The 72089-nt window shown below is 33.9% G+C and overlaps 1 protein-coding gene and 3 pseudogenes across 1 annotated transcript; all 4 read right to left on the bottom strand.

Annotated features, from left to right (window-relative positions):
• Positions 1-5089: 5089 nt before the first annotated feature.
• Positions 5090-5855, bottom strand: LOC131180823 (disease resistance protein RPV1-like). Its single transcript, XM_058148570.1, has one exon. The coding sequence runs from the start codon at positions 5793-5795 to the stop codon at positions 5292-5294; it is 504 nt and encodes a 167-aa protein (XP_058004553.1). The 5' UTR covers positions 5796-5855; the 3' UTR covers positions 5090-5291.
• Positions 5856-7645: 1790 nt separating this feature from the next.
• Positions 7646-11157, bottom strand: LOC131180653 (disease resistance protein RUN1-like; annotated as a pseudogene).
• A 17419-nt stretch (positions 11158-28576) lies between these two features.
• On the bottom strand, positions 28577-39344 carry LOC110642411 (disease resistance protein RUN1-like; annotated as a pseudogene).
• A 15268-nt stretch (positions 39345-54612) lies between these two features.
• Positions 54613-65375, bottom strand: LOC131169080 (disease resistance protein RUN1-like; annotated as a pseudogene).
• Between the last annotated feature and the right edge of the window lie 6714 nt (positions 65376-72089).

Genomic DNA, 72089 nt, shown 5'->3' with positions numbered 1-72089 from the left:
GCTCTTCATCATCCTGAAAAGAGTTGCAAGCAACAGCCATTTGAATGTTAATTCTCCTCCTTCGCCATTTATCCAGAGGTGAATTACAAATATTGAAATCTCCCATTAGCATCCATGGCCTCCCATCTTTGAATTCAGCTTCTTTAATGCATTGATAAACGCAATCCGATTAATGATCAGAAGATTGTCGTTGGCTTTTTTTTTTTTTTTTTCATTTTAGAATTTTAAATTTTATTTACTTCTTAAAAATTTACCTTAGGTCATTATTGACCACAAGAATTTCATCAATAAATTGCTTTTATATTTTAATTTTAATTTTTCTTTTTACTTCTTAAAATTTACCATCAAAATCCTTATGGTAGGTAATTACCGACCACAAGAATTGCATCAATATATTTTTTTTTTTTTGTATTTTGTAATTTTAATTTTTGTTTACTTCTTAAAAATTTATAGACGAAATTCTTGTAGTCAAAATTACCAATCACAAAATTGTCGTGGATAAATTTTATTTTTTTATTTTATAATTTTTATTTTTATTTACTTGTTAAAAATTTATCAACGAAATTCTTGTGGTTGGTGAAGATTCTGTCGATAATTTATCCATATTGTCGTTAGTAAAAGTTATTTCACATTTTAAATCTCGTATCCTTTTTTATCAGTAATACATCAAAAATTACCGATAAAATATATGTGCTCGGTAATTGTTCCAAGTGATTAAGAATAGTTTTTTTCTTCTCCATGCAACTTAATAGAAATTAAATATAAAATATTTTCTGCATATTTTAAATTTTTATATATTATTTAAAAAATTAAAAATAAAGTTATATAAATAAATTAAATTTAAACTTTTTTATATGTATTAATTCAAAATATATAACTGACTCTAATTTATATTTTTTATTTTTTTAATAAAATTAATTTATTAAAATATATATATATTTTTTATAAAGTTGAATGCGTAAATTGACCAACTCAACTAAATGTGGCTCCAGTAATGTCCATTCCATGCTATTTAGAGGAATCAAATGGATGGAGGAAGTTAATTGAGTTTGGATTTTTTTAATTATTTGAATTATTTATTGGGTAATTATATGAAAAATTTTTGGATTAAATTTCATTCAATTTATTGATTGTGTCGTGTTTGAGTTAAATATATTAATTTTTTGATAAAAAAAAATTAATTTTGTAAATTTTATGTTTTTATTTTAAATATGAGTTAATTGAGTGAACTCAAATGATTTAGTATCAAATTATATCATATATATTGTCAATGAGTTGACCATCAATTTTATAGAATATGACTCAATAAATGTGTTTATATAATAACAAAAGATAAAAATGATAAAGTTTAAATAAGTTTATATTATTTCACCTAATCTTATTGTATCATTAAATGTTAAGATAATGTTTACTTTAATTTAATTTAAAATATGCTTTAAAATCACAATCCACTTGACAAGTCAATTTATAAACAATTTCAAGATTATTATTAAATGAATAAATATAGTATTTGAAAAAAAAAAAATTTAAGGGTATTGACACCTTGAGGGTACCGTAGAATCCACAGTCAAGGTGTTCATATCTCCTTATTTATTTTATTTGAATACAAGTAACCGTGCCTAATACATCTTTTGAAATAAATTATTTATAAAATAAAAAAAACAATTAAATTCTTACATTATTATAAGACATGTTTAGCATTAATGCTAGAACTGTTATTGAGAAAATTATTTTTTAAATATACCAGTTAAAGAGTATTAAAAAATAATTTAAAATTAAATTGGATAAATTTTAATTATAAAAATATTAAAATAAAAAAATAATTTTTTTCAAACTGTTTTTTTAATAGCATCTTAAATAGTACTTTTATTCAGAAAAGTAATTTCATCTTCTAAATGCAATGCGAAATAGGTACATACATAATTTTTATTTCTTGTAAAATAAAATTTTCTTATTTTAAAAAAAATTCAATTTTTTTATTCTAAGAAATTACAAAAAAGAAATCAATAAAAGTGCAAAATTGGATTAAATCATTTTGGGTAAGAATTATGCATTAAATTTATATAAATAAAAGATTTCATACTGAATTCAAATCGTTTTATAAGTTATGGATCATTACAAATAAAAATATAAATTTTTAAATTTTAAATTAAATTTCATTCATTTAATTTTTAAATCAAATTTGAATTAAATCCAAATATTTTATTTTTGGATCAAGTTATTGAGTTAATTCCTAACTTTGTAATTATAAGCGACTTTGAATGAGTTGTATTCGTGTGCACGAAGGCCATGGCAGAGGGTTATATTCACAAATCAAAGTCTATGGGTTGCTATCTGAATCCAAGCTTCAAAGAAGGTTTCAATTTTATTTACCGTTGAATATAATATTTGAAAGTATCACTTTCAAGAGGGTATACGAAAATATGAAATAGCAGTCCAACTTCTATCAACATAAGCATAGCTGTGAAAACAAAGACAAGAATTTTAATGACTTCTGCACTTTATTCTATTTTTCTTTGTCCATTTTTCTGAGGTAAAAGGCAATTACGTACTTGACAATCATTCATACATTTTTGTAAATGGACCCCAAACATTCATTTAATTTTTTTCAATCAATTCATTTTGTCTCTTCTTAATCCATTGAAGACTTACTATATATTCCTCATACATTTTTCTAAATGGTCCCAAGCATTTGAGAGCTAGATAGAGTACAAATTAAGTTGGAAAATCACAAGATCACATAGGACGTAAATTTGAATTTCATAAAATTTTATTAGAGTAAGTGTTTGTTTGGCATTATTATTTAAAGATTAAAAAAAAACTTTTAGAAAAAATATCATTATTTCAAATGTTTTTTTAAAGAAAAAGATTAGAAAAATTATTGCGTTATTATTGATGCTCCTATTTCTAAAACTTATTAAATTTAATTTTAAATTAATTTTTAATACTTTCTAATTAATATATTTTAAAAAAAAAAATTTTAAAAACAAATCCAACGGCAATATCAAGTAAACTCAACTCTCCACATAATTTCCCAAAAAAATTGAAGGGAAATGCCTTATTGTAGGAGGTCTGAATTTGATAGTGCCAATTCAACCTTATTATAATTAGTGGTAGTATTATTTTGGAACATCTATGTAAATACATTAAAAGAGAATCTGTGTTACTGTTCAAAATGAACAATACCCAATTGAAATCAGAATTTTTTATATATTTTAATTAATAATTTACATAAAAATTTAATTTTATTTATATTTTATATTTTTAAATTTAATAATTTCATAAAATATTTAATTTTATTTATTTAAAATAAAAATGTAAAATTTATAAATATTATAAAAAAACATATATCTTTTATTTAATTAAGTATGTATATAAATAGATTTGAATAATGGATACCTAATATATAATACCTAAATTCACGTTATAAGTATTATTTTTCAAACTCAAATTCAATTATCCAATTATGTACTATTCTAATTTATTCTATTAGGGTTCGGTCGAATCGGATACTAGTAAAAATCTAACCAGTTGCGATCCGGCGAATTTAGCCCAAAGTTGAAAAATTATATCTTTTCAACCAACCCCAAAATATATTACATTGAAAGGAACAAAACAGTCTCAAAGAGGGGCAATTGACAAAAAAAGTGTAATAAAAAATGTAAAATACCAAAAAAGGGTGAGTTTGAAACTAATTATCAAAAATGGGTAAATTTTGCTGAGGTGGAGGAAGTGAGTGCGGGACGCTAATTATAATAGCGTTTTTAAGGTCTGGACGCTATTCAAAATAGCGTCCGGGTGAAAAAGTTGAAAAGAGAGCTGGACGCTATTTTGAATAGCGTCCAGCTCTCAGTTTAAAGGTTGGACGCTACTTATAGTAGCGTCCAACCTTTTTTTTTTAATTTTTAATAATTTTATTTTATATTTTAAATAAAATATAAAAATTATTTTAATAAATAAAATTATAATATGTAATATTATATATTATAATATTTTTATTATGAATATTATTTTTTAATTTAAAATTAAATTAAAATTTAAATAAATAAAAATTTAAAATTAAAAAATAAATAATTAAAAAAATTTAAGAAAAGTTGGACGCTACTATAAGTAGCGTCTAACTTTTCTTTAAATTTTTAATTATTTTATTTTATATTTTAAATAAATTAAAAATATTTTTTTAATAAATAAAATTATAATAATTAATATTATATATTCTATAATATTTTTAATTATTTTATTTTATATTTTAAATAAATTAAAAAAAATAAAAAATTATAATAAAAATATAAAATAAAATAATTAAAAAAATTAAACTATAAGTTGCGTCTAATTTTTTTTAAACCTTTTTAATTATTTATTTTTTTAATTTTAATTTTATATTTTATTAAATTTTAATTTAAATTTAAATTAAAAAAATAATATTGATAATAAAAATATTATAATATATAATATTATAATTTTATTTATTAAAATAATATTTATATTTTATTTAAAATATAAAATAAAATTATTAAAAATTTAAAAAAAAGTTGGACGCTACTTATAGTAGCGTCCAACTTTTCTTAAATTTTTTTAATTATTTATTTTTTTAATTTTAATTTTATATTTATTTAAATTTTAATTTAAATTTAAATTAAAAAAATAATATTGATAATAAAAATATTATAATATATAATATTATAATTTTATTTATTAAAATAATATTTATATTTTATTTAAAATATAAAATAAAATTATTAAAAATTTAAAGAAAAGTTAGACGCTATAGCGTCCAACTTTTCTTAAATTTTTTTAATTATTTATTTTTTAATTTTAATTTTTTATTTATTTAAATTTTAATTTAATTTTAAATTAAAAAATAATATTCATAATAAAAATATTATAATATATAATATTACATATTATAATTTTATTTATTAAAATAATATTTATATTTTATTTAAAATATAAAATAAAATTATTAAAAATAAAAAAAAAGGTTGGACGCTACTTTTAAACTGAGAGCTGGAAGCTATTTTGAATAGCGTTCACGCTATTTTGAATAGCGTCCGGATCTTAAAAACGCTATTATAATTAGCGTCCCGCACTCATTTCCTCCACCTCAGCAAAATTTACCCCTTTTTAGTAATTAATTTCAAACTCACCCTTTTTTTAGTATTTTGTATTTTTTATTACACTTTTTTTGTCAATTGCCCCTCAAAGAGACTGGTTGCTGATCAACCCTAAGCAAATAGAAGCCTAAATTTACAACTTCATCTACAGTCAAATATTATCCAAATAAAAGAAATTTAAATTATGCAAGAAAAAGAGTTGTATGTATACCTGTCCTGTAAATCCCAACCAGAGAGATTGGCCAATGCAGTCATTGCAGTTCTCCATTGTTGAACATTGTGCAAGTTGTTGAAACGTTGTTCATGGTGAGCAAATGATTTTCCATATTCTCCTGTTTGTTTTCTCACTTCAGTTGGATTCACATGGTAGAAAACAGGCATAACCATTTGTCCCTGGGTTTTCATGCACTCGAAAATCTGTACAAGCTCATCCAAGCACCAAGAGGAAGAAGCGTAGCTTCTTGAAAAAATAACGATTGAAATTTTAGAATCTTGAATTGCTTTAAGGAGTTCTTGGGAAATGGTTTTTCCTCTCTCAAGTTCTTGATCATCCTTGAAGGTGATAATCCCTTTCTGACATAAACCAGCATAGAGATGGCTAGTAAAATTTTTTCGGGTATCTTCCCCTCTGAAACTGAGGAAGACATCATATTTGCAGGAAGAGGCAGCAATGGAAGCCATAAATGATCAAGAGAAGAGCAGATAAGGGCTATCAGGATTTTTAATTTCTTACACTTTGTAAGACAGACATTTGATTACTGAAATACTACGATGATAAAGGAAATGAACAAAGCAAAGCAAGTGAAGCAGTAGTACTATATTGGAGATATCCTGCCAAACGCGTCAATCAAGGAATGTAATGGGTACGCGGAAAAAAGTACAATGCATTTGGTCTTTGATGAACAGTCGTGTCCTCGTCCAAGTCTCATTTCACAAGGACATCCATTTTAGCGTCGGTCTCTCTCTTGGACTTAAAAATAACCGAGAATATTTGAATTTTTCAAAATATCTTTTATTATTTTTATTATTTATATTATTTATAAAAATATTAAAAATAATAATTTATCATCAACAATATATATTAATAAAAAATATTATCATTCGTTAAATTACATTCCTAATAACTTTTGGTGACAAAATCAATGTGGCAGGTACTTTTAACAATAAAAAATTAGTCCATATGATATCATTGCCATTAATAACATTTAGCGAAGGAATATTCATAATTAAATCTTTTAATAAATTTAATTTATAATATTATAATAATTAATATAAATTAAAATTTTAATATTATTTTAATAATAATTTTATTGGGCACAGGTATCAATTTAAAACAGAAAATTAATTTATACAAATCAATTAAAATTAATAAAAAATTTCAAATAGTAAATAATAAATAATAATGCAATTTCAATAATTTTTTTTTTCAATAATTTCATTGAGTTAATAAGATCAAATTAATATCAAATAAATTCAGTGTAACACATCAGTAAATTTTATAGTCAGATATCAATCAATATAAAAATACTAAAGGCCTATTTCTGGAATTCTAATGGTTCTAATGCAGATAATTGACAAAATCAATTATTTAATCAAAATCGGAATAAAATTTAATAATAAAAAAAACTCTAGAAAATCACATGTAAAATAATTATTAAAATATTGATTTAAAATTTCATTTAATAATAAATTTTAAAATAGACTAAAACAGTATCATGTACTATAATTACTACTTACCTGAAATCTTCAAGATAATAGTTATATTCAATAAAAGAGATAATTTCAACTGAAAGAATGAATATTTAAATCTCCTACATATCCAAAATATAGTAAAAACTTGATTAATTAAATTAATATGATAGACCCATTGAATATAAAATTTTATTTTAAAGCCAAAGTTAATAATAATAATAATAATAATAATAATAATAATGAAATCAACAAAAATACGTTTTTAGGAAACTGTAAAAGTAAAGTAAGAAAAAAAATTTATAATAATAATAACTTTAACAACCCAAAGAAACAAGAAAAATAAATAAATAAATAATTAAAAAAAACAAGGAAATCATAGGATTCGATGCTGTAGGTAGAGGGAAACAAAAAAAAAAGTAATAATAATAATAATAATAATTCAAGTCAAGACAAGTCTTTCCCCTTAAAAATAAATAAATAATTATATTGATTGGATTATGCATTAAATTTATATAAATAAAAGATTTCATATTAAATTCAAATCGTTTTATAAGTTATGGATCGTCACAAATAAAAATATGAATTTTTAAATTTTGAATTAAATTTCATTCATTTAATTTTTTTAATCAAATTTGAATTAATTAATTTAAATCCAAATTTTTTATTTTTGGATCAAGTTATTGAGTTAATTCCTAACTTTGTAATTATGAGCGACTTTGAATGAGTTGTATTCGTATGCATGAACGCCATGGCAGGGGGTTATATTCACAAATCAAAGTCTATGAGTTGCTATCTGAATCCAAGCTTCAAAGAAGATTTCAATTTTATTTACCGTTGAATATAATATTTGAAAGTATCACTTTCAAGAGGGTATACGAAAATACGAAATCGCAGTCCAACTTCTATCAACATAAGCATAGCTGTGAAAACAAAGACAAGAATTTTAATGACTTCTGCACTTTATAGACACACACACCGTGTCTATATGCATTTGCCTCCATATTTCGCTAGTTTCATCTCAGGACTCAGGATCCACAGGCATTTTCGGTCTCTTGGAAGCGAGATTGCCAACTTCATTGAGTTCTCCTCCACTGCCACAACTATAATCGTCATGGCTTCTCTTACTCTTCTCAACATAATCATTACAGGAGAGTCCCAAATTCTGAAAAGGATTGCTGCAGGCTACTAATTCATCAACATCTCGACTATATATTGCGCGAAACCCACAGTACTTCACCATCACTTGGTCTGAGGAAAACAAAACCTTGAGATGATTACATGATTCCCACAAATCCAGACAAGTTAAAGAGATTCGTGGCATGTAATTGAACCAAAGTTGATCTGATGTAACAATCATATCCTTAGGTATTTCTACGGTTGAATGACCCAAAAACAAATCTTGATTTGGAGCAATGCATGCGTGCAAATCACAGAAAATGTTAGAAGAATCTGGCAGAGGCTCATGGAATCCAAACTCTATACAAAATGCAAATCCCATCCACTTGCTAGCCCACCAATATGGAGGCAAATGCATTTCTAATGAAGAACCTGGGGACTGATAGTTGAACCAACCTGGAATTTCACTTCCAGCTAAACACATGGATAAGTGAGTGCTTGGATTATAGAGTCCCTGCATCGAAAAAAATATGCATCATGTCTCTATTTATAAAACAATTATGTCTGTGGTAGACATGTGTGGGAAAGAGAGAGAGATAGAGATAGACCTGAGAGGTGTGCCTTAGCAAGTAGTGCAGATAACTTGTTAGCCTTCAAAGTACTGCAATGTTTTTACTTTGAACCTCAAACAATTTGAAGCAATTTACCAGAGTCAATGATGAAGGTCTGATAGTGTTTGTTCCAAATTGATTTCGGATGGTTTCTTGTGCTGTTAATCCATCCACACTTACACATAAAATGCTTGATGAGAGATCTGTCAATAACTGAAACCTCTTGCAATCCACAGCAGCAGAAAGATTTTCAAGTTCAAATCGTCTGCTGATGCTTTTGGGTAGCAAACTTTCCAAGGCAGTGCAACCATCCATGCTAAGATGTAAAACGCTTGATGGAAAATTTGGAATGCTTGAAGCTTCTTGCAATTAGCGAACTGAAAATCTTCAAGTTTTGAAAGTCTACTAATGCTTGAAGGGATGCTAATAAAATCATTTCCGCTTAGATTGAGTGTTCTCAATGATGGGAAGCAGCTCAGATCACTAGGAAGTGCTTCTTCTACCAGATTGCAGTAACTTAAATCTAATGACCTCAATGATCGTAACGCTAACGAAGAAGGCAACATCGTAACCACTGGATTTGGATACTTCCATGGCAATAACCTTGAAGGGAGAAAAAAATCCCACAGTTTAGATGATGGTGCATGTATTGTAGTAATCCCACCTGCATAAAGCTTCTCCAAACTTGTCATATCACCCAACCTATCCGGCAACTTCTCAAGTTTTGAGCATCCATGTAAATAAAGAAACTTAAGGGACTTCAGATCACATATGGTGTTCGGAAGTCTTGCAAGGCTTTTGCAATACTTCAAGTTCAATAAAACAAGCCTTTTCAGATCTCCAATGGATTGGTGAACTTCCAACAGTCTTGTGCAACCTTCAAGATTCAACTTCTCAAGGTTTGCAGCATACTTGAAGTCTATAGTCTTGATTAAGTTAACAGAGTAACTTAGATCAATGACCTTCAACATCTTTAATGGCTGTGAAAATGTATACATAAACAAATTAAAATGGCTGAAGTTGTGAAAAGTAACACCATTAAAGACCTAGTTAATTATGAACTTGAAAGTACTTATGATGAACATGAAAAATCATAGTACCTACTTTAATAATTCCCTTCCACAATTGTTCCATGTTACCACAGCGCATGTGGAGCTCAACAAGATTATCAGGCTGGAAAGTAGATGGAAGATATTTGAAAGGATATCCATCCCATTCAAGATATCTTAAATTATTTGAAAGATGCTCAAGGCACTGGGAAAGGTGCAAATTTTGAAGTTTGAGCAATCTTAGCCTTTTCATCTTCGCGAAAGCTTTAGCACTCAATTGTTTATCTTCTTGATTGCATGAGTCTAGGACTATGCCTTCAATCTGTTCTGTTCCCTGAAAATTAAAGGTAACAATGGTATTTACTAAGAAACTCTATATGAAGATTGCATCATAGGGCATTAGAATTAAGTCATTACTTTATCATTTGATAGAACATGTTCAAGATCCTTATAAAGCCACAATCTACTTCTTTTTCCAGGTTCTTGGGGCGATTCTTGGCGAACAATTTCTCGACCCATTTCTTGAAGTAAATCATGCATCCAAATTCTCTCTTTGGAAATGGTTATGAGAGATTTGTTGATGAGAACTCTCATTCCAATATCCGGATAGAATCCACAGCTTACTGATACTTTCATCACATGATCTTTATCCTCTCCATTGAAAAAACAAGCAATATCTAGGAATATTTTCCTCTCAATCTCCTCTAACCCATTAAAACTAATATAAAGCTTACCCAAGATTTCTTGATTAGGAACTTTTTTCAATCTACCCAATGCACTTCTCCACTCATTTACAGATTTACAAAACAAAAAAGAACCAAGAACCTCAAGAGCTAATGGAAGGCCAGTACAATAATTTATGAAGTGATGAGATAGCTCCACGTAATCACCTGTAGGATAATCATTTTTAAAGGCTTTCAAACAAAAGAGATGAAGGGCTTCATCATCATTTAATCCCTTAACCCTATAGATCTTATCTACTCCATGGCATGTCAACAAGTGCTCATCTCTACTTGTTACAATTACCCTACTTCCCTTCCCAAACCAATCATGCATACCAGCTAATAATTTCAACTGCTCCAATTGATTGACATCATCAAGAACTATAAAAACTTTTTTCCCGTGCAACCTATTTCTGATTTCATTGGCTCCACTATAAGCATCCCAAATTGTAATGCTTCTATCCATTAGAATTTCACTAAGGACTTGTTTTTGTAAAGGAATTAAACCATGCTTCTCGTCAACTTCACTAACATTTGCAAGGAAGCTACTACCTTCAAATTGAGAAGCTAGTTCCTCATAGACAACCCTAGCGATGGTTGTTTTTCCAATACCACCCATCCCCCAAATCCCTATAAAATAAACATCTTCCGTTTGCCCCATTTCTAAATATATGCTCATATCCAACAAACGTGAACTCATCCCAACAAAATTCTTGGCCGCACTTGATACTAAACTTGATTTTCTCAATTTGCCCAGAACATCTTTTACTATTTCTTCAATAAGCTCTGACTCATGCCTGTTAAGTAAAAGTTATTGGAATTAAATATCACACAATTACAGGACTAATGACATGTTAAACAGTCATCTTTTTCCTTTTGCATACATATAAGATAAGCTTAACTTTATATAAAAGCGAGTCTAATAACCCTTAAATGAAATATTTATATTAAAATTCATGCAAAATCAATTAAAGTACGCTCATAATTAAAATAATGAGTACACAAATTTTGATACAAATATTTGATTTAAGGGTTTAAGGGTTATTAAACTTATTCTTATCTATCATCGAGTTTATAGTAGACACACCTTTCTCAAATGTATCTAATATAATTTTATTTATTTAGTTTTTTATTAGAATTGAGATTTAAACTCAAAATAATCTAGTAATTTAAAGATAACTCCAATATTATTGAACTAAATTACTAAAACCCATTGATATGTCAAACAATATTTTATTATGATTCATAACATCAAAGTAAGTCCCAAAATAGCCCATTTTCCATGAAGAAACCATGCCCAAATTCTGTCCAAAACTTGAGCTAAATACTACCCAAATTCGGATTTCCCTGCACCCAACCCAGAAAATGACCAAATGAACAGTGCGTGTTCATTTGGTCATAACTCTCTCTATATTGGTCCAAATGACCTAAAATTTTACCCATGGAAAGTTTAGACATAGGGCTACACTTTTCATGAAGATCACTTAACCCAGTTTTGCCTTTAACAAATTCAAATTGTTAGCACAATTTGGGTCACTGAAACTGCCAACCCAGAAAATGACCAAATGAACAGTACGTGTTCATTTGGTCATAACTCTCTCTATATTGGTCCAAATGACCTAAAATTTTACCCATAGAAAGTTTAGACATAGGAATACACTTTTCATGAAGACCACTTAACCCAGTTTTGCCTTTAACAAATTCAAATTGTTAGCATAAGTTGGGTCACTGAAACTGCCAACCCAGAAAACGACCAAATGAACAGTACGTGTTCATTTGGTCATAACTCTCTCTATATTGGTCCAAATGACCTAAAATTTTACCTATGGAAAGTTTAGACATAGGGCTACACTTTTCATGAAGACCACTTAACCCAGTTTTGCCTTTAACAAATTCAAATTGTTAGCACAAGTTGGGTCACTGAAACTGCCAACTCAGAAAATGACCAAATGAACAGTACGTGTTCATTTGGTCATGGCTCTCTCTATACTAGTCCAAATGACCTAAAAGTTTACCCATGGAAAGTTTAGACATAGGGCTACACTTTTTATGAAGACCACTTAACCCAGTTTTGCCTTTAACCAATTCAAATGGTTAGCACAAGTTGGGTCACTGAAACTGCCAACCCAGAAAATGTCCCAAAATACTATTCCTTTGGTATTTTGTCCATAACTTGAGTTCTATAACCCCAAACTCAGTGATTCAAAAACTGAAATTCAAGTTTAAACATAGAGGAGCAATTGTTATGAAGGAATTGTGACTAAATAGACATCCCAACCTAGTCAAATTCCTAGATAAAGATAACACATCAACATGAACCTAATGAAAGGTTCATAGGAAAAATGCTATATAGGATAATTAAAATACTCATGAGGAAAATTTAATATTTAAAAATGATATGAATATGTAAATTAGGACTAATATCCTATTAATATGAAATTTATGGTACCAATGAACAGTACTAGAAAATAGTAATAGTGAATAGTGCTAAATTAATTAAAAATATTTAATTGCCCATAGTATACCTAGACTTATTTATTTAGTTAGATAAATTGGTATACCAATTAGGGACTACAGATAGCAGTACTGCCTACCGAAAAAATCATGAACTGACAATATATGTCTGGTATGATTGTTCTACAGGCTATATGCCTACTTTATTTCTGGCTTTACAAGCTGGCGGATGGTCTCGTGCGACGGTGGCCTCGTGCTGACAGACGATATCTTTGGATAGACATATGGCTGTCTAACCAGTATACACCCGTACATCCAGCTTTTATAATTTGTTATAGGTTTTCTTGGGCACTGATAAAAAAAAATTAATTAAGACTTAAAATACAATAAGTAGTCATAAAAGATCCCAATAATGTTAATTATTTCCAAAGAGCAATAAAAATATAAAAGACCCAGAAATTATGAGTTGCATATATTGTTTCAAATTATTAAATTATTGTTATTATAAATTATGCACTACTAAGCGTTATGCTTAGCGCGTTGGTTTTCCATTGCGTAGGTACTGAAAATCAGTCCCAGATGGCAGCGCAGCATGATAGCACAAGATCTTGCCTTGTGAGCTTTGATCAGATCTGCCATTATCCAGAGTCACCTCACCGGTCTGTTGTATTTTGGTAGGGCCCATGTATAGACTAGTATTTTGGTTTATTATGTTTAGTCATGATGTAATTACTAGTTTATGATGTATTTCATTTTGGACTTGTAATTAAACTTTGAGATTGAAATGAAAACTTGTAATTTATTATCTATGAATTTCTATATGAATGCAATAGATAATACTTCATTTTGAGATCTCATAAATAATTGTAAATGATATGATACATGAGAATATGATATGGAAATGTGTGAAATGAATATGGACATGTTAACAGGTGATTAGTGAAACCCGCCAGATGCTAATAAAATAAGGGAGGCTTTATCCGGGTCTCCATAGAAATAAGATATAAAAAAAAAAAAAAAATTCTACACATAGAATACATGTTTTAAATGACATCAAAAGTTTACAATAGATATGATAAAACAAGATAGGGTGCTCCGGCACCGAATGTCGCACTTCTTGCTCGGCTATACGGTAGACGGGTAAGGGGCGTCACATGTCTTATTCGAACATCCTTGTCTTATTCGAATATCCTTGTCTTATCCGAACATCATGTGTTCGGCTATGAGAATTCGGATCAAATATGAAGTTTCCTTTAAGGATTATCTCGAATTTTAGGGCATACTATATCAATCAACCTAGGTAATTAGGTATAATGTTTTAATTATTCTTGGCTGGTGTGGATTGTTACATCCTTACACAAGATAAAGTGAAATTGGGAATCTCATTCAGTTAATCAATCATACTCCAAAAACATATATGATTTATACACAAGCACACACATTCCATGCAATAGTGTATAAATCGAAACATTCTTATGAAGGGATAAAAATTACACTGATAAATTGCTCACTGATCAAACCACCTTGCCAAATTCCAATATTTGGGAGGTCATTATATATTACTAGATGTTAATAATGATCCACAAATATAATTTAATCAATTGTGAATTGATAATAAAATTAATGTGATTAATTTTATAATTATATTTGTTGCTAACATATTAGAAACCTAATGGGCTGCCAACAAATAGATTCTAACTGAGGAATTAAAATGGGTTATTAAGTTGGACTTAGTTGAATATACTAACACTTACCGAAATAAATATGTAATATTTATTTATCATATAGGTCAATTAGTAATTAGTTAACGTAATGTGTTAAATTAATAATTACTAAGACTTGAAACATACAAAAGGTGTCAGTAAGAAAGAGAAATAATGAAGTGAGAATTGGGGAAATAGGGTTCTAGCAACTCTTTTCTTCTCCACCATCACTAGTGCGCTAGGACTCTCATTTTCTCTTGCCCCTTTTGTGACGCCCCTTACTCGTCTACCGTATAGCCTAGCAAGAAGTACCACATTCGGTGCCGGAGCACCCTATCTTATTTTATCATATCTATTGTAAACTTTTGATGTCATTTAAAACATGTATTCTATGTGTAGAAATTTTTTTTTTTTATCAGTGCCCAAGAAAACCTATAACAAATTATAAAAGCTGGATGTACGGGTGTATACTGGTTAGACAGCCATATGTCTATCCAGTATACGTCTGTCAGGCACGAGGCCAGCTGTCGGGCACGAGACCCGCTGTCAGGTTTGTAAAGCCAGAAATAAAGTAGGCATATAGCCTGTAGAAAAATCATACCAGACATATATTGTTAGTTCATGATTTTCTCGGTAGGCAGTATTGCTATCTGTAGTCCCTAATTGGTATACCAATTTATCCAACTAAATAAATAAGTCTAGGTATACTATGGGTAATTAAATATTTTTAATTAATTTAGCACTATTCACTATTATTATTTTCTAGTACTGTTCATTGGTACCATAAATTTCATATTAATAGGAAATTAGTCCTAATTTACATATTCATATCATTTTTAATATTAAATTTTCCTTATGAGTATTTTAATTATCCTATATAGCATTTTTCCCATTAACCTTTCATTAGGTTCATGTTGATGTGTTATCTTTATCTAGGAATTTGACTAGGTTGGGATGTCTATTTGGTCACAATTCCTTCATAACAATTGCTCCTCTATGTTTAAACTTGAATTTCAGTTTTTGAATCACTGAGTTTGGGGTTATAAAACTCAAGTTATGGACAAAATACCAAAGGAATAGTATTTTGGGACATTTTCTGGGTTGGCAGTTTCAGTGACCCAACTTGTGCTAACCATTTGAATTGGTTAAAGGCAAAACTGGGTTAAGTGGTCTTCATGAAAAGTGTAGCCCTATGTCTAAACTTTCCATGGGTAAAAGTTTAGGTCATTTGGACCAGTAAAGAGAGAGTTATGACCAAATGAACACGTACTGTTCATTTGGTCATTTTCTGGGTTAGCAGTTTTAGTGACCCAACTTGTGCTAACAATTTGAATTTGTTAAAGGAAAAACTGGGTTAAGTAGTCTTCATGAAAAATGTATCCCTATGTCTAAACTTTCCATGGGTAAAATTTTAGGTCATTTGGACCAGTATAGAGAGAGTTATGACCAAATGAACATGTACTGTTCATTTGGTCATTTTCTGGGTTGGGTGCAGAGAAATCCGAATTTGGGCAGTATTTAGCTCAAGTTTTGGACTGAATTTGGGCATGGTTTCTTCATGGAAAATGGGCTATTTTGGGTCTATTTTCACCTCCAATTAGCCTCATACTAATTGGGGTCACACAATTTTTTTTTATGGCCTAAAATGTACACTGCCCTCAACAAACACAACCTGCAGAAAATTAACACTTCCAAAACTCAATCTCCTCCAACTTCCTTGCTTCAATTTGCATGCAATACACTTCTATAAGCAACAATCTCATCCCAATAGGTCAATTTCAACATTTTACACAAAGTCCTCAACATTTACACAAACCCTAGTTATCAAAGTTTCAAATTTACACAAACACTACACAATCAAACACCCAAACATTTCAACTATTTACACATTCTCATGGAATCATTTTTCATCACTTAAAAGCAATAAATTTCAAGTTCCATGGCTGCAAAAAATTCAAGGGTTCTTTCCTGTAGATTTCCTTTTTGTTTTAATGGTATTTATGCTTAGCTAAACATGCTTTTCATGTTTAATAAAGAGAAGAAGAGGGATTAGTGCACTAACCTCTTGTCACCCACTTCAAACTTTAATTTTTCTTCTTCTTATGGGTATCTAAAGCTTCCTTATGGTGTGGGCTAAATTTTTTTGTGAAGGGATCTATGGGTTTCGGTGAGTGAAAGCTTGGGAAATCAAGCTTTAAGCTTGATAACAATTGTGGGGAGGGAGAGACCAAGGGAGATAGCAAGGAGAAAGAGAGAAGAGGAAGAAGAAGATGGTTAGTGGGGTTTTGTCTCTTGTGGTTATTTATATATATACATTTGTGTGTACTTTATTGTTTTTAAATTTCATAAATCTATTTCCTTTCTTTTCTTTTCTTTCCTTTTCTTTCCTTTTCTTTTCTTTTCTTTTCTTCTTCTTTCTCTTCTCATTTTTCAAATTCAAATTCATAAAATTAATTTATGTTAATTATTCTATTTCCAAATTTTAATTTGATATTTAAGTCAAAATTCACCTCTAGGGGTGAAATGACCAAAATACCTTTCATGGTGCTCATCGGATTATTTTTATTTTTTATACCAATTAATAAATTCTCTAAATTTTATTTTATTTCTCAAAATTTTTTCCATATTTTTTTAATATTTATTTCATTAATTTATGCCTCCTCACTATAGTTTAAGTGTAGTTCCAAACATCCTGACTGTCCGAACAGACATTAGTCATAGGAACAGTAAAATGTACGGACTACCTACGGTGAGGGCGTTACAATTCTTCCCCTCTAATAGAAATTTCGTCCTCGAAATTTACCTAATGTGAAGAGCTGAGGGAACTGCTGCCTCATCGTCTCCTCACTCTCCCATGTCGCTTCTTCCGTGTTGTGGTGTCTCCATAAGACTTTCACTAGTGGGATCCTCTTGTTTCTGAATTCTTTCACTTCCCGTGCCAAGATTCTGACTGGTTCTTCTTCATATGTCAAATCAGGTTGCACAATTATCTCCTCTGCTGAAATGATATGTGAAGGATCTGATCTGTATCTCCTAAGCATCGACACATGGAATACACTGTGGATCTTGTCCAGCTCAGGTGGTAAAGCTAGCCTGTAGGCTACTGGACCCACACGCTCAATGACATCATATGGACCAATAAACCTAGGGCTCAACTTACCCTTTTTACCAAATCTTAGCACTTTCTTCCAAGGTGATACCTTAAGAAACACCTTCTCACCAACCTCATACTCTATATCCTTTCTCCTCAGGTCGGCATATGACTTCTGTCTATCCGAGGAGACTTTCAAATTGTCTCTGATGAGTTTCACTTTTTCCTCTGTCTGTCTCACTAAATCTGGGCCCACTATTTTCTCCTCACCCATTTACATCCCGGCATAAGGGAGTTCTACATCTCCTCCCATATAACGCTTCATATGGAGCCATTTTTATACTGGCTTGGTAGCTGTTGTTGTAAGCAAACTCTACCAAAGGAAGATACTTCTCCCAACTTCTTTCAAAGTCAATGATGCAGCTTCTCAACATATCCTCCAATACCTGAATCACCCGTTCTGACTGTCCATCCGTCTGTGGATGAAAAGCCGTACTGAAGTGCAGTCGAGTGCCTAAAGACTCCTGTAGCCTCTTCCAAAACCTCGAAGTAAATCTCGGGTCTCGGTCAGATATGATCGATGTTGGCACTCCATGTAGCCGGACTATCTCATCTATGTAAATTTCTACTAATCTCTCTAATGAGTAGCTGGTTCTAACTGGTAGGAAATGAGCTGACTTGGTCAATCTATCCACAATCACCCATATAGTATCATGCTTCCTCTGTGTCAATGGTAGCCCAGTCACAAAATCCATGGTAATGCGGTCCCATTTCCATTCTGGTATGGATATAGGTTGCAACAACCCTGATGGAACCTGATGCTCAGCCTTAACCTGCTAGCATGTCAAACATCTAGTCACAAAATCACCAATCTTTTTCTTCATTCCAGGCCACCAATAATGTGTTTTCAGGTCTTGGTACATCTTGGTACTTCCTGGGTGCATAGCATGGAAGCTACTATGAGCCTCTTTCAAGATATTCTTCTTCAGTTCCTCATCTCTTGGTATACATATTCTGCCTTTATAGTACAGGCACCCATCTCCTCTCAACTCATAATCAGTCTCCTTCCCCTCTTGAGTTCTGCCCATAACAGTTAGCAACTTTTCATCCCTTAATTGTGCTTCTTGTATTTGCTGTAACAAACTTGGCTTTACACACAACTCAGCCAAAAGTACCCCATCCTATGCTAAAGACAATCGAGCATTCAATCCTCTCAAAGCCATTATAGACTTCCTGCTTAGGGCGTCAGCACATTATATTTGCTTTCCTAGGATGGTAGTCGATCACACAGTCATAGTCTTTAAGGAATTCAATCCATCTCCTCTGTCTCAGATTGAGTTCCTTCTAAGTTGGCAAGTACTTTAGACTCTTGTGATCAGTGTAGATGTAACACTTCTCACCATATAGGTAATGCCTCCATATCTTCAATGCAAATATTATTGCCGCCAATTCCAGATCATGAGTTGGGTAGTTCTTTTCATGTGGCCTTAGCTGTCTAGAAGCATAGGCAACTACTTTCCCTTCCTGCATTAGAACACACCCAAGCCCATTGTGAGAGGCATCACTGTAGATCACATAGTCTTTCTCTGACTCCGTGTCAACACCGAGCTTACGTAAGCATAGCCTTGACTTCTCAAAGCTGGTTTGGCATTTTCATTCCATCAAACTTTGCATTCTTATGCAAGAACTTAGTCGATGGAATGCTATAAGGAAAATCCTTCACAAATCTCTGTAGTATCCAAATAACCCCAAAAAGCTTCGACTTACGTTATATTTTGGGAGGCTTCCATTCAACTATTGCTTCAATCTTCCTTGGATCTACCCTGATTCCATCTGCTGACACAATGTGTCCAAGAAAGGATATCTCATCCAACCAGAAGTCACACTTGGATAACTTGGCATACAACTGCTTTTCTCGCAGTGTCTGTAGTACTAATCTCAGGTGTTCATCATGCTCTTCCCGGTTCTTAGAATACACCAAGATATCATCTATAAAGACCACAAAAAACCGATCCAAGTAAGGATGAAAGATACGGTTCATTAGGTCCATGAAAGCTGCTGGTGCATTTGTTAGCCCAAATGGCATCACTAGGAACTCATAGTGTCCATACCGGGTCCTGAAAGCAGTTTTAGGAACATCTGTCTCCTTTACTCTCAACTGGTGATAGCCTGATCTGAGATCTATCTTGGAGAATACTCCAACTCCCCTCAACTGATCAAATAGGTCATCTACCCTAGGTAAAGGGTATTTGTTTTTCACAGTCACCTTATTCAGCTGCCGGTAGTCTATACAAAGCCGAAGGGTAACGTCCTTCTTCTTCACAAATAGCACTGGTGCTCCCCAGGGTGGCACACTAGGGCGTATGAAGCCCTTGTCTAGTAGCTCCTGTAACTGAACTTTCAACTCTCTCAGTTCAGTAGGTGCCATCCTATATGGAGCAATGGACATTGGTGCAGTACCAGGCATAACCTCTATAGCAAACACCACTTCTCTATTGGGTGGCAAACCCGGCAACTCTTCCGGAAACACATCTGGAAAATCACATACAGTGGGGATCTCCTGCATGCTTGGGATAGTCTTCCTGGTATCAATCACATGTGCTAAGAAAGCCTCACAGCCCTTTCTTATCAATCTCCTAGTTGTTGTGGCTGATATGATGGTGGAAAGACAACCCGTTCCTTCACCCACAACTATAATCACATCCCCATCTACTGTCTGTAGTGACATCCTCTTTAGCCGACAATCTACCATCGCCTGATGATGTGATAACCAGTCTATACCTAATATCACATCGAACTTATGGAATGGTAGCTCAATCAAGTCAACTAAAAACTCATACCCTTGTATTTTCAGAGGACAACCCTTGTAGACCTTTTTCACCATGACACTATAGCCTAAAGGGTTTGTGACTTGTATGTCCTCCTCTAGCTCCTCTACTTGTACCCCTCTATCAACTGGTGGTGTGATGCACACATATGAATGTGTGGAACCCGGATCAATCAATGCACATACTAACAGGTCATAAAAAGAAAATGTACCTCTAATGACATCAGCTAGCTCTGGCTCATCTCGAGCTCTCATGGCATAAGCACGAGGTGTTACCCTAATCTCCTGCCTCTGGACTGTCTCTGCAGTAGGCCTCTGTGACGTGCCAGCTGTATCAGGCCTCACAGGTCTCCTACCCCTCTATGCTGCTAGGGCAGACCTCTCCATCTGAGGTGTAGCAGTGGGAGCACTAGTGTTCCTTTATGGACAATCCTTCAGGAAGTGATCCGTAGACCCACATCTGAAACATCCACCTGTCAACAATCTGTACTCTCCTCTATGGGGTCTACCACAATGTACATAAGTAGGTGGTGGGGCTGATCCCCGTGTAGCTGCACCTGGTGAACTACCCACTGATGCACCAGATTATCCTCCTCCTCTCCTTGGAGCAAACCGAGACTTTTGTTTCTTGCCCCGACCTTGAGTCTGACCCTAAGACTCCTTGGGTCTCTTACTACTCGTGTCTGCTGAGCCGGACTGACCAGACCCAGAACCCCTCTTGCGTTGCCTATCCTTTCTGGACTGCTCTTCATTTCTGACTCTCTCCACATCAAGGGCTGATGCTATCAACAGAGAGAAATCTGTGAAGTGGTGAGATGTCACTATTAACCTGATGTTGTCATTCAGTCCATCCTCAAATCTTTTGCATTTATCAACCTCTGTCTGCATCAACTCCAATGCATATTCGCTAAGTCTCATGAATTCTCGCTCATATTCAGAGACTGTCAGCTGCCTCTGTCTCAGTGCCAGGAATTCTCTTCTTCTGGTCTCCAAGTACACATGACTGATGTATTTCTTTCTGAATTCAGCCAGAAAGAACTCCCAGGTGATCTGTGCAGGCTGTACTACTATAGATACTGTCACCCACCATCTATATGCATCCTCCTGTAGCAGTGATAGAGCACACTCCAATTGCTGCTCTGGGGTGCAGTGTAACTGCTGCAATACCCTCTCTGTCCTCTCCAGCCAATACTCTGTTGCAGATGGATCATCATCCCTCTTACCTCTGAAGTCAATTGCCCCATACTTTCGCAGTCTCTCTAGTGGAGATCTGTGTATAGGTTACGGCTGTGGGGGTGGAGGTGGCTGTACAGGTGGTGGTGGTGGTGGTGGCTGTGGCTGTGGCTGTGGAGGTGGAGGTGGCTGTGGCTGTGGCTGTGGAGGTGGAGGTGGCTGTGGCTGGGGAATGGCTCCGGCGAACTGACGGAACAGCTGTGTCATCTGTTCATAGAAGGCTTGCTGTGCCCTACTCACAGTACCTCGAGATGATTCTGCTCTACTACCACTTCTCCCCCGACTAGGAGCAGGTGCGTGACTCTCTACTTCCTCCTCTATCGGTCTCGGAGGTCCGTGCTTTGAAGGATCAGATGCCATCGATCCTATAAAATAGACAAAGAACATATCTGCATTAGTGTCACCTCAACTCTATTTAAAAGCCCATGCATGTGATGCAACTATTTCTTTCTATCTATCTAGGTCTATGACCGCCTAAACCTCTGCTCTGATACCACTAAATGTGACACCCCTTACCCGTCTACCGTATAGCCGAGCAAGAAGTGCCACATTCGGTGCCGGAGCACCCTATCTTGTTTTATCATATCTATTGTAAACTTTTGATGTCATTTAAAACATGTATTCTATGTGTAGAAATTTTTTTTTTAATCAATGCCCAAGAAAACCTATAACAAATTATAAAAGCTGGATGTACGGGTTTATACTGGTTAGACAGCCATATGTCTATCCAGTATACGTCTGTCGGGCACGAGACCTGCTGTCAGGCTTGTAAAGCCAGAAATAAAGTAGGCATATAGCCTGTAGAACAATCATATCAGACATATATTGTTACCTCATGATTTTCTCGGTAGGCAGTACTGCTATCTGTAGTCCCTAATTAATATACCAATTTATCCAACTAAATAAATAAGTCTAGGTATACTATGGGCAATTAAATATTTTTAATTAATTTAGCACTATTCACTATTACTATTTTCTAGTACTGTTCATTGGTACCATAAATTTCATATTAATAAGACATTAGTCCTAATTTACATATTCATATCATTTTTAATATTAAATTTTCCTTATGAGTATTTTAATTATCCTATATAGCATTTTTCCCATGAACCTTTCATTAGGTTCATGTTGATGTGTTATTTTTATCTAGGAATTTGACTAGGTTGGGATGCCTATTTAGTCACAATTCCTTCATAACAATTGCTCCTCTATGTTTAAACTTGAATTTCAGTTTTTGAATCACTGAGTTTGGGGTTATAGAACTCAAGTTATGGACAAAATACCAAAGGAATAATATTTTGGGACATTTTCTGGGTTGGCAGTTTCAGTGACTCAAATTTTGCTAACCATTTGAATTGGTTAAAGGCAAAACTGGGTTAAGTGGTCCTCATGAAAAGTGTAACCCTATGTCTAAACTTTCCATGGGTAAACTTTTAGGTCATTTGGACCAGTATAGAGAGAGTTATGACCAAATGAACACGTACTGTTCATTTGGTCATTTTCTGGGTTGGCAGTTTCAGTGACTCAAATTGTGCTAATAATTTGAATTTGTTAAAGGCAAAACTGGGTTAAGTAGTCTTCATGAAAAGTGTAGCCCTATGTCTAAACTTTCCATGGGTAAAATTTTAGGTCATTTGGACCAGTATAGAGAGAGTTATGACCAAATGAACACGTACTGTTCATTTGGTCATTTTCTGGGTTGGCAGTTTCAGTGACCCAAATTGTGCTAACAATTTGAATTTGTTAAAGGCAAAACTGGGCTAAGTAGTCTTCATGAAAAGTGTATCCCTTTGTCTAAACTTTCCATGGGTAAAAGTTTAGGTCATTTGGACCAGTATAGAGAGAGTTATGACCAAATGAACACGTACTGTTCATTTGGTCATTTTCTGGGTTGGCAGTTTCAGTGACCCAACTTGTGCTAATAATTTGAATTTGTTAAAGGCAAAACTGGGTTATGTAGTCTTCATGAAAAGTGTAGCCCTATGTCTACACTTTCCATGGGTAAAAGTTTAGGTCATTTGGACCAGTATAGAGAGAGTTATGACCAAATGAACACGTACTGTTCATTTGGTCATTTTCTGGGTTGGGTGCAGGGAAATCCGAATTTGGGCAGTATTTAGCTCAAGTTTTGGACTGAATTTGGGCATGATTTCTTCATGGAAAATGGGCTATTTTGGGTTTAGTTTCACCTCCAATTGGCCGCAAACCAATTGGGGTCACACAATTTTATTTATGGCCTAAAATGTACACTGCCCTCAACAAACACAACCTGCAGAAAATTAACACTTCCAAAACTCAATCTCCTCCAACTTCCTTACTTCAATTTGCATGCAATACACTTCTATAAGCAACAATCTCATCCCAATAGGTCAATTTCAACATTTTACACAAAGTCCTCAACATTTACACAAACCCTAGTTTTCAAAGTTTCAAATTTACACAAACACTACACAATCAAACACCCAAACATTTCAACTAATTACACATTCTCATTGAACCATTTTTCATCACTTAAAAGCAATAAACTTCAAGTTCCATGGCTGCCAAAAATTAAAGGGTTCTTTCCTCTAGATTTTCTTTTTGTTTTAATGGTATTTATGCTTAGCTAAACATGCTTTTCATGTTTAATAAAGAGAAGAAGAGGGATTAGTGTACTAACCTCTTGTGACCCACTTCAAACTTTAATCTTTCTTCTTCTTATGGGTATCTAAAGCTTCCTTATGGTGTGGGCTAAATTTTTTTGTGAAGGGGTCTATGGGTTTTGGTGAGTGAAAGCTTGGGAAATCAAGCTTTAAGCTTGATAACAATGGTGGGGAGGGAGAGACCAAGGGAGACGGCAAGGAGAAAGAGAGAAGAGGAAGAAGAAAATGGTTGGTGGGGTTTTGTCTCTTGTGGTTATTTATATATATACATTTATGTGTACTTTATTGTTTTTAAATTTCATAAATCTATTTCCTTTCTTTTCTTTTCTTTCCTTTTCTTTCCTTTTCTTTTCTTTTCTTCTTCTTTCTCTTCTCATTTATCAAATTCAAATTCATAAAATTAATTTATGTTAATTATTCTATTTCCAAATTTTAATTTGACATTTAAGTCAAAATTCACCTCTAGGGGTGAAATGACCAAAATACCTTTCATGGTGCTCATCAGATTATTTTTATTTTTTATACCAATTAATAAATTCTCTAAATTTTATTTTATTTCTCAAAATTTTTCCTATATTTTTTTAATATTTATTTCATTAATTTATGCCTCTTCACTATAGTTTAAGTGTAGTTCCAAACATCCTGACTGTCCGAACATACATTAGTCATCGGAACAGTAAAATGTACGGACTACCTACGGTGAGGGCGTTACACCTTTCTTTAAGAAGTTCTTGGAGATTTCTTCACTTACGCTGTGTGGATATCTATTAGAGGTTGGACAAGTAGATAGTTGGTGATTTACGACAACCTTGCTAGAAGAAATTGGTTATCTTGGTTCAACAAATTTCTAGAAGTGTTCTAGGTAATTTATTCCAAACCTTCGCTAGCTCTCTCTCTACACTCCATAATTTGCTCAAAGATGATTGTTTTGTGTTTAAGAGTTTTATATATTGATTGGATTATGCATTAAATTTATATAAATAAAAGATTTCATATTAAATTCAAATCGTTTTATAAGTTATGGATCATTACAAATAAAAATATGAATTTTTAAATTTTGAATTAAATTTCATTCATTTAATTTTTTAATCAAATTTGAATTAATTAATTTAAATCCAAATTTTTTATTTTTGGATCAAGTTATTGAGTTAATTCCTAACTTTGTAATTATAAGCGACTTTGAATGAGTTGTATTCGTATGCATGAACGCCATGGCAGGGGGTTATATTCACAAATCAAAGTCTATGAGTTGCTATCTGAATCCAAGCTTCAAAGAAGATTTCAATTTTATTTACCGTTGAATATAATATTTGAAAGTATCACTTTCAAGAGGGTATACGAAAATACGAAATAGCAGTCCAACTTCTATCAACATAAGCATAGCTGTGAAAACAAAGACAAGAATTTTAATGACTTCTGCACTTTATTCTATTTTTCTTTGTCCATTTTTCTGAGGGGCAATTACGCACTTGACAATTATTCATACATTTTTGTAAATGGACCCCAAACATTCAATTAATTTTTTTCAATCAATTCATTTTGTCTCTTCTTAATCCATTGAAGACTTACTATATATTCCTCATACATTTTTCTAAATGGTCCCAAGCATTTGAGAACTAGATAGAGTAAAAATTAAGTTGGAAAATCACAAGATCACATAGGACGTAAATTTGAATTTCATAAAATTTTATTAGAGTAAGTGTTTGTTTGGTATTATTATTTAAAGATGAAAAAAAACTTTTAGAAAAAATATCATTATTTCAAATTTTTTTTAAAGAAAAAGATTAGAAAAATTATTGTGTTATTATTGATGCTCCTATTTCTAAAACTTATTAAATTTAATTTTAAATTAATTTTTAATACTTTCTAATTAATATATTTTTAAAAAAAAATTCTTAAAAACAAATCCAACAGCAATATCAAGTAAACTCAACTCTCCACATAATTTCCCAAAAAATTTGAAGGGAAATGTTTTATTGTAGGAGGTCTGAATTTGACAGTGCCAATTCAACCTTATTATAATTAGTGGTAGTATTATTTTGGAACATCTATGTAAATACATTAAAAGAGAATCTGTGTTACTAGTAATTACATCATGATTAGACATAATGAACCAAAATACTAGTCTATACATGAGCCCTGCCAAAATACAAAAGACTGGTGAGGTGACTCTGGACAGTGGCAGATCTGGTCGGAGCTCTGTGTAGCGGCTGCTGATTTCCAGTACCTACACGATGGAAAACCAACGGGCTAAACATAATGCTTAGTGGTGTATAATTTATAATAACAATAATTAAACAACTTAAATAATAATTCTATATATGGCAAATTTCATAATTTCTTGGTATTTTATATTTTCATTTCACTTTAGAAATAATTTAAATTATCGAGATCTTTTCGGTTTACTTATTATATATTCAGTCTTAATTAATTATTACCAGTGCCCAAGAAATCTATAGCAAATTATCAAAGGTGGATACATGAGAGTATACTAGTTAGGCAGCCATATGTCTATCCAGTATACATCTATCAGGCACGAGGCCAACTATGGGCTTTGGGGTTGAATAAAGTGGTGGTGCAATGTGATAGTGCAGCTGCGGTTCAATTTGTTACCTCATCTTCTGGGACGTTACAGAGTGCACAGCCCTGATTCAGGCTATTAAGAGTTATATTGACAAAGACTGGGTTGTTAAAGTGAATTTCATCTTTAGAGAGGCTAATTATGCTGCTAATTGCTTGGCTCACATGGCGGAGTTGGGCATTTGGAACCAGTCATATTTTTTAGCCTCCTGCAGATCTGGTCCCTAGTTGATTCATGATTTCATTACCTATCTCAGCATGGTGTAGTGTAGCCGATTTGTAGTTGCATCTTGTTTCAACCGACAAAAAAATTGTGAAGAGAGAGTGAGAAGCATGTGGGGGACTTCACAATGGAGTGTGGACTAGCACTAGTGATCAATTTCTTTTGAGTCTACTTTCTTTTTCAATATCTTTCCAACTTATATATTCCAATTAAACATGCAAATAATTTTTCCAAATAAATCTGCTTCTATCAATGATTTATTTATATCTTTTTTTGTTTTCCTATACAGGTATGCACCGTCAAAACTTATAAGAGACATCAGTTACAGAGGTATATAAGAGAATGCCATGTATCACTTTCTTTAAAAAACTACGTATCACTCTCCATAAATAATTTTCTTTCATATTGATTATTTTTTATTTCTCTTGTAATTATTATTACTACCTTAATATTTATGATTTAAATTATTTTTTTTTTTAATTTTTAAAAATTAAGACCTTTTATGATTAAATATAATATTTAAAAATTATTTAATATTTTAAATAGCAATATTAAAATTCTTTCAATTAAAGAATGACTTTTTTTTAATTAATAATAATTTAATGACCTAAATAAATCTAATTTGAATTTTCTTCATCTCTCTGCCTGTAAATAGTTATACTTTCTATCATTTGATAAACTTCAAATCTTTTTCTTCTTATAAAGCATTCTCTATTTATCAAATTGCTCTTAAATTCTCTTTTAATTTGCTTTATTATTTATATTGCTTCTTTTAAGAGTTATTAGTTTTAATTCACAAATCTTATTATTTTTAATTCTTATTTTACTTTTCTCACTCTACTAAGCACAAAAAAATATAAAGAAAAGTTAAACCTGACAAATTATAAATTAAATTAAAATAATCAAATAAAAATTAATATTATACTATAGTCAATTAATATAAAGTCAACTTACATTCTCTATATCAAGTCACCCAAATATATAATCTACACTTTTTTATATAATTAATATAATTTTTTCCTTAAAAAGTTAAAAACTACCTTTCAAATTTTTACTATAAGAGGTTAGCCATCATTTTTTCTCATTTCCCTTTTATTTACTTTTTTGCATCGGATTATTTTCCCGCTTTAGTTAAATAACTATATTCTTATACATAAAAATAGAATTACATCGAAAATTTAACTACAAGTAAAAATAATTGAAAATATTAGTTGAAACCAAATCAAAAAATAAAATGTATACAATAATTTGGTTAATGAATCGAATGTTAAAATAGTGCAAGTTTATAATTTTATCGGATCAGGTAATAATTTAGTACCACTCATTTTATATGAATAACAGGATTAGTAAATTTTAAATTGTATATATTTATTAAAATAAAAGAAAATTTACTTGAATAAAATTAATTTAGCAAAAATCTTGAAGAATGAATATATATATATATATATATATATATATATATATATATATATATATATATATATATATATATATATATATATAGACATGTGTGCGCGGGTATTTCGCTAGTTTCATCTCAGGACTCAGGATCCACAGGCATTTTCGGTCTCTTGGAAGCGAGATTGCCAACTTCATTGAGTTCTCCTCCACTGCCACAACTATAATCGTCATGGCTTCTCTTACTCTTCTCAACATAATCATTACAGGAGAGTCCCAAATTCTGAAAAGGATTGCTGCAGGCTACTAAATCATCAACATCTCGACTATATATTGCGCGAAACCCACAGTAATTCACCATCACTTGGTCTGAGGAAAACAAAACCTTGAGATGATTACATGATTCCCACAAATCCAGACAAGTTAAAGAGATTCGTGGCATGTAATTGAACCAAAGTTGATCTGATGTAACAATCATATCCTTAGGTATTTCTACGGTTGAATGACCCAAAAACAAATCTTGATTTGGAGCAATGCATGCGTGCAAATCACAGAAAATGTTAGAAGAATCTGGCAGAGGCTCATGGAATCCAAACTCTATACAAAATGCAAATCCCATCCACTTGGTAGCCCACCAATATGGAGGCAAATGCATTTCTAATGAAGAACCTGGGGACTGATAGTTGAACCAACCTGGAATTTCACTTCCAGCTAAACACATGGATAAGTGAGTGCTTGGATTATAGAGTCCCTGCATCGAAAAAAATATGCATCATGTCTCTATTTATAAAACAATTATGTCTGTGGTAGACATGTGTGGGAAAGAGAAAGAGATAGAGATAGACCTGAGAGGTGTGCCTTAGCAAGTAGTGCAGATAACTTGTTAGCCTTGAAAGTACTGCAATGTTTTTACTTTGAACCTCAAACAATTTGAAGCAATTTACCAGAGTCAATGATGAAGGTCTGATAGTGTTTGTTCCAAATTGATTTCGGATGGTTTCTTGCGCTGTTAATCCATCCACACTTACACATAAAATGCTTGATGAAAGATCTGGCAATAACTGAAACCTCTTGCAATCCACAGCAGCACAAAGATTTTCAAGTTCAAATCGTCTGCTGATGCTTTTGGGTAGCAAACTTTCCAAGGCAGTGCAACCATCCATGCTAAGATGTAAAACGCTTGATGGAAAATTTGGAAATGCTTGAAGCTTCTTGCAATTAGCGAACTGAAAATCTTCGAGTTTTGAAAGTCTACTAATGCTTGAAGGGATGCTAATAAAATCATTTCCGCTTAGATTGAGTGTTCTCAATGATGGGAAGCAGCTCAGATCACTAGGAAGTGCTTCTTCTACCAGATTGCAGTAACTTAAATCTAATGACCTCAATGATCGTAACGCTAACGAAGAAGGCAACATCGTAACCACTGGATTTGGATACTTCCATGGCAATAACCTTGAAGGGAGAAAAAAATCCCACAGTTTAGATGATGGTGCATGTCTTGTAGTAATCCCACCTGCATAAAGCTTCTCCAAACTTGTCATATCACCCAACCTATCCGGCAACTTCTCAAGTTTTGAGCATCCATGTAAATAAAGAAACTTAAGGGACTTCAGATCACATATGGTGTTCGGAAGTCTTGCAAGGCTTTTGCAATACTTCAAGTTCAATAAAACAAGCCTTTTCAGATCTCCAATGGATTGGTGAACTTCCAACAGTCTTGTGCAACCTTCAAGATTCAACTTCTCAAGGTTTGCAGCATACTTGAAGTCTATAGTCTTGATTAAGTTAACAGAGTAACTTAGATCAATGACCTTCAACATCTTTAATGGCTGTGAAAATGTATACATAAACAAATTAAAATGGCTGAAGTTGTGAAAAGTAACACCATTAAAGACCTAGTTAATTATGAACTTAAAAGTACTTATGATGAACATGAAAAATCATAGTACCTACTTTAATAATTCCCTTCCACAATTGTTCCATGTTACCACAGCGCATGTGGAGCTCAACAAGATTATCAGGCTGGAAAGTAGATGGAAGATATTTGAAAGGATATCCATCCCATTCAAGATATCTTAAATTATTTGAAAGATGCTCAAGGCACTGGGAAAGGTGCAAATTTTGAAGTTTGAGCAATCTTAGCCTTTTCATCTTCGTGAAAGCTTTAGCACTCAATTGTTTATCTTCTTGATTGCATGAGTCTAGGACTATGCCTTCAATCTGTTCTGTTCCCTGAAAATTAAAGGTAACAATGGTAATTACTAAGAAACTCTATATGAAGATTGCATCATAGGGCATTAGAATTAAGTCATTACCTTATCATTTGATAGAACATGTTCAAGATCCTTATAAAGCCACAATCTACTTCTTTTTCCAGGTTCTTGGGGCGATTCTTGGCGAACAATTTCTCGACCCATTTCTTGAAGTAAATCATGCATCCAAATTCTCTCTTTGGAAATGGTTATGAGAGATTTGTTGATGAGAACTCTCATTCCAATATCCGGATAGAATCCACAGCTTACTAATACTTTCATCACATGATCTTTATCCTCTCCATTGAAAAAACAAGCAATATCTAGGAATATTTTCCTCTCAATCTCCTCTAACCCATTAAAACTAATATAAAGCTTACCCAAGATTTCTTGATTAGGAACTTTTTTCAATCTACCCAATGCACTTCTCCACTCATTTACAGATTTACAAAACAAAAAAGAACCAAGAACCTCAAGAGCTAATGGAAGGCCAGTACAATAATTTATGAAGTGATGAGATAGCTCCACGTAATCACCTGTAGGATAATCATTTTTAAATGCTTTCAAACAAAAGAGATGAAGGGCTTCATCATCATTTAATCCCTTAACCCTATAGATCTTATCTACTCCATGGCATGTCAACAAGTGCTCATCTCTACTTGTTACAATTACCCTACTTCCCTTCCCAAACCAATCATGCATACCAGCTAATAATTTCAACTGCTCCAATTGATTGACATCATCAAGAACTATAAAAACTTTTTTCCCGTGCAACCTATTTCTGATTTCATTGGCTCCACTATAAGCATCCCAAATTGCAATGCTTCTATCCATTAGAATTTCACTAAGGACTTGTTTTTGTAAAGGAATTAAACCATGCTTCTCGTCAACTTCTCTAACATTTGCAAGGAAGCTACTACCTTCAAATTGAGAAGCTAGTTCCTCATAGACAACCCTAGCGATGGTTGTTTTTCCAATACCACCCATCCCCCAAATCCCTATAAAATAAACATCTTCCGTTTGCCCCATTTCTAAATACATGCTCATATCCAACAAACGTGAACTCATCCCAACAAAATTCTTGGCCGCACTTGATACTAAACTTGATTTTCTCAATTTGCCCAGAACATCTTTTACTATTTCTTCAATAAGCTCTGACTCATGCCTGTTAAGTAAAAGTTATTGGAATTAAATGTCACACAATTACAGGACTAATGACATGTTAAACAGTCATCTTTTTCCTTTTGCATACATATAAGATAAGCTTAACTTTATATAAAAGTCTAATAACCCTTAAATGAAATATTTATATTAAAATTCATGCAAAATCAATTAAAGTACGCTCATAATTAAAATAATGAGTACACAAATTTTGATACAAATATTTGATTTAAGGGTTTAAGGGTTATTAAACTTATTCTTATCTATCATCGAGTTTATAGTAGACACACCTTTCTCAAATGTATCTAATATAATTTTTTTTATTTAGTTTTTTATTAGAATTGAGATTTAAACTCAAAATAATCTAGTAATTTAAAGATAACTCCAATATTATTGAACTAAATTACTAAAGCCCATTGATATGCCAAGCAATATTTTATTATGATTCATAACATCAAAGTAAGTTTTAGATAATTTTAAGGGTAAATTACAACAAAGCTCCTTAAACTTAACAAAACTCACAAATTAGTCTTTGGTATAAGTGTGGTAATGATTTGGTCGTTAAATTTTATTTTCGTTGACAATTTAGCTCTCACATTTTACTTCTATTAACAAAGTGATATGCAAAATTCATTTATCATGGGGACAAATTTATTAATAAAAGTAAATTGTGAGGACCAAATTGTTAATGAAAGTAAATTTTAAGGATCAAATAGTTACTAAACTTATATCAGAAATTAATATATAAATTTTATTAAACCTTAGGGACTTCATTATAATTTATTCTAATTTTAATAGTCATAATTTATTATTATATTTAGATATAGAGAAATACTCACTAAGCATCCCAAAGTCATTGTACAATATGGCAATTTGCCTAAAAAGAGAATTGAGTATTTAATTACTTATTCATTATGACACGTTCTTGAAAATATGATTAAGTTATAGCCAACTTTTAGTGAAACTTGCAACTGATAAAAACATTAAAAACTAATCTAGAATCTGCCTACGACTGCATTTCATATTTTAAATGTAGTTTAAAATTAGTAACCTAGTATAGTGCTAAAATCACTAAAAAAACAAACATTTTCGTTTTTCTATGATTTAATTCAATCATTTTAATTTTAACATAAAAATATTAAATTTTTAAAAATTAAAAAATTTTATCAAATTTTAAAATTGAATTTGGGGAGCTATGCTCCTATTGATGTGCTATTTTTTATTATTAATATGATGTATCCCATAAGCCACATCACTTAAAATGAAAAAAAAAAAAAAAAAAAAAACTCTTACTCTTAAAATAAGAGTTTCTTTTCTTTTCTCTTTCCATTTTAATGAATATTTCTTTGATTACATAGCTGTGAAATAGAGAATTGACACGCTGGAGAAGAAAAGTGAAGCATAAACTCTGAATGGTTATAGAAAAAAAAAAAAGGAAGCAAAAGTGACATTACTTGGAACATCACAGAGCAATGGGATGCTCTTGCCACTAAACTTCTCAATAGATAAATCAGAGTTTTTCTCTAAACTCTCTGAATGAATGACTTCGAAGCCTAAAATGGCAAGATCATCGAAGGGAGCCATAACTGAGAGAAACAGAGTAGAATAAAGCAAAAATTGAGGGATGGTAGAATACAATAGCAGTAAAAGAGGCTAGAGAAAACCTTGGTTTTCAATACGGATGAAGAAGAGCCCGAAGGGTTTATATACAACTATATATGAAAATTTCAGTGAGCACAGATATCATAGAAGAATCATGGGAAATTTATGCAAATAGATTCCATGCACAAAGGTAAGCTGCGATTTTATCCTCTCAAATATAGGATTTTTACACCTCTGCACATAACTAAAAATACTTTGCAATCTTTGACATTCACCTTACAAATATAGATAGAAACTGGAATCACAATGTCAACTTATATAGAGCTGAAAAATATTAATACTTAAGGTAGATCAAACAGAAAGAAACTTTAAAGGATGATGAAGAAACTAATAAACTAACGAGTGATAAGAGAAGAAAAGAGAGAATTTTTTTCAAGTTATTTGGCATATGAGCTCCACCATTTAATAATAAAAAAAAGATAAATGACATGCCACATTAGCAGGAGCACACTTCTCTCAAATCCAAATTCAAAATTGGATAAAAGTTTTTCAATTTTGAAGGTTTGGTATTTTTGTGTCAAAATTGTAACAACACAATTAAATCGCAAAAGTGTGAAAAGGTTTAGCATTTTATTGTGATTAAGCACTTAGTATATATTGACAATTTGGATTGAAATAGTTTTGCCTAGGCTTGAGCTCAATGTAGCTTAGCTTCAAAAATAAACCTGAATTCTCTAATTAATTAACAAATTAAGTCTTAACATCTAAGTAAAATAAAAATATTCGTACATTATCAATTAGGTTTGTTAGTGTATGTGCAATCGCAGCCAATCTATTGGTTATAGGTGTGATCACTTAATTACATGTAAATACATTTTGTTACCAATAAATGTTGTTTTTTATATTTAATGTTCATTTTACTATTAGTGAATATTAACGAACCTAGAGTAACAAATAGGACTAATATGCAATGCAGAAAAAATTGTAGCGCGATTATAGTTGTGAGATTCTCATTGCATCACATATAACCATTGAGACTAGTACATATTATATTCTTTCCTTTATGAAAGGAAGTAGCTATTCTCACTAAGTGGAGGTATAAGGGATACCAATAACTAATGTGTAGGTGCTTGTTGTGATAAGCTCACTGAACTGACCCATATGATAACTCCAAATGGAAGTTTACCTATATCTATGAAAAGACTCGAGTGATAATTATGTAAGTGATCTTTTTAATTAAGACGCTAAGTTATCTTGTATAGGAATTATTATATTTTGATATTGCTCACACGTGATTCTATATAACTAATGTGGCAATTATTAGATATAGTATGAACTATATGGAGATATTTAGTCGTCAAAATAGGATTCATCACTAATGTTGCTTGATATTCTTAGGTTAGTGGACGGTCCTAATACTGCCTGCAACAATGAAAGAGGTGAGGTTAGCAGCCTAAGCAGGGCTACTCTGACGCCCAAATCAGTAAATGCCAAAGGAAAGAGCAAATACTAAAGAGTAAAAAAGAGAATTGAATTACCTGCCTTGGTAGGTGTTATGAGTCGTATTTATAGGGTTGGGGATGACAACTTTTCCATCATAATCGAGATTTTGCCAGGTCATACCCAACTAATTTCCTCCATGTATCATGGAAATGACATTTGTCATATAGCTATATTTTTTTTATAGAAATATAGCGTATCCTAATAGTGTGTGCCCATCCTCTGAGATAATTCATTTTATCTGAACACCTCGACTTACCTAATCATCCTGTGTCCTATCCGAACACTCTGCATCATACCTAAACATCCTGTGTTCTATGTAGACATTCTTATCTTATCCAAACATCCTTATCTTGTCCAAAATCTTGTGTTCAATCCATACACTATTATCTTATCTAAACATCCACTTATCTGGACATCCTTATTTTATCCAAATATCCTTGTCTTATTCAAACATCCTTGTCTTATTCGAATATCCTTGTCTTATCCGAATATCATGTGTTCGGCTATGAGAATTCGGATCTAATATGAAGTTTCCTTTAAGGATTATCTCGAATTTTAGGGCATACTATATCAATCAACCTAGGTAATTAGGTATAATGTTTTAATTATTCTTGGCTGGTGTGGATTGTTACATCCTTAAACAAGATAAAGTGAAATTGGGAATCTCATTCAGTTAATCAATCATACTCCAAAAACATATATGATTTATACACAAGCACACACATTCCATGCAATAGTGTATAAATAGAAACATTCTTATGAAGGGATAAAAATTACACTGATAAATTGCTCACTGATCAAACCACCTTGCCAAATTCCAATATTTGGGCGGTCATTATATATTCCTAGATGTTAATAATGATCCACAAATATAATTTAATCAATTGTGAATCGATAATAAAATTAATGTGATTAATTTTATAATTATATTTGTTGCTAACATATTAAAAACCTAATGGGCTGCCAACAAATAGATTCTAACTGAGGAATTAAAATGGGTTATTAAGTTCGACTTAGTTGAATATACTAACACTTACCGAAATAAATATGTAATATTTATTTATCATGTAGGTCAATTAGTAATTAGTTAACATAATGTGTTAAATTAATAATTACTATGACTTGAAACATACAAAAGGTGTCAGTAAGAAAGAGAAATAATGAAGTGAGAATTGGGGAAATAGGGTTCTAGCAACTCTTTTCTTCTCCACCATCACTAGTGCGCTAGGACTCTCATTTTCTCTTGCCCCTTTCTTTAAGAAGTTCTTGGAGATTTCTTCACTTACGCTGTGTGGATATCTATTAGAGGTTGGACAAGTAGATAGTTGGTGATTTACGACAACCTAGCTAGAAGAAATTGGTTATCTTGGTTCAACAAATTTATAGAAGTGTTCTAGGTAATTTATTCCAAACCTTCGCTAGCTCTCTCTCTACACTCCATAATCTGCTCAAAGATGATTGTTTTGTGTTTAAGAGTTTTAAATTTTCTGCTTCTGCTGTGTTTGTATATTTTGCATAACCCAAAAGCGGTTCCTTTAAGCAATTATGGAGTGATTGTTATTGTTGGTTTTGGTTAGAGAAACAAATTCACAAGTTAGGTGTTATTAGATTTGTGACTCAAAATTCTATTACGATTTGGAGAGACATTTTCTTAATTTGAGTGGGAGAAATATTCCTCAATAATATAAAGAAATATTTAGGAATATTTCCTTGATAGAGCAAAACTCTTACTTTAGTGTTGTTACTAAATTAAGATGGTTCCTGATTAGATTAGAATTAAGGGATTAACACTATAAATAGAAGTGGTGAAAAAGTTATTTGGCTTTTAGCTCATGGAGAAGGGCTTTAAGCCTATTGTAATAAGAGGGCTTTGCCAATTGCTGAGCAGTGGTTTTTCCCAAGAATGGAGAGGCTTTTGTCATTATAGAGAGAGTAGTTTTGACAATTGCTGAGAACTGGCCATGCCCATTGATTAGGGGCTTCTGCCCATTGCAGTCTAATAGAAAGAGAGGTTTTAGCTCAAGGTTTGCAGTCTCATGGAGGGAGAAATGCTTCAGCCTAAGGTGGAGAAGGGCATAGTCAAAGAGGAATGGCCTATTCACTATTGTAGTTGAAAATACCCTTTGTGGTATAGTAGTTAAAGTAGTGAATACGTTGGGTTATTTCTAAAGAAGAAGGAGATAGACTAATTAATGTATTTACTATGAGCAGTTATATAGTGACGATTTCCTTGGGTGTAATTGTGTTGATGGGTAGTTAGCTTTGAGCTTATAATTGTTTATTATTTCATTGATAGTGGAAGATGGCAATGCCCATGGACGTAGCCCTATATTGAGAGGGGGAGCTACGTAAATTTTATTGTTATGATTGTTTGCTTTATTTTTTTTTTGTAGTTTTCATAATTTCACGGTACACAACAAGAGCTCTTTGCTCTAGAGATAATGAAACTGATGAGTAGTTGACAATGAGAAAAGGTAAAAATATGTATATAGTGGTAATAACGATAGAAGAAAATAGTGATGGTGGTTGTACGGTAAATAATTATTGAGATTGATATTTTAGGACATCGATTCTATGTGCAAGTGATTGATATTTTTATTTGATTTTTTTATTAAGATATCATTTATAATAAATTTAAAATATAAAATATGTAATTAAATTTATTTATTTTATATAAAAATTTTATATGTTGATGTTTTGAATTTATAATGAATTAAATAATATAATAAAAATATTTAAAGAGAACTAATTCTGTGGAAAATAAAGTGATTAATATTTTTATTTTAGGTTTATTGGCTAAAAAATTTTTGTTATAAGTAATATAAAATGCCAAATTCACTCTACAGTCTCCCTTTAACCATAAGAAATCAATTAATAATTTAGCTTTACAAAATAAAATATGAGTTTCATTTATTATTAAAAAAATTAAAATCACATATCTAAAAGTTAATTTGAAAAATAAACAACATATTTTCATTTTAATACAATAATTTAATATACATTATATATATATATATATAATTTTCCAAAGTGATAATAGAGATGACAACGGGTAGAGTACCACAAAAATTACCCTACCTGAATTCGAACCCGATTAACGTTTTCAAAACCCGAATCCATCTCAAACCTGATTAAAATTTATTATCAACTATCTTAACCCGTTACAAATCCGATTATTATTATCCGAAAAAAACTCAAATTTATTTAATTTTATATATTTTAATTAATAATTTACATAAAAATTTATTTTTATTAATATTTTATATTTTAAAATTTAATAATTTCATAAAATATTTAATTTTATTTATTTAAAATAAAAATATAAAATTTATAAATATTATAAAAAAACATATATCTTATATTTAATTAAGTATGTATATAAACAGATTTGGGTAATGGATACCTAACATATAATACCTAAATTCACCTTAGTATTATTTTTCAAACTCAAATTCAATTATCCGATTATGTACTATTCTAATTTATTCTATTAGAGTTCGGTCGAATCGGATACTAGTAAAAATCTAACCAGTTGCGATCCAGCGAATTTAGCCCAAAGTTGAAAAATTCTATCTTTTCAACCAACCCCAAAATATATTACATTGAAAGAAGCAAAACAGTCTCAAAGAGACTGGTTGCTGATCAACCCTAAGCAAATAGAAGCCTAAATTTACAACTTCATCTACAGATCAAATATTATCCAAATAAGACAAATTTAAATTATGCAAGAAAAAGAGTTTTTATGTATACCTGTCCTGTAAATCCCAACCAGAGAGATTGGCCAATGCAGTCATTGCAGTTCTCCATTGTTGAACATTGTGCAAGTTGTTGAAACGTTGTTCATGGTGAGCAAATGACTTTCCATATTCTCCTGTTTGTTTTCTCACTTCAGTTGGATTCACAAGGTAGAAAACAGGCATAACCATTTGTCCCTGGGTTTTCATGCACTCGAAAATCTGCACAAGCTCATCCAAGCACCAAGAGGAAGAAGCGTAGCTTCTTGAAAAAATAACGATTGAAATTTTAGAATCTTGAATTGCTTTAAGGAGTTCTTGGGAAATGGTTTTTCCTCTCTCAAGTTCTTGATCATCCTTGAAGGTGATAATCCCTTTCTGACATAAACCAGCATAGAGATGGCTAGTAAAATTTTTTCGGGTATCTTCCCCTCTGAAACTGAGGAAGACATCATATTTGCAGGAAGAGGCAGCAATGGAAGCCATAAATGATCAAGAGAAGAGCAGATAAGGGCTATCAGGATTTTTAATTTCTTACACTTTGTAAGACAGACACTTGATTACTGAAATACTACGATGATAAAGGGAATGAGCAAAGCAAAGCAAGCGAAGCAGTAGTACTATATTGGAGATATCCTACCAAACGCGTCAATCAAGGAATGTAATGGGTACGCAGAAAAAAGTACAATGCATTTGGTCTTTGATGAACAGTCGTGTCCTCGTCCAAGTCTCATTTCACAAGGACATCCATTTTAGCGTCGGTCTCTCTCTTGGACTTAAAAATAACCGAGAATATTTGAATTTTTCAAAATATCTTTTATTATTTTTATTATTTATAAAAATATTAAAAATAATAATTTATCATTAACAATATATATTAATAAAAAATATTATCATTCGTTAAATTACATTCCTAATAACTTTTGGTGACAAAATCAATGTGGCAGGTACTTTTAGCAATAAAAAATTACTCCATATGATATCATTGCCATTAATAACATTTAACGACTGAATATTTATAATTAAATCTTTTAATAAATTTAATTTATAATATTATAATAATTAATATAAATTAAAATTTTAATATTATTTTAATAATAATTTTACTGAGTACAGGTATCAATTCAAAACAGAAAATCAATTTGTACAAATCAATTAAATCAATAAAAAATTTCAAATAGTAAATAATAAATAATAATGCAATACCAATAGTTTTTTTTTTCAATAATTTCATTGAGTTAATAAGATCAAATCAATATCAAATAAATTCAGTATAACACGTCAGTAAATTTTATAGTCAGATATCAATCAATATAAAAACACTAAAAGCCTGTTTCTGGAATTCTAATGGTTCTAATGCAGAGATAATTGACAAAATCAATTATTTAATCAAAATCGGAATAAAATTTAATAATAAAATAAATGTAACACCCCAAAATTTTAAATTTTATTATTTTATGAGCATTTTTTGTATTTTAATTTTATTTAAATTTTAGGAATTTTTTTAAGATTTTTCGGATTTTAAAAATCGGGTTCGATTTTCCGAAAATATAAACTTTGATGATTTTTAAAATTTAATTTAAAGACCACGTGGCAAAACTAAAAATATATTTGGAATCTACGTAGTTTTCTGAAATTTTTTAGGAATTTTTGGACCTCGTTTTCGGTCCCGAGGCAGAGTAAAAATTCAAAATTTTATATCCTGAATCGAACCGGCCGAATCGAACCGGACCGGTCGAATCGGACCGGTTCCCTTTTTCTTCTTCCCTTTTCTTCCGCACGTCCCGACCTCCTCCCCTTTTTTCTTTCTTTTCTCTCTCCTCCTGCCACGCCACCACCTCCTCTGCCACCCCACCTCAGGCCCACCACCACCATCCCACCACCGGCCACGCCGAACGGCCGAAAAACGCGCGCAAACGCCCTCCCCTGCGTTTGCTTTCCATAGACACCAAGAACACCGAAATCCATCGAGCGGTTTGTCCAATTTTTATCCAGGAAGTTTTAGCCCATTTTGACTTTCGGGCTGAATTTCTCACAAACCGTGAACCCCACGAGAAAACCGAGAGTACCAGAGCGCTCCACTCGTAGAGAGCTTCGCGGGGATATAAATTTCAAAATTTTCCGACACCGTTTTTCGGTGGGTCCCACGGAACTTCACAGTGTTTTCCGAGCATTAAATGAGCTTAGAAAATTCTGAAAAATTTATGTACTAACCCCCGTATTGTGGGCTTCGTGTAGGTATCCTCAATTCGCGGAAATTCGACAGGTTCTGTGAATTTTCGGCCAGACAGACCCGTTACCGGAAAAGTCTCCGAATTGGACCGAGGTTTTGGCTACCCCCCATTGTTAGACGTCCCGAGCGCGTCCCCGGAGTTGGAATCGGCAAAGGTAAACCCGAACCTTGCTTTTTCGTAATTTTCTAGTGCTTAAATAGGATTAAAAATTCATAAAATATTCGTGGTAGCTCAGAAAATTATGATTCTTTTTGTAATAGCCTAGTAATATTGCTAAGGACCGCGGGGCAAAGTTTTAGAATTTTTAGAGCTTGTTTGGGTAGTTTTTGCAAAAATGATCAATTATAAGGACTAAATTGAAATTTTACATATTGTGATGGATGACTGATTTGATGGGCCCAGGAGGGGCTGTGTGATGTGATTGAATTGTGGATATATGAGTTGCGAATATAGAAGTGTGTTTTTAGCCCTTTTGCAGGTTGGGTAGGTCCTAGGTATAGGGGAGACTCTGCCGGATTTTCGGCACTACTTAGGACGTATTTGGTCTTTTCTTTATTGTATCGAGTCATTTTGTAATGTAATTGTCAGGTGAGCCGGGACAGCCTTCTTCCTCCGCCCAGCCACCATAGTGACCGTTGTCAAGTCTGTGAGTAAAATATTAATTTTAACTGTAATTTCACTATTATTATATGTTCAAGTATGCCTATGCATCACTTATATGCATATATTTATGTAGTTAAACTCTAGGCACGATTTATGTTGCATTGATAACTGTTAAAGTGTCATTGATGTTGTTGTGGTAATTTGGAGCAGTGTGCGTGCATTGGCGTGCGTGTGATGTGGTGTGGACTATAGATAGGACGGGTAGTCACGGCTTGAGTTCTTCGTTGGGACCCGATCCTTCGAGGGGTAGTCACGGCTTGAGTTCTTCGCTGGGACCCTCGATTTGGTTTATTAAGCGAAAGTCCGGCTTGAGTTCTTCGCTTGCACCAGGTTGGATTTAAGAGAGCTGTATAGGGGATCAGCTCCCATATATTATGATTGATACTACAGGGTGTGTGAGTGCTCCAAATTACCTTTCTGATGTTATGATGTGAAAATGTTATTGATGTTGCATTTCACTCTACAGGGTGCATTAGTTTTAGATAGTTATAGAGATTATGGTTAAAATTGATATTTTACTCTCTGAGTCGAACGCTCACTCCTGTTCAATATTTTTTCAGGCCACAGGAGGATATTTTTGAGATTAACCTGCCTTCTTCCTCGCAGGTCGATTATTAACGTTTGTATAAACTTGTTAAATCTTAGAATTTCCGCATGTGTTAGAAATGTTTATTTGATTTGGGTCTGTAAACTAAATTATTATTTTGGACCTGTAAACTTATATTTTATGCATGTTTGATGGATTGGATGAGGGAGCTGAGCTCCCATTTATTTTTATGTTGATGAGTATGTGGAGGGTGAGCTGAGCTCCCCAATTGAGTATTTACTGTGTTTACAGGTCGGGTGAGTCATAAACTCCCCGTTGGTAGGTCCATTTTATGGCCGGACTCTGTCCGGTTGATTTCTTGATATTGGGCCCAAATGGGCCTTAGAGTTGGATTAATGAATAGTTAGTCTTACTACGGGCTTCGGGGGCTTTAGGCTGGCCCAGGTCCTAGTGCCGGTCCGGCCCATAGGTTGGGTCGTGACAAATGTGGTATCAGAGCTAAGGCTCCAGATTCTTAGGGATTGATTGTCTAAAGTGTTGGGAAGAGTCTACTAAGAGTCACATGCGGAAAAATAGGGTCCACATTCGTCTTGCATTGTCATCTTTGCTTCTAGTTTCTGCTTCAAATAATTATGTATAAATATGAGTCCATAGAGCTGTGTAACATGTTGTTTTGAATTTTGTGGGCTAATGCTGCTGAATTTCAGGAAAATGCGTAGAAGGTAAGAGCCGCCATCGCACGAACCGGATGTGCTGACGAGGTGTCGCACAGATGAGGCGCCGCCAGGAGGCGGTGGTAGGAGGCCTAGAGCCGCTCAAGTAGAAGAGCACGCCCACGCTCAGAATGATCTTTCATGGCACAGGGTCCCATGGATCCCATGGCAGCTACTCTAGCTGGGTTGCAGAGAACCATCGATATGATGGCGCAGTATATGGTCCACCCTCCACAACAGCAGCAGTCCACCGCACCAAGAGGGGAACCTTACAAACAGATCATAAATTTTAAGAAGTTGGTGCCTGGTACTTATGATGAGTCAGACGATGCGTATCGGTTTTTGGATTCCTGCAGACAGGCAGGAACAAAATTGCAGTTGATTGATAGAAGACTTATAGAGTGTATGCAGCATGTCATGGGGCCTATGCCTAGACATCGGATGAATGACTATATATTACCTCGGATGGAGGGTTTGTCGTGGACTCAGTTTATGGAACTGTTCATCAATCGGTTTGTGCCAGAAAGCTTTAGAGATCAAAAGCAGTGGGCCTTTGAGGCCTTAAGACAGAATGGTAGGTCTGTAGATGAATATGCTACATAATTTCTGGAATTGAGTAGATATGCCCCTACAACAGTAGCTATAGAAACTATGAAGGTGAAAAGATTTCTAAAGGGGCTTGACAGAAGGTATGCGAACCTGGCCATGATGTCTGATCAGTCTTTTGATGTGGTGGTTGATCGAGCCATACAGATTGAGATTAGCTATGCTGTGGATGACAGCGGAAGAGCAAAGAAAAACAGAGCAGAGGGTTCTACTGGTGTTCCCCAAATGGGTACTCCAGACAGTGGTGGCCAGAGTAATTACAGAGGAAAAAGTAGGAACAAGAAGAGTGGTTTTAGACACAAACCTCGACGGTTCAGACCTGGATACAGATCCAGTAGTGGTCACAGTTCAGGGTACAGCAGTTCTGGGTCTGGTTCAGGATCTTCCTTAGCACCTTGTGCACAGTATGGAAGAGGACATTCAGGACCTTGTTTGATGGGTTCAGGTGTATGCTTCAGGTGTGGCCAACTAGGTCACTTTGCTAGAGAATGCCCCGTGTTCAGTGAGCCACAGATGGGGTCACAGGGTTCTTTTGCAAATGTTCCTCGTCAGATGTATCCGGGTGCTTCCAGCATGGCAGGCAGTCAGTTCAGTGGCCAACAGGGCCGAGGACAAGGGGGACGTGGATTTGGAGGCAGATCAGCAGGTAGAAGTCAGTATCAGGGTTCTGCCACTCAGGGTAGGGGTCAAGCTCGGGTTTTCACCCTGACCCACCAGGATGCTCAAGCTTCAAATGCAGTTGTGGCAGGTATTCTTCTAGTCTGTTCCTATGAGGCTCGTGTTTTGATAGATCCGGGTGCTACGCACTCATTTGTCTCCCCTGTGTTTGCCATAAGGTTGGGTAGAAACCCTACAACCCTAGAATGCCCTTTGTCGGTAGCTACCCCACTTAGTGACAACATAGATGTAGATATGGTTTTTCCTGGTAGCCCAGTAGTGGTGGATAGAAAGATCCTCCCAGCAGACTTGGTTCCTCTACCAGTGATTGATTTTGATGTAATTTTGGGAATGGACTGGTTGGCAACTCATTATGCCACCTTAGACTGCAGGAACAAAAAGGTGTATTTTCACATACCTGGTGTGGAAGAGTTTAGCTTTGATGGTGAGAGGAGCATGGCTCCATATAATTTGGTGTCAGCGATTAGCGCTAGAAAAATGTTGAGGCGTGGATGCCAAGGGTATTTGGCATTGGTGAGAGATACATCTGTAGAAGGTGTCAACATGGAAAATGTTCTTGTTGTCAGGGAATTTATGGATGTCTTCCCTGAAGAGCTTCCAGGGTTGCCACCAGAAAGGGAAATAGAGTTCTGCATTGATGTTGTTCCGGGTACAAATCCCATATCAATGCCACCTTACAGGATGGCCCCAGTAGAATTGAAAGAGTTAAAGGAGCAACTACAGGAGCTGTTGGACAAAGGTTTCATACGTCCGAGCACTTCACCCTGGGGCGCTCCTGTGCTATTTGTAAGAAAGAAAGATGGGTCATTGAGGTTGTGTATTGACTACAGACGGCTGAACAAGGTGACTGTGAAGAACATGTATCCACTTCCTCAGATCGATGATCTGTTTGATCAGCTCCAAGGGGCTAGATTCTTTTCCAAGATAGACCTGTGATCAGGCTACCATCAGTTGAGAATCAGGTCCAAAATGGCATTCAGGACAAGGTATGGTCATTATGAGTTCTTGGTGATGTCTTTTGGACTCACTAATGCACCAGCAGCCTTCATGGACTTGATGAACAGGGTGTTTAAGCCATTTTTGGACCGTTTTGTCATCGTATTCATAGATGACATTTTGGTATACTCTCAAACCGAGGAAGAACACGTGTGGCACTTGAGGATGGTGTTGCAGACTTTGAGGGAGCACCAGCTATATGCCAAATTTTCGAAATGTGAATTTTGGCTAGAAAGCATCTCATTCTTGGGACACGTGGTTTCAAGAGAAGGTATTCAAGTGGATCCCAAGAAAATTGAAGCTGTAACTGATTGGCTTAAACCTACAACAGTCACTGAGGTGCGAAGTTTTTTGGGTCTAGTTGGCTACTATAGGCGTTTTGTACAGAATTTTTCCAGGATAGCAGCTCCTCTAACTAAGTTAACCCGGAAGAATGTTCCATTCATTTGGACAGATGATTGTGAGAAGAGCTTCCAGAAGCTTAAGGAGTGTCTAACCACCGCCCCTGTGTTGACACTACCTATGAGTGGTGAAGGATACACCGTGTACTGTGACGCCTCCAGAGTTGGCCTAGGGTGTGTTTTGATGCAGAATGGAAAAGTAGTGGCTTATGCTTCAAGACAGCTGAAGAGGCATGAGCAGAACTACCCCACCCATGATTTGGAAATGGCGGCTGTAATCTTTGCACTAAAAATCTGGAGACACTACCTGTATGGTGAAGTGTGCGAGATATACACCGACCACAAGAGTTTGAAGTACATCTTCCAACAGAGGGACTTAAACTTGAGACAGAGGAGATGGATGGAGCTTCTGAAAGACTATGATTGCACCATCCAGTACCACCCTGGAAAAGCCAATGTAGTAGCAGATGCTTTGAGCAGAAAATCTTCTGGCGGTTTGGCGCACATTTCAGCAGAGAAGAGACCATTAATTCAGGAATTACATGAGTTGATGGATCAAGGTTTAATCCTAGATCTTTCAGATGATGGGGTATTGCTGGCTCATTTTTCAGTGAGGCCAAACTTAAGAGACAGAGTTAGAGTTTCCCAGCACAGAGACCAATAATTGATGAAGATCATAGAAAGAGTACAGCAAGGTGAAGGTGGTGAGTTTGGATTTGCCAATGATGGCGCCTTAGTGCAAGGTTATAGGATATGTGTGCCCGATGTGGACAACCTCAGGAATGAAATCATGCGAGAAGCACACTACACACTGTACAGTGTCCACCCAGGTTCCACCAAGATGTACCATGATGTGAAAGATAGCTATTGGTGGAATGGCATGAAGAGAGACATAGCAGATTTTGTGTCTAAGTGCTTGACTTGTCAGAAGGTGAAGTTTGAACACCAGAGATCGTCAGGGAAGCTACAAGAGCTCCCTATCCCAGAATGGAAGTGGGAAATGATCACTATGGATTTTGTGACTGGGTTGCCTCGTACCACGCGAGGATATGATTCGATATGGGTAATTGTAGACCGCTTAACCAAATCAGCTCACTTCTTGCCTGTGAAGACTACATATTCTGTGGCACAGTACGCCCGACTCTACATTCGAGAAATAGTCAGATTGCATGGAGTTCCGGCTTCCATAATATCTGACAGAGGGCCCCAGTTCACTTCTCGGTTTTGGAGAAAGTTGCAGGAGGCACTTGGCACACAGTTGAACTTTAGTACAGCTTTCCACCCTCAAACAGATGGACAGTCCGAAAGGACAATCCAAACACTGGAAGACATGGTTCGCATGAGTGTTTTGGATTTTGGAGGTCAATGGGATGAGTAGCTAGCTTTGGTGGAATTTGCCTACAACAACAGTTACCATTCCAGCATAGGGATGGCACCCTATGAGGCATTATATGGAAGGAAGTGTAGGTATCCTCTGTGTTGGACAGAAATGGGGGAAGCAAAGGTGCATAATGTAGACCTAGTGCAGTACACATCAGAGATGGTTCCCTTAATCAGGGAACGATTGAAAACAGCTTTCAGTAGGCAGAAGAGTAGGCAGAAGAGTTATGCAGACCCCAGACGGAGGGATGTGGAGTTTGCAGTAGGCGACTATGTATTTTTGAAGGTTTCTCCAATGAAGGGAGTCATGAGATTTGGAAAGAAGGACAAGTTGGCACCTCGGTATATCGGACCTTTTGAGGTTACGGATAGAGTTGGAGCAGTTGCCTACTGGTTAGAGCTACCACCCAACCTTTCTCACGTTCATCCCGTATTTCACATCTCCATGCTCAGGAAATACATTCCAGATCCTTCTCATGTACTACAACCAGATGTAATAGAACTAAAAGAGAACTTGACATTTGAGGAGCAACCTGTAGCCATAGTGGACTACCAAGTGAGACAGCTAAGATCCAAACAGATCCCTATGGTTAAGGTATTGTGGAGGAGCCAGTCAGTGGAAGAGTGCACCTGGGAGTCAGAACGGGACATGCGTAGCAAGTACCCTTATCTGTTCAATGTATAATCATGTGCTTTATTCTACCTTGTGTAAAATTCGAGGACGAATTTTCTGTAAGGGGGGAAGAATGTAACACCCCAAAATTTTAAATTTTATTATTTTATGAGCATTTTTGGTATTTTAATTTTATTTAAATTTTAGAAATTTTTTAAAATTTTTCTGATTTTAAAAATCGGGTTCGATTTTTCGAAATGATTTTTAAAAATTAATTTAAAGACCACGTGGCAAAACTAAAAATATATTTGGAATCTACATATTTTTCTGAGTTTTCTGGAATTTTTTCGGAATTTTTGGACCTCGTTTTCGGTCCTGAGGCAGAGTAAAAATTCAAAATTTTGTATCCTGAATCGAACCGATCGAATCGAACCGGACCGAATCGGACCGGTCGAATCGGACCGGCTCCCTTTTTCTTCTTCCCTTTTCTTCCGCGCGTCTCGACCTCCTTCCCGTTTTTCTTTCTTTTCTCTCTCCTCCTGCCCCTGGCCACCACCTCCCACGCCACCCGACTCACCGCCGTGACCACGACCATCCCACCACCGCGCCCGACGGCCAAAACGCGCAAATGCCCTCCCCTGTGCGCGCAAATCTTCGACTTCCCAGGCCAAAATCCGACCGATCCGGCCACCAATTGGACCGGGTCTTGTGTCTAAAATCATCTACTCGGCGAGAGCTTTCCATAGACACCAAGAACACTGAAATCCATCGAGCGGTTTGTCCAATTTTCGCCCGGAAAGTTTTAGCCCATTTTAACTTTCGGGCTAGATTTCTCACAAACCGTGAACCCCACGAGAAAACCGAGAGTACCAGAGCGCTCCACTCGTCGAGAGCTTCACGGGGATATAAATTTCAAAATTTTCCGACACCGTTTTTCGGTGGGTCCCGCGGAAGTTCGCAGTGTTTTTCCGAGCAGTAAATGAGCTTAGAAAATTCTGAAAAATTTATTTACTAACCCCCGTGTTGTGGGCTTCTTGTAGGTATCCTCAATTCGCGGAAATTCGACAGTTGACCAGGTCTATGAATTTTCGGCCAGACAGACCCGTTACCGGAAAAGTCTCCGAATTGGACCGAGGTTTTGGCTACCCCCCATTGTCAGATATCCCGAGCGCATCCCGGAGTCGGAATCGGCAAAGGTAAACCCGAACCTTGCTTTTTCGTAATTTTCTAGTGCTTAAATAGGATTAAAAATTCATAAAATATTCGTGGTAACTCAGAAAATTATGATTCTTTTTGCAATAGCCTAGTAATATTGCTAAGGACCGCGGGGCAAAGTTTTAGAATTTTTAGAGCTTGTTTGGGTAGTTTTTGCAAAAATGATCAATTATAAGGATTAAATTGAAATTTTACATATTGTGATGGATGACTGATTTGATGGGCCCAGGAGGGGCTGTGTGATGTGATTGAATTGTGGATATATGAGTTGCAAATATAGAAGTGTGTTTTTAGCCCTTTTGCAGGTTGGTTAGGTCCTAGGTATAGGGGAGACTCTGCCGGATTTTCGGCGTGACTTAGGACGTATTTGGTCTTTTCTTAGTTGTATCGAGTCATTTATATTAAAAATTGTAATGTAATTGTTAGGTGAGCCGGGACAGCCTTCTCCCTCCGCCCAGCCGCCACAGTGACCGTTGTCAAGTCTGTGAGTAAAATATTAATTTTAACTGTAATTTCACTATTATTATATGTTCAAGTATACCCATGCATCACTTATATGCATATATTTATATAGTTAAACTCTAGGCACGATTTATGTTGCATTGATAACTGTTAAAGTGCCTTGATGTTGTTGTGGTAATTTGGAGCAGTGTGCGTGCGTTGGCGTGCGTGTGATGTGGTGTGGACTATGGATAAGACGAGTAGTCACGGCTTGAGTTCTTCGCTGGGACCCGATCCTTCGAGGGGTAGTCACGGCTTGAGTTCTTCGCTGGGACCCTCGATTTGGTTTATTAAGCGAAAGTCCGGCTTGAGTTCTTCGCTGGCACCAGGTTGGATTTAAGAGAGCTGTATAGGGGATCAGCTCCCATATATTATGATTGATACTACAGGGTGTGTGAGTGCTCCAAATTACCTTTCTGATGTTATGACGTGAAAATGTTGTTGATGTTGCATTTCACTCTACAGGGTGCATTAGTTTTAGATAGTTATAGAGATTATGGTTAAAATTGATATTTTGCTCTCTGAGTCGAACGCTCACTCCTGTTCAATATTTTTTCAGGCCACAGGAGGATATTTTTGAGATTAACCTGCTTTCCTCCACGCAGGTCGATTATTAACGTTTGTATAAACTTGTTAAATCTTAGAATTTCCGCATGTGTTAGAAATGTTTATTTGATTTGGGTCTGTAAACTAAATTATTATTTTGGACTTGTAAACTTATATTCTATGCATGTTTGATGGATTGGATGAGGGAGCTGAGCTCCCATTTATTTTTATGTTGATGAGTATGTGGAGGGTGAGCTGAGCTCCCCAATTGAGTATTTACTGTGTTTATAGGTCGGGTGAGTCATAAACTCCCCGTTAGTAGGTTCATTTTATGGCCGGACTCAGTCCGGTTGATTTCTTGATATTGGGCCCAAATGGGCCTTAGAGTTGGATTAATGAATAGTTAGGCTTACTACGGGCCTCGGGGGCTTTAGGCTGGCCCGGTCCTAGTGCCGATCCGACCCATAGGTTATTAAAATACATGTAAAATAATTATTAAAATACTGATTTAAAATTTCATTTAATAATAAATTTAATGCTAAAAAATTTTAAAATGGACTAAAACAGTACCATGTACTATAATTACTACTTACCTGAAATCTTCAAGATAATAGTTATATTCAATAAAAGAGATAATTTCAACTGACAGAATGAATATTTAAATCTCCTACATACCCAAAATATAGTAAAAACTTGATTAATTAAATTAATATGATAGACCCATTGAATATAAAATTTTATTTTAAAGCCAAAGTTAATAATAATAATAATAATAATAATAATAATAATAATGAAATCAACAAAAATACGTTTTTAGGAAACTGTAAAAGTAAAGTAAGAAAAAAAATTTATAATAATAATAACTTTAACAACCCAAAGAAACAAGAAAAATAAATAAATAAATAATTAAAAAAAAACAAGGAAATCGATAGGATTCGATGCTGTAGGTAGAGGGAAACAATAATAATAATAATAATAATAATAATAATAATAATAATAATAATAATAATTCAAGTCAAGACAAGTCTTTCTCAGCAAAAGTTACATGCATTGGTGGAGGAGAAAACGTTTATATATATATATAACAATAAATAAAAGATGATAAAAATATTTGTTCAAAATATTCGATAGAAAAAAGAAAGTGATAAACAAGTTTTGAGAAAAAAATTTAGCAGAAAGAGATGATTAGGGTAAAAATATTTCAAGAGTTCTATTAGGTATAGAATGTGATAAAAGTTATGATTGAACTGAGTTGTTCAAATTGCAAATATATATTTAATTTCAAAAATAATATATATATACAAATAAATAAACAGGCCATCCAATAAAATATTCTTTATTTTATTTTAATATTTTCTTCTAAATAAATATTTTAAATTATTGTTAGATAATTAAAATAAATAAATAATTATATAGATAAATAGTGGGTTTCCACATACTTCCCCCTTAAAAAATAAATAAATAATTATATTGATTGGATTATGCATTAAATTTATATAAATAAAAGATTTCATATTAAATTCAAATCGTTTTATAAGTTATGGATCATTACAAATAAAAATATGAATTTTTAAATTTTGAATTAAATTTCATTCATTTAATTTTTTAATCAAATTTGAATTAATTAATTTAAATCCAAATGTTTTATTTTTGGATCAAGTTATTGAGTTAATTCCTAACTTTGTAATTATGAGCGACTTTGAATGAGTTGTATTCGTATGCATGAAGGCCATGGCAGGGGGTTATATTCACAAATCAAAGTCTATGAGTTGCTATCTGAATCCAAGCTTCAAAGAAGATTTCAATTTTATTTACCGTTGAATATAATATTTGAAAGTATCACTTTCAAGAGGGTATACGAAAATACGAAATCGCAGTCCAACTTCTATCAACATAAGCATAGCTGTGAAAACAAAGACAAGAATTTTAATGACTTCTGCACTTTATTCTATTTTTCTTTGTTCATTTTTCTGAGGTAAAAGGCAATTACGTACTTGACAATTATTCATACATTTTTGTAAATGGACCCCAAACATTCATTTAATTTTTTTCAATCAATTCATTTTGTCTCTTCTTAATCCATTGAAGACTTACTATATATTCCTCATACATTTTTCTAAATGGTCCCAAGCATTTGAGAACTAGATAGAGTAAAAATTAAGTTGGAAAATCACAAGATCACATAGGACGTAAATTTGAATTTCATAAAATTTTATTAGAGTAAGTGTTTGTTTGGTATTATTATTTAAAGATGAAAAAAAAATTTTAGAAAAAATATCATTATTTCAAATGTTTTTTTAAAGAAAAAGATTAGAAAAATTATTGTGTTATTATTGATGCTCCTATTTCTAAAACTTATTAAATTTAATTTTAAATTAATTTTTAATACTTTCTAATTAATATATTTAAAAAAAAATTTCTTAAAAACAAATCCAACAGCAATATCAAGTAAACTCAACTCTCCACATAATTTCCCAAAAAATTTGAAGGGAAATGTTTTATTGTAGGAGGTCTGAATTTGATAGTGCCAATTCAACCTTATTATAATTAGTGGTAGTATTATTTTGGAACATCAATGTAAATACATTAAAAGAGAATATGTGTTACTAGTAATTACATCATGATTAGACATAATGAACCAAAATACTAGTCTATATATGGGCCCTGCCAAAATACAAAAGACTGGTGAGGTGACTCTGGACAGTGGCAGATCTGGTCGGAGCTCTGTGTGGCGGCTGCTGATTTTCAGTACCTACACGATGGAAAACCAACGCGCTAAACATAACGCTTAGTGGTGTATAATTTATAATAACAATAATTAAACTATTTAAATAATAATTCTATATATGGCAAATTTTATAATTTCTAGGTATTTTATATTTTCATTTCACTTTAGAAACAATTTAAATTGTCGAGATCTTTTCGGTTTACTTATTGTATATTCAGTCTTAATTAATTATTACCAGTGCCCAAGAAACCTATAGCAAATTATCAAAGGTGGATACACGAGAGTATATTAGTTAGACAACCATATGTCTATCCAGTATACATCTATCAGGCACGAGGCCAGCTATGGGCTTTGGGGTTGAATAAAGTGGTGGTGCAATGTGATAGTGCAGCTGCGGTTCAATTTGTTACCTCATCTTCCGGGACGTTACAGAGTGCACAGCCCTGATTCAGGCTATTAAGAGTTATATTGACAAAGACTAGGTTGTTAAAGTGAATTTCATCTTTAGATAGGCTAATTATGCTGCTAATTGCTTGGCTCACATGGCCAGGAGTTGGGCATTTGGAACCAGTCATATTTTTTAGCCTCCTGCAGATCTGGTCCCTAGTTGATTCATGATTTCATTACCTATCTCAGCATGGTGTAGTGTAGCCTATTTGTAGTTGCATCTTGTTTCAACTGACAAAAAAAATGTGAAGAGAGAGTGAGAAGCATGTGGGGGACTTCACAATGGAGTGTGGACAAGCGCTAGTGATCAATTTCTTTTGAGTCTACTTTCTTTTTCAATATCTTTCCAACTTATATATTCCAATTAAACATGCAAATAATTTTTCCAAATAAATCTGCTTCTATCAATGATTTATTTATATCTTTATTTGTTTTCCTATACAGGTATGCACCGTCAAAACTTATAAGAGACATTAGTTAAAGAGGTATATAAGAGAATGCCATGTGTTACTTTCTTTAAAAAACTACGTATCACTCTCCATAAATAATTTTCTTTTATATTGATTATTTTTTATTTCTCTTGTAATTATTATTACTATCTTAATATTTATTATTTAAATTATTATTTTTTTAAAATTTTTAAAAATTAAGACCTTTTATGATTAAATATAATATTTAAAATTATTTAATATTTTAAATAGCAATATTAAAATTCTTTCAATTAAAGAATGACTTTTTTTAATTAATAATAATTTAATGACCTAAATAAATCTTATTTGAATTTTCTTTATCTCTCTGCCTGTAAATAGTTATACTTTCTATCATTTGATAAACTTCAAATCTTTTTCTTCTTATAAAGCATTCTCTATTTATCTAATTGCTCTTAAATTCTCTTTTAATTTGCTTTATTATTTATATTGCTTCTTTTAAGAGTTATTAGTTTTAATTCACAAATCTTATTATTTTTAATTCTTATTTTACTTTTCTCACTCTACTAAGCACAAAAAAATTAAAATAAATTATTTTTTTATAAGGAAAAGTTAAACTGACACAAATTATAAATTAAATTAAATTAATCAAATAAAAATTAATATTATACTATAGTCAATTAATATAAAGTCAACTTATATTCTCTATATCAAGTCACCCAAATATACAATCTACACTTTTTTATATAATTAATATAATTTTTTCCTTAAAAAGTTAAAAACTACCTTTCAAATTTTTACTATAAGAGGTTAGCCATCATTTTTTCTCATTTCCTTTTTATTTACTTTTTTGCATCGGATTATTTTCCCGCTTTAGTTAAATAACTATATTCTTATACATAAAAATAGAATTACATCGAAAATTTAACTACAAGTAAAAATAATTAAAAATATTAGTTGAAACCAAATCAAAAAATAAAATGTATACAATAATTTGGTTAATGAATCGAATGTTAAAATAGTGCAAGTTTATAATTTTAACGGATGAGATAATAATTTAGTACCACTCATTTTATATGAATAACAGGATTAGTAAATTTTAAATTGTATATATTTATTAAAATAAAAGAAAATTTACTTAAATAAAATTAATTTAGCAAAAATTTTGAAGAATGAATATATATATAGACACACACACCGTGCGCGGGTATTTCGCTAGTTTCATCTCAGGACTCAGGATCCACAGGCATTTTCGGTCTCTTGGAAGCGAGATTGCCAACTTCATTGAGTTCTCCTCCACTGCCACAACTATAATCGTCATGGCTTCTCTTACTCTTCTCAACATAATCATTACAGGAGAGTCCCAAATTCTGAAAAGGATTGCTGCAGGCTACTAAATCATCAACATCTCGACTATATATTGCGCGAAACCCACAGTAATTCACCATCACTTGGTCTGAGGAAAACAAAACCTTGAGATGATTACATGATTCCCACAAATCCAGACAAGTTAAAGAGATTCGTGGCATGTAATTGAACCAAAGTTGATCTGATGTAACAATCATATCCTTAGGTATTTCTACGGTTGAATGACCCAAAAACAAATCTTGATTTGGAGCAATGCATGCGTGCAAATCACAGAAAATGTTAGAAGAATCTGGCAGAGGCTCATGGAATCCAAACTCTATACAAAATGCAAATCCCATCCACTTGGTAGCCCACCAATATGGAGGCAAATGCATTTCTAATGAAGAACCTGGGGACTGATAGTTGAACCAACCTGGAATTTCACTTCCAGCTAAACACATGGATAAGTGAGTGCTTGGATTATAGAGTCCCTGCATCGAAAAAAATATGCATCATGTCTCTATTTATAAAACAATTATGTCTGTGGTAGACATGTGTGGGAAAGAGAGAGAGATAGAGATAGACCTGAGAGGTGTGCCTTAGCAAGTAGTGCAGATAACTTGTTAGCCTTGAAAGTACTGCAATGTTTTTACTTTGAACCTCAAACAATTTGAAGCAATTTACCAGAGTCAATGATGAAGGTCTGATAGTGTTTGTTCCAAATTGATTTCGGATGGTTTCTTGCGCTGTTAATCCATCCACACTTACACATAAAATGCTTGATGAAAGATCTGGCAATAACTGAAACCTCTTGCAATCCACAGCAGCACAAAGATTTTCAAGTTCAAATCGTCTGCTGATGCTTTTGGGTAGCAAACTTTCCAAGGCAGTGCAACCATCCATGCTAAGATGTAAAACGCTTGATGGAAAATTTGGAAATGCTTGAAGCTTCTTGCAATTAGCGAACTGAAAATCTTCGAGTTTTGAAAGTCTACTAATGCTTGAAGGGATGCTAATAAAATCATTTCCGCTTAGATTGAGTGTTCTCAATGATGGGAAGCAGCTCAGATCACTAGGAAGTGCTTCTTCTACCAGATTGCAGTAACTTAAATCTAATGACCTCAATGATCGTAACGCTAACGAAGAAGGCAACATCGTAACCACTGGATTTGGATACTTCCATGGCAATAACCTTGAAGGGAGAAAAAAATCCCACAGTTTAGATGATGGTGCATGTCTTGTAGTAATCCCACCTGCATAAAGCTTCTCCAAACTTGTCATATCACCCAACCTATCCGGCAACTTCTCAAGTTTTGAGCATCCATGTAAATAAAGAAACTTAAGGGACTTCAGATCACATATGGTGTTCGGAAGTCTTGCAAGGCTTTTGCAATACTTCAAGTTCAATAAAACAAGCCTTTTCAGATCTCCAATGGATTGGTGAACTTCCAACAGTCTTGTGCAACCTTCAAGATTCAACTTCTCAAGGTTTGCAGCATACTTGAAGTCTATAGTCTTGATTAAGTTAACAGAGTAACTTAGATCAATGACCTTCAACATCTTTAATGGCTGTGAAAATGTATACATAAACAAATTAAAATGGCTGAAGTTGTGAAAAGTAACACCATTAAAGACCTAGTTAATTATGAACTTAAAAGTACTTATGATGAACATGAAAAATCATAGTACCTACTTTAATAATTCCCTTCCACAATTGTTCCATGTTACCACAGCGCATGTGGAGCTCAACAAGATTATCAGGCTGGAAAGTAGATGGAAGATATTTGAAAGGATATCCATCCCATTCAAGATATCTTAAATTATTTGAAAGATGCTCAAGGCACTGGGAAAGGTGCAAATTTTGAAGTTTGAGCAATCTTAGCCTTTTCATCTTCGTGAAAGCTTTAGCACTCAATTGTTTATCTTCTTGATTGCATGAGTCTAGGACTATGCCTTCAATCTGTTCTGTTCCCTGAAAATTAAAGGTAACAATGGTAATTACTAAGAAACTCTATATGAAGATTGCATCATAGGGCATTAGAATTAAGTCATTACCTTATCATTTGATAGAACATGTTCAAGATCCTTATAAAGCCACAATCTACTTCTTTTTCCAGGTTCTTGGGGCGATTCTTGGCGAACAATTTCTCGACCCATTTCTTGAAGTAAATCATGCATCCAAATTCTCTCTTTGGAAATGGTTATGAGAGATTTGTTGATGAGAACTCTCATTCCAATATCCGGATAGAATCCACAGCTTACTAATACTTTCATCACATGATCTTTATCCTCTCCATTGAAAAAACAAGCAATATCTAGGAATATTTTCCTCTCAATCTCCTCTAACCCATTAAAACTAATATAAAGCTTACCCAAGATTTCTTGATTAGGAACTTTTTTCAATCTACCCAATGCACTTCTCCACTCATTTACAGATTTACAAAACAAAAAAGAACCAAGAACCTCAAGAGCTAATGGAAGGCCAGTACAATAATTTATGAAGTGATGAGATAGCTCCACGTAATCACCTGTAGGATAATCATTTTTAAAGGCTTTCAAACAAAAGAGATGAAGGGCTTCATCATCATTTAATCCCTTAACCCTATAGATCTTATCTACTCCATGGCATGTCAACAAGTGCTCATCTCTACTTGTTACAATTACCCTACTTCCCTTCCCAAACCAATCATGCATACCAGCTAATAATTTCAACTGCTCCAATTGATTGACATCATCAAGAACTATAAAAACTTTTTTCCCGTGCAACCTATTTCTGATTTCATTGGCTCCACTATAAGCATCCCAAATTGCAATGCTTCTATCCATTAGAATTTCACTAAGGACTTGTTTTTGTAAAGGAATTAAACCATGCTTCTCGTCAACTTCTCTAACATTTGCAAGGAAGCTACTACCTTCAAATTGAGAAGCTAGTTCCTCATAGACAACCCTAGCGATGGTTGTTTTTCCAATACCACCCATCCCCCAAATCCCTATAAAATAAACATCTTCCGTTTGCCCCATTTCTAAATACATGCTCATATCCAACAAACGTGAACTCATCCCAACAAAATTCTTGGCCGCACTTGATACTAAACTTGATTTTCTCAATTTGCCCAGAACATCTTTTACTATTTCTTCAATAAGCTCTGACTCATGCCTGTTAAGTAAAAGTTATTGGAATTAAATGTCACACAATTACAGGACTAATGACATGTTAAACAGTCATCTTTTTCCTTTTGCATACATATAAGATAAGCTTAACTTTATATAAAAGCGAGTCTAATAACCCTTAAATGAAATATTTATATTAAAATTCATGCAAAATCAATTAAAGTACGCTCATAATTAAAATAATGAGTACACAAATTTTGATACAAATATTTGATTTAAGGGTTTAAGGGTTATTAAACTTATTCTTATCTATCATCGAGTTTATAGTAGACACACCTTTCTCAAATGTATCTAATATAATTTTTTTTATTTAGTTTTTTATTAGAATTGAGATTTAAACTCAAAATAATCTAGTAATTTAAAGATAACTCCAATATTATTGAACTAAATTACTAAAGCCCATTGATATGTCAAGCAATATTTTATTATGATTCATAACATCAAAGTAAGTTTTAGATAATTTTAAGGGTAAATTACAACAAAGCTCCTTAAACTTAACAAAACTCACAAATTAGTCTTTGGTATAAGTGTGGTAATGATTTGGTCGTTAAATTTTATTTTCGTTGACAATTTAGCTCTCACATTTTACTTCTATTAACAAAGTGATATGCAAAATTCATTTATCATGGGGACAAATTTATTAATAAAAGTAAATTGTGAGGACCAAATTGTTAATGAAAGTAAATTTTAAGGATCAAATAGTTACTAAACTTATATCAGAAATTAATATATAAATTTTATTAAACCTTAGGGACTTCATTATAATTTATTCTAATTTTAATAGTCATAATTTATTATTATATTTAGATATAGAGAAATACTCACTAAGCATCCCAAAGTCATTGTACAATATGGCAATTTGCCTAAAAAGAGAATTGAGTATTTAATTACTTATTCATTATGACACGTTCTTGAAAATATGATTAAGTTATAGCCAACTTTTAGTGAAACTTGCAACTGATAAAAACATTAAAAACTAATCTAGAATCTGCCTACGACTGCATTTCATATTTTAAATGTAGTTTAAAATTAGTAACCTAGTATAGTGCTAAAATCACTAAAAAAACAAACATTTTCGTTTTTCTATGATTTAATTCAATCATTTTAATTTTAACATAAAAATATTAAATTTTTAAAAATTAAAAAATTTTATCAAATTTTAAAATTGAATTTGGGGAGCTATGCTCCTATTGATGTGCTATTTTTTATTATTAATATGATGTATCCCATAAGCCACATCACTTAAAATGAAAAAAAAAAAAAAAAAAAAAAAAAAATTAGTATTAAAATAAGAGTTTCTTTTATTTTATATTTCAATTTTAATGAATATTTCTTTGATTACATAGCTGTGAAATAGAGAATTGACACGCTGGAGAAGAAAAGTGAAGCATAAACTCTGAATGGTTATAGAAAAAAAAAAAAGGAAGCAAAAGTGACATTACTTGGAACATCACAGAGCAATGGGATGCTCTTGCCACTAAACTTCTCAATAGATAAATCAGAGTTTTTCTCTAAACTCTCTGAATGAATGACTTCGAAGCCTAAAATGGCAAGATCATCGAAGGGAGCCATAACTGAGAGAAACAGAGTAGAATAAAGCAAAAATTGAGGGATGGTAGAATACAATAGCAGTAAAAGAGGCTAGAGAAAACCTTGGTTTTCAATACGGATGAAGAAGAGCCCGAAGGGTTTATATACAACTATATATGAAAATTTCAGTGAGCACAGATATCATAGAAGAATCATGGGAAATTTATGCAAATAGATTCCATGCACAAAGGTAAGCTGCGATTTTATCCTCTCAAATATAGGATTTTTACACCTCTGCACATAACTAAAAATACTTTGCAATCTTTGACATTCACCTTACAAATATAGATAGAAACTGGAATCACAATGTCAACTTATATAGAGCTGAAAAATATTAATACTTAAGGTAGATCAAACAGAAAGAAACTTTAAAGGATGATGAAGAAACTAATAAACTAACGAGTGATAAGAGAAGAAAAGAGAGAATTTTTTTCAAGTTATTTGGCATATGAGCTCCACCATTTAATAATAAAAAAAAGATAAATGACATGCCACATTAGCAGGAGCACACTTCTCTCAAATCCAAATTCAAAATTGGATAAAAGTTTTTCAATTTTGAAGGTTTGGTATTTTTGTGTCAAAATTGTAACAACACAATTAAATCGCAAAAGTGTGAAAAGGTTTAGCATTTTATTGTGATTAAGCACTTAGTATATATTGACAATTTGGATTGAAATAGTTTTGCCTAGGCTTGAGCTCAATGTAGCTTAGCTTCAAAAATAAACCTGAATTCTCTAATTAATTAACAAATTAAGTCTTAACATCTAAGTAAAATAAAAATATTCGTACATTATCAATTAGGTTTGTTAGTGTATGTGCACTGCAGCCAATCTATTGGTTATAGGTGTGATCACTTAATTACATGTAAATACATTTTGTTACCAATAAATGTTGTTTTTTATATTTAATGTTCATTTTACTATTAGTGAATATTAACGAACCTAGAGTAACAAATAGGACTAATATGCAATGCAGAAAAAATTGTAGCGCGATTATAGTTGTGAGATTCTCATTGCATCACATATAACCATTGAGACTAGTACATATTATATTCTTTCCTTTATGAAAGGAAGTAGCTATTCTCACTAAGTGGAGGTATAAGGGATACCAATAACTAATGTGTAGGTGCTTGTTGTGATAAGCTCACTGAACTGACCCATATGATAACTCCAAATGGAAGTTTACCTATATCTATGAAAAGACTCGAGTGATAATTATGTAAGTGATCTTTTTAATTAAGACGCTAAGTTATCTTGTATAGGAATTATTATATTTTGATATTGCTCACACGTGATTCTATATAACTAATGTGGCAATTATTAGATATAGTATGAACTATATGGAGATATTTAGTCGTCAAAATAGGATTCATCACTAATGTTGCTTGATATTCTTAGGTTAGTGGACGGTCCTAATACTGCCTGCAACAATGAAAGAGGTGAGGTTAGCAGCCTAAGCAGGGCTACTCTGACGCCCAAATCAGTAAATGCCAAAGGAAAGAGCAAATACTAAAGAGTAAAAAAGAGAATTGAATTACCTGCCTTGGTAGGTGTTATGAGTCGTATTTATAGGGTTGGGGATGACAACTTTTCCATCATAATCGAGATTTTGCCAGGTCATACCCAACTAATTTCCTCCATGTATCATGGAAATGACATTTGTCATATAGCTATATTTTTTTTATAGAAATATAGCGTATCCTAATAGTGTGTGCCCATCCTCTGAGATAATTCATTTTATCTGAACACCTCGACTTACCTAATCATCCTGTGTCCTATCCGAACACTCTGCATCATACCTAAACATCCTGTGTTCTATGTAGACATTCTTATCTTATCCAAACATCCTTATCTTGTCCAAAATCTTGTGTTCAATCCATACACTATTATCTTATCTAAACATCCACTTATCTGGACATCCTTATTTTATCCAAATATCCTTGTCTTATTCAAACATCCTTGTCTTATTCGAATATCCTTGTCTTATCCGAATATCATGTGTTCGGCTATGAGAATTCGGATCTAATATGAAGTTTCCTTTAAGGATTATCTCGAATTTTAGGGCATACTATATCAATCAACCTAGGTAATTAGGTATAATGTTTTAATTATTCTTGGCTGGTGTGGATTGTTACATCCTTAAACAAGATAAAGTGAAATTGGGAATCTCATTCAGTTAATCAATCATACTCCAAAAACATATATGATTTATACACAAGCACACACATTCCATGCAATAGTGTATAAATAGAAACATTCTTATGGAGGGATAAAAATTACACTGATAAATTGCTCACTGATCAAACCACCTTGCCAAATACCAATATTTGGGCGGTCATTATATATTCCTAGATGTTAATAATGATCCACAAATATAATTTAATCAATTGTGAATCGATAATAAAATTAATGTGATTAATTTTATAATTATATTTGTTGCTAACATATTAAAAACCTAATGGGCTGCCAACAAATAGATTCTAACTGAGGAATTAAAATGGGTTATTAAGTTCGACTTAGTTGAATATACTAACACTTACCGAAATAAATATGTAATATTTATTTATCATGTAGGTCAATTAGTAATTAGTTAACGTAATGTGTTAAATTAATAATTACTATGACTTGAAACATACAAAAGGTGTCAGTAAGAAAGAGAAATAATGAAGTGAGAATTGGGGAAATAGGGTTCTAGCAACTCTTTTCTTCTCCACCATCACTAGTGCGCTAGGACTCTCATTTTCTCTTGCCCCTTTCTTTAAGAAGTTCTTGGAGATTTCTTCACTTACGCTGTGTGGATATCTATTAGAGGTTGGACAAGTAGATAGTTGGTGATTTACGACAACCTAGCTAGAAGAAATTGGTTATCTTGGTTCAACAAATTTATAGAAGTGTTCTAGGTAATTTATTCCAAACCTTCGCTAGCTCTCTCTCTACACTCCATTATCTGCTCAAAGATGATTGTTTTGTGTTTTTAAATTTTCTGCTTCTGCTGTGTTTGTATATTTTGCATAACCCAAAAGCGGTTCCTTTAAGCAATTATGGAGTGATTGTTATTGTTGGTTTTGGTTAGAGAAACAAATTCACAAGTTAGGTGTTATTAGATTTGTGACTCAAAATTCTATTACGATTTGGAGAGACATTTTCTTAATTTGAGTGGGAGAAATATTCCTCAATAATATAGAGAAATATTTAGGAATATTTCCTAGATAGAGCAAAACTCTTACTTTAGTGTTGTTACTAAATTAAGATGGTTCCTGATTAGATTAGAATTAAGGGATTAACACTATAAATAGAAGTGGTGAAAAAGTTATTTGGCTTTTAGCTCATGGAGAAGGGCTTTAAGCCTATTTTAATAAGAGGGCTTTGCCAATTGCTGAGCAGTGGTTTTTCCCAAGAATGGAGAGGCTTTTGTCATTATAGAGAGAGTAGTTTTGACAATTGCTGAGAACTGGCCATGCCCATTGATTAGGGGCTTCTGCCCATTGCAGTCTAATAGAAAGAGAGGTTTTAGCTCAAGGTTTGCAGTCTCATGGAGGGAGAAATGCTTCAGCCTAAGGTGGAGAAGGGCATAGTCAAAGAGGAATGGCCTATTCACTATTGTAGTTGAAAATACCCTTTGTGGTATAGTAGTTAAAGTAGTGAATACGTTGGGTTATTTCTAAAGAAGAAGGAGATAGACTAATTAATGTATTTACTATGAGCAGTTATATAGTGACGATTTCCTTGGGTGTAATTGTGTTGATGGGTAGTTAGCTTTGAGCTTATAATTGTTTATTATTTCATTGATAGTGGAAGATGGCAATGCCCATGGACGTAGCCCTATATTGAGAGGGGGAGCTACGTAAATTTTATTGTTATGATTGTTTGCTTTATTTTTTTTTTGTAGTTTTCATAATTTCACGGTACACAACAAGAGCTCTTTGCTCTAGAGATAATGAAACTGATGAGTAGTTGACAATGAGAAAAGGTAAAAATATGTATATAGTGGTAATAACGATAGAAGAAAATAGTGATGGTGGTTGTACGGTAAATAATTATTGAGATTGATATTTTAGGACATCGATTCTATGTGCAAGTGATTGATATTTTTATTTGATTTTTTTATTAAGATATCATTTATAATAAATTTAAAATATAAAATATGTAATTAAATTTATTTATTTTATATAAAAATTTTATATGTTGATGTTTTGAATTTATAATGAATTAAATAATATAATAAAAATATTTAAAGAGAACTAATTCTGTGGAAAATAAAGTGATTAATATTTTTATTTTAGGTTTATTGGCTAAAAAATTTTTGTTATAAGTAATATAAAATGCCAAATTCACTCTACTGTCTCCCTTTAACCATAAGAAATCAATTAATAATTTAGCTTTACAAAATAAAATATGAGTTTCATTTATTATTAAAAAAATTAAAATCACATATCTAAAAGTTAATTTGAAAAATAAACAACATATTTTCATTTTAATACAATAATTTAATATACATTATATATATATATATAATTTTCCAAAGTGATAATAGAGATGACAACGGGTAGAGTACCACAAGAATTACCCTACCTGAATTCGAACCCGATTAACGTTTTCAAAACTCGAATCCATCTCAAACCTGATTAAAATTTTTTATCAACTATCTTAACCCGTTACAAATCCGATTATTATTATCCGAAAAAAACTCAAATTTATTTAATTTTATATATTTTAATTAATAATTTACATAAAAATTTATTTTTATTAATATTTTATATTTTAAAATTTAATAATTTCATAAAATATTTAATTTTATTTATTTAAAATAAAAATATAAAATTTATAAATATTATAAAAAAACATATATCTTATATTTAATTAAGTATGTATATAAACATATTTGGGTAATGGATACCTAACATATAATACCTAAATTCACCTTAGTATTATTTTTCAAACTCAAATTCAATTATCCGATTATGTACTATTCTAATTTATTCTATTAGGGTTCGGTCGAATCGGATACTAGTAAAAATCTAACCAGTTGCGATCCAGCGAATTTAGCCCAAAGTTGAAAAATTCTATCTTTTCAACCAACCCCAAAATATATTACATTGAAAGAAGCAAAACAGTCTCAAAGAGACTGGTTGCTGATCAACCCTAAGCAAATAGAAGCCTAAATTTGCAACTTCATCTACAGATCAAATATTATCCAAATAAGACAAATTTAAATTATGCAAGAAAAAGAGTTTTTATGTATACCTGTCCTGTAAATCCCAACCAGAGAGATTGGCCAATGCAGTCATTGCAGTTCTCCATTGTTGAACATTGTGCAAGTTGTTGAAACGTTGTTCATGGTGAGCAAATGACTTTCCATATTCTCCTGTTTGTTTTCTCACTTCAGTTGGATTCACATGGTAGAAAACAGGCATAACCATTTGTCCCTGGGTTTTCATGCACTCGAAAATCTGCACAAGCTCATCCAAGCACCAAGAGGAAGAAGCGTAGCTTCTTGAAAAAATAACGATTGAAATTTTAGAATCTTGAATTGCTTTAAGGAGTTCTTGGGAAATGGTTTTTCCTCTCTCAAGTTCTTGATCATCCTTGAAGGTGATAATCCCTTTCTGACATAAACCAGCATAGAGATGGCTAGTAAAATTTTTTCGGGTATCTTCCCCTCTGAAACTGAGGAAGACATCATATTTGCAGGAAGAGGCAGCAATGGAAGCCATAAATGATCAAGAGAAGAGCAGATAAGGGCTATCAGGATTTTTAATTTCTTACACTTTGTAAGACAGACACTTGATTACTGAAATACTACGATGATAAAGGGAATGAGCAAAGCAAAGCAAGCGAAGCAGTAGTACTATATTGGAGATATCCTACCAAACGCGTCAATCAAGGAATGTAATGGGTACGCAGAAAAAAGTACAATGCATTTGGTCTTTGATGAACAGTCGTGTCCTCGTCCAAGTCTCATTTCACAAGGACATCCATTTTAGCGTCGGTCTCTCTCTTGGACTTAAAAATAACCGAGAATATTTGAATTTTTCAAAATATCTTTTATTATTTTTATTATTTATAAAAATATTAAAAATAATAATTTATCATTAACAATATATATTAATAAAAAATATTATCATTCGTTAAATTACATTCCTAATAACTTTTGGTGACAATCAATGTGGCAGGTACTTTTAGCAATAAAAAATTACTCCATATGATATCATTGCCATTAATAACATTTAGCGACGGAATATTTATAATTAAATCTTTTAATAAATTTAATTTATAATATTATAATAATTAATATAAATTAAAATTTTAATATTATTTTAATAATAATTTTACTGAGCACAGGTATCAATTCAAAACAGAAAATCAATTTGTACAAATCAATTAAATCAATAAAAAATTTCAAATAGTAAATAATAAATAATAATGCAATACCAATAGTTTTTTTTTTTCAATAATTTCATTGAGTTAATAAGATCAAATCAATATCAAATAAATTCAGTGTAACACGTCAGTAAATTTTATAGTCAGATATCAATCAATATAAAAACACTAAAGGCCTATTTCTGGAATTCTAATGGTTCTAATGCAGATATAATTGACAAAATCAATTATTTAATCAAAATCGGAATAAAATTTAATAATAAAATAAATGTAACACCCCAAAATTTTAAATTTTATTATTTTATGAGCATTTTTTGTATTTTAATTTTATTTAAATTTTAGGAATTTTTTTAAGATTTTTCGGATTTTAAAAATCGGGTTCGATTTTCCGAAAATATAAACTTTGATGATTTTTAAAATTTAATTTAAAGACCACGTGGCAAAACTAAAAATATATTTGGAATCTATGTAGTTTTCTGAAATTTTTTAGGAATTTTTGGACCTCATTTTCGGTCCCGAGGCAGAGTAAAAATTCAAAATTTTATATCCTGAATCGAACCGGCCGAATCGAACCGGACCGAATCGGACCGCTCGAATCGGACCGGTTCCCTTTTTCTTCTTCCCTTTTCTTCCGCACGTCCCGACCTCCTCCCCTTTTTTCTTTCTTTTCTCTCTCCTCCTGCCCCTGCCGCCGACCAGCCACCTCCCCCTGCCACCCCCCAGCTCACCGGCGCAGACCACCAGCCATCCTAGCCCACCGGCCGCCGCCCCGAACGGCTGAAAAATGCGCGCAAACGCCCTCCCCTGCGTTTGCTTTCCATAGACACCAAGAACACCGAAATCCATCGAGCGGTTTGTCCAATTTTTGCCCAGGAAGTTTTAGCCCATTTTGACTTTCGGGCTGGATTTCTCACAAACCGTGAACCCCACGAGAAAACCGAGAGTACCAGAGCGCTCCACTCGTCGAGAGCTTCGCGGGGATATAAATTTCAAAATTTTTTGACACCGTTTTTCGGTGGGTCCCACGGAACTTCGCAGTGTTTTCCGAGCATTAAATGAGCTTAGAAAATTCTGAAAAATTTATGTACTAACCCCCGTGTTGTGGGCTTCATGTAGGTATCCTCAATTCGCGGAAATTCGATGTGTTCTGGAATTTTCGCCGCATGCACTACATGGAAAAGTCTCCGAAATTGGACCGAGGTTTTGGCTACCCCCCATTGTTAGACGTCCCGAACACGTCCCCGGAGTTGGAATCGGCAAAGGTAAACCCGAACCTTGCTTTTTCGTAATTTTCTAGTGCTTTAATAGGATTAAAAATTCATAAAATATTCATGGTAGCTCAGAAAATTATAATTCTTTTTGTAATAGCCTAGTAATATTGCTAAGGACCGCGGGGCAAAGTTTTAGAATTTTTAGAGCTTGTTTGGGTAGTTTTTGCAAAAATGATCAATTATAAGGACTAATTTGAAATTTTACATATTGTGATGGATGACTGATTTGATGGGCCCAGGGGGGGCTGTGTGATGTGATTGAATTGTGGATATATGAGTTGCGAATATAGAAGTGTGTTTTTAGCCCTTTGCAGGTTGGGTAGATCCTAGGTATAGGGGAGACTCTGCCGGATTTTCGGTACGACTTAGGACGTATTTGGTCTTTTCTTTATTGTATCGAGTCATTTTGTAATGTAATTGTCAGGTGAGCCGGGACAGCCTTCTTCCTCCGCCCAGCCACCATAGTGACCGTTGTCAAGTCTGTGAGTAAAATATTAATTTTAACTGTAATTTCACTATTATTATATGTTCAAGTATGCCCATGCATCACTTATATGCATATATTTATGTAGTTAAACTCTAGGCACGATTTATGTTGCATTGATAACTGTTAAAGTGCCATTGATGTTGTTGTGGTAATTTGGAGCAGTGTGCGTGCATTGGCGTGCGTGTGATGTGGTGTGGACTATGGATAGGACGGGTAGTCACGGCTTGAGTTCTTCGTTGGGACCCGATCCTTCGAGGGGTAGTCACGGCTTGAGTTCTTCGCTGGGACCCTCGATTTGGTTTATTAAGCGAAAGTCCGGCTTGAGTTCTTCGCTGGCACCAGGTTGGATTTAAGAGAGCTGTATAGGGGATCAGCTCCCATATATTATGATTGATACTACAGGGTGTGTGAGTGCTCCAAATTACCTTTCTGATGTTATGATGTGAAAATGTTATTGATGTTGCATTTCACTCTATAGGGTGCATTAGTTTTAGATAGTTATAGAGATTATGGTTAAAATTGATATTTTACTCTCTGAGTCGAACGCTCACTCCTGTTCAATATTTTTTCAGGCCACAGGAGGATATTTTTGAGATTAACCTGCCTTCTTCCTCGCAGGTCGATTATTAACGTTTGTATAAACTTGTTAAATCTTAGAATTTCCGCATGTGTTAGAAATGTTTATTTGATTTGGGTCTGTAAACTAAATTATTATTTTGGACCTGTAAACTTATATTTTATGCATGTTTGATGGATTGGATGAGGGAGCTGAGCTCCCATTTATTTTTATGTTGATGAGTATGTGGAGGGTGAGCTGAGCTCCCCAATTGAGTATTTACTGTGTTTACAGGTCGGGTGAGTCATAAACTCTCCGTTGGTAGGTCCATTTTATGGCCGGACTCTGTCCTGTTGATTTCTTGATATTGGGCCCAAATGGGCCTTAGAGTTGGATTAATGAATAGTTAGTCTTACTACGGGCCTCGGGGGCTTTAGGCTGGCCCAGGTCCTAGTGCCGGTCCGGCCCATAGGTTGGGTCGTGACAAATGTGGTATCAGAGCTAAGGCTCCAGATTCTTAGGGATTGATTGTCTAAAGTGTTGGAAAGAGTCTACTAGGAGTCACATGCGGAAAAATAGGGTCCACATTCGTCTTGCATTGTCATCTTTGCTTCTAGTTTCTGCTTCAAATAATTATGTATAAATATGAGTTCATAGAGCTGTGTAACATGTTGTTTTGAATTTTGTGGGCTAATGCTACTGAATTTCAGGAAAATGCGTAGAAGCAGAAGAGCTGCCACTGCACCAGAACCGGATGTGCCTGACGAGGTGTCGGCACAGGATGAGGCGCCTGCCTCGAGGAGGCAGGGTAGGAGGCCTAGAGCTGCTCAAGTAGAAGAGCAGCTGCCCACAGTTCAGGAACAGTCTTTCATGGCACAGGGTCCCATGGATCCCATGGCAGCTACTCTAGCTGGGTTGCAGAGAACCATCGATATGATGGCGCAGTATATGGTCCACCCTCCATAACAGCAGCAGTCCACCGCACCAAGAGGGGAACCTTACAAACAGATCATAAATTTTAAGAAGTTGGTGCCTGGTACTTATGATGTGTCAGACGATGCGTATCGATTTTTGGATTCCTACAGACAGGCAGGAACAGAATTGCAGTTGATTGATAGAAGACTTATAGAGTGTATGCAGCATGTCATGGGGCCTATGCCTAGACATCGGATGAATGACTATATATTACCTCGGATGGAGGGTTTGTTGTGGACTCAGTTTATGGAACTGTTCATCAATCGGTTTGTGCCAGAAAGCTTCAGAGATCAGAAGCAGTGGGCCTTTGAGGCCTTAAGACAGAATGGTAGGTCTGTAGATGAATATGCTACATAATTTCTGGAATTGAGTAGATATGCCCCTATAGCAGTAGCTACAGAAACTATGAAGGTGAAAAGATTTCTAAAGGGGCTTGACAGAAGGTATGCGAACCTGGCCATGATGTCTGATCAGTCTTTTGATGTGGTGGTTGATCGAGCCATACAGATTGAGATTAGCTATGCTGTGGATGACAGCGAAAGAGCAAAGAAAAACAGAGCAGAGGGTTCTACTGGTGTTCCCCAAATGGGTACTCCAGACAGTGGTGGCCAGAGTAATTACAGAGGAAAAAGTAGGAACAAGAAGAGTGGTTTTAGACACAAACCTCGAGGGTTCAGACCTGGATACGGATCCAGCAGTGATCACGATCAGGTACAGCAGCCTGGTCCAGTTCAGATCTTCCTTAGCACCTTGTGCACAGTGTGGAAGAGGACATTCAGGACCTTGTTTGATGGATTCAGGAGTATGCTTCAGGTGTGGCCAACTAGGTCACTTTGCTAGAGAATGCCCCGTGTTCAGTGAGCCACAGATGGGGTCACAGGGTTCTTTTGCAAATGTTCCTCGTCAGATGTATCCGGGTGCTTCCAAAGATGGCAGCAAGTGAGTTCTGGGCACAACAGGCCGAGGACAAGGGGGATGTGGATTTGGAGGCGATCGCCAGTAGAAGTCGATCGTGGTTCTGCCACTCAGGGTAGGGGTCAAGCTCGGGTTTTCACCCTGACCCACCAGGATGCTCAAGCTTCAAATGCAGTTGTGGCAGGTATTCTTCTAGTCTGTTCCTATGAGGCTCGTGTTTTGATAGATCCGGGTGCTACGCACTCATTTGTCTCCCCTGTGTTTGCCATAAGGTTGGGTAGAAACCCTACAACCCTAGAATGCCCTTTGTCGGTAGCTACCCCACTTAGTGACAACATAGATGTAGATATGGTTTTTCCGGGTAGCCCAGTAGTGGTGGATAGAAAGATCCTCCCAGCAGACTTGGTTCCTCTACCAGTGATTGATTTTGATGTAATTTTGGGAATGGACTGGTTGGCAACTCATTATGCCACCTTAGACTGCAGGAACAAAAAGGTGTATTTTCACATACCTGGTGTGGAAGAGTTTAGCTTTGATGGTGAGAGGAGCGTGGCTCCATATAATTTGGTGTCAGCGATTAGCGCTAGAAAAATGTTGAGGCGTGGATGCCAAGGGTATTTGGCATTGGTGAGAGATACATCTGTACAAGGTGTCAACATCGAAAATGTTCCTGTTGTCAGGGAATTTATGGATGTCTTCCCTGAAGAGCTTCCAGGGTTGCCACCAGAAAGGGAAATAGAGTTCTGCATTGATGTTGTTCCGGGTACAAATCCCATATCAATGCCACCTTACAGGATGGCCCCAGCAGAATTGAAAGAGTTAAAGGAGCAACTACAGGAGCTGTTGGACAAAGGTTTCATACGTCCGAGCACTTCACCCTGGGGCGCTCCTGTGCTATTTGTAAGAAAGAAAGATGGGTCATTGAGGTTGTGTATTGACTACAGACAGCTGAACAAGGTGACTGTGAAGAACATGTATCCACTTCCTCAGATCGATGATCTGTTTGATCAGCTCCAAGGGGCTAGATTCTTTTCCAAGATAGACCTGTGATCAGGCTACTATCAGTTGAGAATCAGGTCCAAAACGGCATTCAGGACAAGGTATGGTCATTATGAGTTCTTGGTGATGTCTTTTGGACTCACTAATGCACCAGCAGCCTTCATGGACTTGATGAACAGGGTGTTTAAGCCATTTTTGGACCGTTTTATCATCGTATTCATAGATGACATTTTGGTATACTCTCAAACCGAGGAAGAACACGTGTGGCACTTGAGGATGGTGTTGCAGACTTTGAGGGAGCACCAGCTATATGCCAAATTTTCGAAATGTGAATTTTAGCTAGAAAGCATCTCATTCTTGGGACACGTGGTTTCAAGAGAAGGTGTTCAAGTGGATCCCAAGAAAATTGAAGCTGTAACTGATTGGCTTAGACCTACAACAGTCACTGAGGTGCGAAGTTTTTTGGGTCTAGTTGGCTACTATAGGCGTTTTGTACAGAATTTTTCCAGGATAGCAGCTCCTCTAACTAAGTTAACCCGGAAGAATGTTCCATTCATTTGGACAGATGATTGTGAGAAGAGCTTCCAGAAGCTTAAGGAGTGTCTAACCACCGCCCCTGTGTTGACACTACCTATGAGTGGTGAAGGATACACTGGTGTCTTTGTGACGCCCAGAGTTGGCCTAGGGTGTGTTTTGATGCAGAATAGAAAAGTAGTGGCTTATGCTTCAAGACAGCTGAAGAGGCATGAGCAGAACTACCCCACCCATGATTTGGAAATGGCGGCTGTAATCTTTGCACTAAAAATCTAGAGACACTACCTGTATGGTGAAGTGTGCGAGATATACACCGACCACAAGAGTTTGAAGTACATCTTCCAACAGAGGGACTTAAACTTGAGACAGAGGAGATGGATGGAGCTTCTGAAAGACTATGATTGCACCATCCAGTACCACCCTGGAAAAGCCAATGTAGTAGCAGATGCTTTGAGCAGAAA

Source organism: Hevea brasiliensis, chromosome 6 (genome assembly GCF_030052815.1).
Source record: "Hevea brasiliensis isolate MT/VB/25A 57/8 chromosome 6, ASM3005281v1, whole genome shotgun sequence".
Lineage (NCBI taxonomy): Eukaryota > Viridiplantae > Streptophyta > Magnoliopsida > Malpighiales > Euphorbiaceae > Hevea > Hevea brasiliensis.
Note: the sequence above shows the minus strand (reverse complement) of the source record. Positions and strands in the feature narration are given on the sequence as shown.

Bases quoted from the DNA above. Each gene is read 5' to 3' on its own strand.
- LOC131180823 (XM_058148570.1), bottom strand. From the start codon at position 5,795: ATGGCTTCCATTGCTGCCTCTTCCTGCAAATATGATGTCTTCCTCAGT.